At 44.5% G+C, this 72,089-nt stretch overlaps 1 long non-coding RNA gene across 1 annotated transcript; it reads left to right on the forward strand.

Annotated features, from left to right (window-relative positions):
• Nucleotides 1-6,433: 6,433 nt before the first annotated feature.
• LOC124015847 lies at nucleotides 6,434-55,709 on the forward strand. Its single transcript, XR_006835237.1, has 3 exons — nucleotides 6,434-7,285; nucleotides 51,255-51,331; nucleotides 54,899-55,709. It is a non-coding gene; the product is annotated as an uncharacterized LOC124015847 (long non-coding RNA).
• The last annotated feature ends 16,380 nt before the right edge of the window (nucleotides 55,710-72,089 follow it).

Genomic DNA, 72,089 nt, shown 5'->3' on the forward strand with positions numbered 1-72,089 from the left:
CGCATGTGAAAGATGAAGAGGTGAGGGCCTTTCGGGGGAGGTACATGGACAATGTCTCCTCAGCGAGGTACCTCAGGGACTCCCTGGGTTTCTGGAACGGAAAGAGAGGTTTCCAGGCGTTACTCAGGGAGTCCCCGAAGAGTGTGGATGGCTACCTCCATCCTCCGGCGATGTTCTCCCTGGGGGCTGACAGGGGAACACTATACTATGCACATCAGCCCCCGTTCTGCAGGCGTTGTATGGCCTATGGCCATATCCTGGCCTCGTGCAGCGCCAAGAGGTGTCGATTTTGTGGGTCGGAAGAGCACGAGGCCAAGGAATGTGACGAGCCCAAGGCTTGCCACGGGTGTGGCTCAAGAGCACACCTGTGGCGTGATTGCCCGGCTCGTCACAGGTCATACGCGTCTGCAGCTGGGGGGGGAGCGGGGGATGGGGGGAGGAAAGAGAGGACGCATGCGGATTGTACGGATGGCACAGGGGAAAGGACGGAGAAGGACGAAGAAGGGAAGAAGGAAGAGGCGAAAAGAAAGAGGAGAGAAGATGGAAAGAAGGAATGTAAATGTAAATGTGAAAAAGAAGGAGAGATTAAAAAGAAGGTGGAAGAGCAGAGAAGAGGGAGAAGGGGACAGTGGTACAAGAAGGAGTGGAAGAGGGAACGGGGACAGTGACGGAGAAGGAGGGAGGAGTGGAGGTGGGAGGGGAGGGGGTGGGAGGGGGTGAGATGGGGATAAGGAGTGGGGGACAGCCTGCCAGGCTTCCTCGAGGTCAAAATGAGGGATTTGGTGGAGGAGTTAGCGGGGATGGGACGTTGTGTCTCCCCGCTATCTCCTTCACCAAAGAAGAAAGGGATGAAGAGGGGGAGCTTGGCAGGAAGTGAGAGGGAGGGGGTGTGGAGGGGGCTAAGAGAGTGGCGGGGGGAGGGGAGGGTGATTTGTCCTCCCGGTTTGCCTCAGCCCCTTGCATTTTAGTGGATGACTCCAGTGAGGGGTCGGTGGGCCGTTTGCTAGAGGGATCCCAACTCCTGTTTGAGGAGATGGGGTCCCCTACATCCAGCCCTGAGGCAAACAGGGAGGGGGGGATGGTGGGTGGGGAGGGAGGGAGGACCCAACACACTGCCTGGGTCATGGGTTGGGATGGAGGACGGGGGGGCGTCAGGAGAGGATAGGACGTCCCCGCCGGTGGAGATGGAGCATCGGGTGAGTGTCCTGTTTTTTCTTTGGTTTTTTTTATTTTTTATTTGTTGTTAATAATTAAATGAATAGTTCTGTTTCTTTTTTTAGTCTAAATGTTAGAGGGTTAAGGAATAATGTTAAAAGGAGGGTGGTTTTTTGTTATTTAGACGGTGTGGTGTTTGATTTCTGTTTTTTACAGGAGGTTCACCTGAGGGATGGTGGGGATGTGTGTAGATTTAAGAGAGAGTGGGATAAGGGGGAATCTTTTTGGGGCATAGGAGGGGTGCACTCAACAGGAGTAGGGATTTTGTGTGGGCATAGAGAGGTTAAAATAGAGAACACTTTTGTAATAATGCACGGTAGAGTTTTGGGGATAGATGTTAAGTTTAGAGAAGCTAGATATAGGTTAATTGGGGTGTATGGGCCACAGGTGGCGGCAGACAGGAGGGAGATGGTGGACTGTCTGGCGCCCCTGTGTGTTACAAACAGGCACTTGGTGATAGGAGGAGACTTTAATATAGATTTAGGGGTAGGCGGTGATAGCAGTGCAGGTGCCATCTCTGGGCTAATGGCTTGCCATGGTCTGGTTGATGGTGGCCTGCACACTACTCCGGCAATGGTCGGTCCTACATGGCGCAACTCCAGGGGGGTTGCGCGGAGGCTCGACTACATTCTTGCATCCAGGTCTTTGGGTCAGTTGTCTGGGCGGCTGTTGCCTGTTTTCTTCACGGATCACGACGGGGTGTTCCTGCAGGTGGGGTTGCCAGTCTGCCTCTTCGGTAGGGGGTACTGGAAGTTAGATCGGGATATACTGGAGGAGCAGGCTTTCGTTGACGCATTTTTTTGTTTCTTTCGGAGGCTTGACGGCCTCCGGTCCATGTGCGAGGGGGTGTTAGAGTGGTGGGATTTAGTTAAGGGGAGGATAAGGGCTTTTATAATAGGATATTGTAGAAGGAAAAAAAGGGAGGAAAGGAGGGAGGTGGATCGTATCGTGCAGGGTAGAGGGCCGCTCTATAAGATGGAACCTACAATTGATCAGGGATTCTCCATCGCTTGGGTTGAAGATAGAGGGCTGCCTTTAATGGTAGCAGCGCTAGATCAGGGGAAAGCTTTTGATCGCGTGAATAGATCTTTTCTATTCAGGGTGTTAGGTAGATTAGGATTTTGGGAGAAGTTTATAGGATGGATCCGTACTTTATATGTCGGAGCGGGGTGTCGTGTTAGTGTAAATAGTCACTTAGGTGACGTTTTTGACCTCTCGTCTGGGGTCAGGCAGGGATGCCCACTCTCGGCTCTCCTCTTCGTTCTGTACATGGAGCCTCTGGGGGCTGCCATTAGGGCAGACACAGGGGTGGAAGGCTTGTTGATCCCTGGAAGTGGTGGGCTGCGTGTTAAGATGACGCAATACGCCGACGACACTTCCTTGCTGTTGTGCAAGGACTCGTGCCTGACAAGGTCCCTTGCCATCTTTGGGGATTTCACCCGAGCGTCGGGAGCAGTTCTGAACCATGCAAAGTCTTCCGTCAAGATTTTTCGGAAGATGGCGCGGTAGAACGGATGTGCCTGGGGGGGTTATCTCTCTGTGAAGGGACCCTGAGGATTCTCGGGGTTCATTTTGAGACCTCCGGCTCAGCGACGCTAAACTGGAACATGCGTATCGCAGTGGTACAGAGGAAGCTAGCAATGTGGAAGGCTAGGTATTTGTCTTTTATGGGCAAAGTCCTGGTCCTAAAGGTGGATGTGTTGCCGTCTCTCTTGTATTTGGCGTACATCTACCCATTGCCGGCTTGTCTGAGGAGGCCTCTAGTGAGGCTTGTGTTTCAGTTTATGTGGAGTGGCAGGTGCGAGTGGGTCGCCAGGGCACGCATGATCTGTCCCATCGGGGAGGGAGGTAGGGGGGTACCACATTTCCCCCTCAAGCTGGACTTGATTTTTGTTTCTTTCTTGTTAGCGGAGCTTGCTCAGCCAGTGATACACCCGTCCGGTTACCTCCTGTGGGTGTTCTTCTCGTATCAGGCGAGAAGCGTAATGGTGTGGTCTAAAGCGGGTCCTCGGGCGGAACAGCTGCCGTGGCACTTTGGTCATGCGGCCAAGTGGCTGCGTGCGCATCCCGAGGTTGTAGTTGCCCGAGTAGGTTTAGACCACAGGCACCTGTACGAGGAGGTCAGGCAGGCAGTGAGTCCTGCGCCCGTAGCGGGCATCTCGTCAGTGGTCTGGGAGGGAGTGCAGGCGCGGGGCCTGGACAACGGGCTCAAGGACCTGAATTGGTTGAGCCTTCATAAGCGTTTGCCGGTACTTTCCATCTTGTACCGGTATAGTTTGGTGCAATCCCCCACCTGTCCAAGATCCTCCTGTGGCAGGGAGGAGACTGTGCGCCATGCCTTCTGGGACTGTGCCTTTGCCGGACTAGTCTGGGCTAGGGCACGGGTGATGCTAGGTGTGGTTAGGAGTGATTTTGTTTTGACATAGGCTAGAGAGAGGCATATGGAGAGCAAAGGGAATGGATAGGGACAGGTTTCTGCTCTGGCTTCTCATGAGTCTCTTTAAAAAGGGACTGTGGGAAGCCAGGAAGAATTTAGTCAAGACAGGGAGAGATTGGGGGGTGGAAGGGATAGTGAGAAGGGTGGAAGGTGATTTGAGGGGGAGGATGAAGGGGGAAGAGAGGAAGTGGGGGAAGCATGCGGCACGGGAGAGGTGGAAATGGGGTTTAGGGCTGGGAGTGTTAGAGTGAGTTTGGTAAGGGGATAGATTAGGGAAGGGGAGATAGGGAAAGGGTTAGGTATTGGTTAGGTATGACGGGGAGGGACGATGCTCCCCTGAGGTTTGTTTTTGTTTGGTGTTTGGTTTTGTAAATATAAGTAATTAAGAATGAATGAGAGATATTATTTTGTAAAGTGTGAATGGTATTGATTGTAAATAAATTATTTTAACCACCTTTTTGGTTTGCTTCCCGTCTTTAAGTTTGGTGTGGGTTTTTCTTTTGTTTTCCTCTTCTTGGGCAGATTTAGTGGGTCTCATGGTGGGTGTCTTTTATGTCCCAGTTGTTGTTACTAGTCAACTTCCAGTGGACACCCCCATAGTGTCTTTCAGAGCCCCTCCTAAAACATGTTTAGTTGTTTGTAGTTGCCTCTTCTGTTTGAGGGACATTTTTGGTTTTCTTGCTGGAGAATGTAACATTAAACAATGGAGAAAGACCAGATGTTTTGGGTTGGATATTGCAGTGAATTGTTAATATTTTAATTGATGAATGCTCATTAGTCTTCAGTTTAGTTTTCAGTTATTCTGTTTTTTGATCCTCTTATGATTGTTTTAAATATTTGTTTATTTTCATTGTTTTTCCTGTGAAGCCATTGTGTTGCATCCATGTCTGAAATGTGCTGTATAAATAAAGCTTGATTTGATTTGAACATATTGTAAAACAAATTAACCCAGTGGCTGACTAATCAACAGACTCTTGGTCCCTCTTAGTATTAAAATCAGTATCAATCCCACTTTCCCAAGCTGCTGAAGGTGTGGTGGGGTGGTAAGCACCACCCCCGGCTCTATCAGGGGCTTGAGGTGGTCTCCCACAGCTCTGCTTATGTCATGTTCTGTGGCCTTGCTGTTCCATTTCTTGACTGCCCCTTCAACACAGAAACACATTTAGTCATATTATATAAAACACTCAAAGTAATGGATATGGAGCATCTATGGCCTCAGTTACACCTGGCACCTAAATGTGACTTCTGTCATCTGATCACTACAAGCTGCATAAGGTTCAGGGATCCCAGGATTTGCCTCTGAAAATGCATAAGTAATGTAAAGAGATGGGTTTTTTCTAACTAAATGCTTGTGTTCCTAGCTCCAACAGTGCAGTAATATCTAACGTAATGCTTGTGTTTCTAGCTCCAACAGTGCATTAATATCAAACTAAATGGTTGTGTTCATAGCTCCAACGGTGCAGTAATATCTAACAATTTCACAACAAATACCTAATACACACAAATCTAAGTAAAGGAATAAGAATATATAAATATATGGACGAGCGATGTCAGAGCGGCATAGACAGATACAGTAGAATAGGATAGAATAAATATATACATATGAGATGAGTAATGAGTATGTAAACATGCAGGAGATCCACGAAGGAAAGATAGTGATGGTGCTGCAAATGGTGGGGAACAAACAATTTCGTCATTTTAAAAATAATTTTCCCCCCGTTTTTTCCCCCACATTTTCGATATTGTGATGTCTACAGTGCTGTTGGCTGTTCGTCATTAACCTTCGTAGGCTTAAACACTGGTATACACTGATTTTTAAGGCCATATTGGGTCAAATGCCATTTTATCTATGTTATTTTTTAGTCAGATCGGAAAATAAATATATATTACGGTCCCCTTCTCATTTTCTTCTAATAGTACCAAAAATTAGAACAGGTCATGGTAGAAATTGTTTTAGTTACTCAGCTCCGTGGTCCTGGAATCCTCTCCTGAACATTTTAAAATTTGATGATCTAGTTTCGTTGGTGGAGCTTAAACACTTGATCGATGTATAAATCATAGAAGAGTGTAATTGTTTTTAGGACAGCTGTTTTTAGTCAAACTTTCGTGTTAACGTAAAATGTTATTGTTGTACTGTGTGAGTGTTTATAGGTTTGTTTAATGTTGTGTTAGTGTACGTAAGTTGTTTTGTCTGAAACGTTGTTTCCCCTGCTGCTATTGGACCAGGTCTCTCTTGGAAAAGAGATGTTATCTCAATGAGAAAAACCTGTATAAATAAAGGTAAAATAAACAATTTAAATATTGTCTCATCGCTGCAACTCCCCAAAGGGCTCAGGATTCGAAGGTCGAGTCATGCGTCCTCTGAAACATGACCAGCCAAACCCGCTTCTTAACAGCTGCCCGCTTAACCCGGAAGCCAGATGCACCAATATGTCGGAGGAAACACTGTTCACCTGACGACCGAGGTCAGCCTGCAGGCGCCACAAGGAGTCGCCAGAGTAGTAAAGCCCACCCCCCCTAACCTGGGCAACGCTTGGACTATAGTGTGCTGGCCTATGGAACTCCCGATCACAGCAGGTTGTGGTACAGCCCGGAATCAAACCCGGGTCTGTAGTGATTCCTCAAGCCCTTCAATGCAGTAGCTTCGACCATTGCACTACTCGGGTATAACGTTTTTTTTTTTTTTTACCAATTCTGATGTTTGTTAAAAGTGGGATTTTGACATTATTACTGTTATATCAACACACTTGACACTCCCAACTATCAATGTCTTTGGCATGTAGGAGCAGTAGAGACCTCGTCTGTTCATTATATACATCTACATGATGTATTGATACACCATGAAGGAGCAGTATAGACCTAGTCTGTTCATTATATACATCTACATGATGTATTGTTACACCATGTAGGAGCAGCATAGACCTACACTAGCTAGCTACTTATTTAGATTTAGTTTGACTTAATGAAACTTCCTTAAATGTGCTGTAGTAAACATTGTTATATTCGCACTAATCAAACAACACATTCAAGTCTTTTGTATGTCTCAATATAATAGTATTATTTAATTAAATCAATTTAAAAATAATCTTTGTCTGAAAATAAAATATGATCGTCAACTGCGTTTCCCCTCCAGTCAGCAGACGGCGATGTGTGTCTATAATCTAGTGGACGGTTCTTCAGAAACCTCCGTAGCTTGCTAGCCAACATAGCCGAAAGATTCAAGCTATTTATACGCTTTCGATGTATATTAGCTACTGTGTTTTAGACACACTTCTGTCGTATCTACTTGTTAACCTATTTAATATTACGTTATTTTGTATTAGTCAGCTATAGTAGCTGGCTGGTTAAGTTAGCACTAGCCTAGTCGCTAATGATAGCTAGCTAACACCCCCCGACCATGAGCTCTCTAAACTGCTGGACGGAGAAAGAAGCTCAGGGGCTGAACATTGTTGTGAAAAAGTTGGAGGAGGAGGATGTCACAGTAAAACAAGTGGAGGGTGAGGTTGTTCCAGTGGAAGAAGAAGAGAAAGACGAAAGAAGAGGAAGATGCTGATTTTGGAGTGAAGAATGATGGGGAGATTACTGTCACATTGAAAGATGAAGAGGTGGAGATAGGAGATCTGATTCACACCAGTAAGTACCGCCTTAAATTGTTTTTTAACTTTGGATATTCGGAGTTGGCTCGTCAATACCTCTTCAACGGAGGGCCCTGAGATGACGACTGATGTCTAAAATCAGACAACGTAGAGAGCAAGCTACCCCTTGTTTTCTCCGTTCCCAAAAAAGTGGCTTAACATATATATTTGAGAAGGGACTATCTGCTGACCGCAGACTGGGGGGCACGACTTATAATTGATTTTCGTGTAGTGATGTTTTTACTACACATCGAGCCCCCCCAATAGTGCCATGTGAGAGTTGGGTTGACTACACCAAAGATTATGGATATACTGCATGGGTAAAGCTGCTTCGAGGGTGGCTGTTGTCGTTGTGTTCCTGGTTTGAGCCCAGGGAGGAGCGAGGAAAGGGACAGAAGCTATACTGTTACACTGGCAATACTAAAGTGCCTATAAGAACATCCAATAGTCAAAGGTTAATGAAATACAAATGGTATAGAGTGAAATAGTCCTATAATTCCTATAATAACAACAAACTAAAACTTCTTACCTGGGAATATTGAAGACTCATGTTAAAAGGAACCACCAGCTTTCATATGTTCTGAGCAAGGAACTTAAACGTTAGCTTTCTTACATAGCACATATTGCACTTTTACTTTCTTCTCCAACACTTTGTTTTTGCATTATTTAAACCAAATTGAACACGTTTCTTTATTTATGTGAGGCAAAATTGATTTTATTGATGTGTTCATTCAGTATTGTTGTAATTGTCATTATTACAAATAAATAATAAATAAAAATATTGACAGGATTAAATGGTATCGGCTTTTTTGTCCCTCCAATAATTGGCATGGGTGTTGAAAAATCATAATCGGTTGACCTCTAGTCTATGTTATTGCTAGGTAAAGTTATGGGCCAATTTCTTAAACACTTAGTGTACAAACCCTCATTGTCAGGCTTGATGGCAAAGCTAGCCAAAGAACATTTTACTGGTTGAAGTATAAATCAGTTGATTTGCAACAATAAAACACACATTTTATTAAGCAGGACATTCAATTGAGCCTTACAATTCTAATCCAAAAAGTGTGAAATGCACTCTTTGGTGAATTAGTGAATAGACACAGAGCTTAATGTGAGTTTCCTTGATTAGCACTCCTGATCTAGTGTTGATGGTGCTAATATTCAGAATACAAAGTGAAAACGAAAATCTTTACTCACCATTTTTGCTCCAGGCAGATATACTACATCCATAACAATTGGTTTTCTCATTAGCAGGGAGGTGTTTCTGCAACCAAATTGAGTGTACATCGCCCTCGTGCCGCAATTTTAGCAAACACAGAAAGGGGCCTATGTTGAACACCAAACGTCGTCTGGCACACCGCTTAGGGTTTCAGAAACTTTAATAACTTTCTTCTAGTGCACATCGCTAGAACACTCATCGATGTTACTACTAATGTGAAAACAAAATTATAGGACATAAACTCAGGGAAAAAAATAAACATCCTCTCACTATCAACTGCATTTATTTACATGTGTAAATATTTGTATGAACATAAGATTCAACAACTGATACAAACTGAACAAGATCCTCAGACATGTGACTAACAGAAATGGAATAATATGTCCCTGAACAAAGAGGGGGTCAAAATCAAAGTAACAGTCAGTATCTGGTGTGGCCACCAGCTGCATTAAGTACTGCAGTGCATTTCCTCCTCATGGATTGCACTAGATTTGCCAGTTCTTGCTGTGAGATGTTACCCCACTCTTCCACCAAGGCACCTGCAAGTTCCTAGACATTTCTATGGGGAATGGCCCTAGCACTCACCCTCAATCCAAAAGGTCCCAGATGTCCTCAATGGGATTGAGATCCGGGCCCTTCGCTTGCCATGGCAGAACACTGACATTCCTGTCTTGCAGGAAATCATGCACAGAACGAGCAGTATGGCTGGTGGCATTGTCATGTCAGGATGACTGGCAGAGATGCAAGGAAAAAGCCATATCTCAGACTGGCCAGTAAAGAGAAAAGTTTAAGATGGGCAAAATAACAGACACTGGGCAGAGGAACTCTGCCTAGAAGGCCAGCATCCCGGAGTCGCCTCTTCACTGTTGACGCTGAGACTGGTGTTTTGAGGGTACTATTTCATGAAGCTGCCAGTTGAGGACTTGTCTGTTTCTCAAAAAAGGTGAACAGGTCTGAATACTTTCCAAAATATAAGACCAAGCTGGAAGTGGAAACGCCAGCCCAGCCACAATCCTAGAGGTTCACTGTTGATCAACCTCCTCCTTCACATCTGACTCCTGATGATCAACCTCCTCCTTCACATCTGACTCCTGATGATCAACCTCCTTCACATCTGACTCCTGATGATCAACCTCCTCCTTCACATCTGGCTCCAGTGATCAATCCAGAGAGTCTTCTTTTTTTGGGGGGGTCCCGATGGACGACGTCATCCAATAGGCCATCGTCACGACCTCAAGCACTGAGATGCAGTGTCCACTGCGCCACTTGGGAACCCCAAAATCATGTTCTAGTGCTGTCCCCAACTAAAATACATCTTGGTCAACCAAGAGTCATCTGTTCTTTCTACCAATCGCCCCATGTGTTTTTATAAAATCAACTGTATGTACTGAACTGGAATGATGCTTTAAGCTGTTTGATTAAATAAGACACACAATGACTGGAGGGAGCCAGAGATCAAGATAACCTAACCAGAAGAGAGAAATTCTGCCTTTATGCTCCTGAAGTTTCCGGCAATGGGCTACACCAGAGGTCGGCCAACTTTTCCATTTGGAGTGCCAATGTATCTTACCATTTCTACCTATCTGTGTGCCAGTTATGATTTTCATATGCACATTTTCGTGGAACAGTTTCATTTAATTTATGATAGTATCTCAAAAATATTGTCTGTGATTAATCTACATTCTATCAAAATTAAAATTATATAAATCTAAAAGTAACTTTTATTGCCAACTATATAAAAAAAATAGCCAACATATTAAAAACAGTGCAGGTAGAAAATATCCTGATAAAAATAAATATCCTATCAATCACATTGGCTGCACATGGCCTCATTGTCCTCACATTGTCCTCTAACCAGGGATGTACACATTCCCAGATTCCGTGTGGTTTTTGAGCTGTTAGTTTTAACAGGACGTGCAACCTCCTCTCCCTCCTCTAGCACAAGTTATTTTAGCGATGAGTTATGACAAATAAGTGTTGTGTTCCTTTGTTTAGCGACCCCTACATTTAAATGCATCACTCCAAAATGTAGCTGACTGTCTTCTGCAGGTTGTCCTTTAATCTCCCGTTTCCATGTTTCTTTAGTTTCAATAGCACGTACAACCTGATTTCCCCCCCTAATCGATATCAGTGATTTATTGCTACTTGTCAAAACAACAGTGTTTCTGGTGATTGTACAGTTTATAAGGAGCTTGTTTAAACAATACAAGTAATATGATTATTGTGGCAGATGTTTGTGTATATAGCCCATTTTATGTTTATGTTTTCAATTTATCCCAAACTGTTTCTGCATATTGGTTATTGATTCGTACATGTTAAAACTGTGTTTTGACATTGGGGATATCTCACCTAGCAAAATGTAATTGAAAATAAGACTATGCAACCAAATATTTCATATTTACATTTCATGTAACATTTAGTAATCATAATTATTTATGTAACCAACTGACAATTTTTGGGTACAATTATATTGACATTGTTGCCCTGCTTTTAGAATATCAGGATTCATTCTCAGATGTGCCAACCCAAATGTACTAGAGCATGTGGTAAGGACAACTTGGTTGCTGATTGTCTCAAGGGTGGGCAGTCAATATTTGTGTTGTGCATTTAACCAGTGTGTTTTTAACCAGTGTGTTACCATGGATCATGGATCACAGTTGATTTTTTTTCCATGTTCGAGATGAGTTTTATCTCTTCTTCTTATCTGTATTTTTTTTTAAACTGCACTGTTGGTTAGGGGCTCATACGTAAGCATTTCACTGTTAGGTCTACACGTATTCAGCGCATGTGACTAATACAATTTGATTTGAGTTTGGTTTGGGCTCGTTCCAAGGGGACGAGAGTTCCAGAAGCTAGTGAGTTTTAGGAAGACGAGAGCAATGTAAAGAGATGGGGTGAATGAGTGGGGAAAAGTACATTTGACACAAATTACCTTCATAATATCAAAGAACAAATGTTTGTATGAGGGGAATTAACTTTCATACAGCCAGAAGGGGTGAGAAATTACACCAATACCAGTAGACAATTTGCACTAATGTAAATAAACATAGATGATGGAACATTTTACCTTTTGCTGATGTGATGAACCGCTAAGGGGACATAAATATTTACCATCTAAACCATGTATGACCTCTCACCTCTCTGACTGAGCTCCACCCTCACTGGGTCCTCAGAGGAGAGGAAGGCTGAGGAGGGATGGAAGGATGAATGGATCAGTCAGTCAGTGTATAGCTGCTGTCTGACAAAATCACTATTTTAGTAGTTTGTTAAAGTATATTAGGCTTTATAGGAGACACTGCTAGCTAGCCAACAGCTAGCCAACGTCTACTGAATAGAACTTCCGCACTCAACAACCCGGTCGCATTCCGCTTCGCTCCACAGGTAGTATCACATTTTTCATTTCATTTCTTTACAGCACAACGGTTTGATTTGTTTGATCGTAGCTAGCTACATAGCTAGCTACATAGCCGTCTGTGTATCAAAGATAATTGTGTAGTCTAGAGCGATTTTCTAGGTTAGCTAGCCAGCTATTGTCGTTCTTTTAACGCAACGTAACGTAATCAACACTGCTAGCTAGCCAGCTAGCCCCCGAATAGCAGCACTGTAGAAACTATTACACTCAACGGAACGACTTGATTAGTGTAGTGTCAACAACGCAGCCACTGCCAGCTAGCCTACAAAGTCAACAACGCAGCCACTGCCAGCTAGCCTACTTCAGCAGTACTGTATCATTTTAATCATTTTAGTCAATAAGATTCTTGCTACGTAAGCTTAACTTTCTGAACATTCGAGACGTGTAGTCCACTTGTCATTCCAATCTCCTTGCATTAGCGTAGCCTCTTCTGTAGCCTGTCAACTATGTGTCTGTCTATCCCTGTTCTCTCCTCTCTGCACAGACCATACAAACGCTCCACACCGCGTGGCCGCTGCCACCCTAATCTGGTGGTCCCAGCGCGCACGACCCATGTGGAGTTCCAGGTCTCCGGTAGCCTCTGGAACTGCCGATCTGCGGCCAACAAGGCAGAGTTCATCTCAGCCTATGCCTCCCTCCAGTCCCTCGACTTCTTGGCACTGACAGAAACATGGATCACCACAGATAACACTGCTACTCCTACTGCTCTCTCTTCGTCCGCCCACGTGTTCTCGCACACCCCGAGAGCTTCTGGTCAGCGGGGTGGTAGCATCGGGATCCTTATCTCTCCCAAGTGGTCATTCTCTCTTTCTCCCCTTACCCATCTGTCTATCCCCTCCTTTGAATTTCATGCTGTCACAGTTACCAGCCCTTTCAAGCTTAACATCCTTATCATTTATCGCCCTCCAGGTTCCCTCGGAGAGTTCATCAATGAGCTTGATGCCTTGATAAGCTCCTTTCCTGAGGACGGCTCACCTCTCACAGTTCTGGGCGACTTTAACCTCCCCACGTCTACCTTTGACTCATTCCTCTCTGCCTCCTTCTTTCCACTCCTCTCCTCTTTTGACCTCACCCTCTCACCTTCCCCCCCCCTACTCACAAGGCAGGCAATACGCTCGACCTCATCTTTACTAGATGCTGTTCTTCCACTAACCTCATTGCAACTCCCCTCCAAGTCTCCGACCACTACCTTGTATCCTTTTCCCTCTCGCTCTCATCCAACACTTCCCACACTGCCCCTACTCGGATGGTATCGCGCCGTCCCAACCTTCGCTCTCTCTCCCCCGCTACTCTCTCCTCTTCCATCCTATCATCTCTTCCCTCTGCTCAAACCTTCTCCAACCTATCTCCTGATTCTGCCTCCTCAACCCTCCTCTCCTCCCTTTCTGCATCCTTTGACTCTCTATGTCCCCTATCTTCCAGGCCGGCTCGGTCCTCCCCTCCCGCTCCGTGGCTTGACGACTCATTGCGAGCTCACAGAACAGGGCTCCGGGCAGCCGAGCGGAAATGGAGGAAAACTCGCCTCCCTGCGGACCTGGCATCCTTTCACTCCCTCCTCTCTACATTTTCCTCCTCTGTCTCTGCTGCTAAAGCCACTTTCTACCACTCTAAATTCCAAGCATCTGCCTCTAACCCTAGGAAGCTCTTTGCCACCTTCTCCTCCCTCCTGAATCCTCCCCCCCCCTCCCTCTCTGCAGATGACTTCGTCAACCATTTTGAAAAGAAGGTCGACGACATCCGATCCTCGTTTGCTAAGTAAAACGACACCGCTGGTTCTGCTCACACTGCCCTACCCTGTGCTCTGACCTCTTTCTCCCCTCTCTCTCCAGATGAAATCTCGCGTCTTGTGATGGACGGCCGCCCAACAACCTGCCCGCTTGACCCTATCCCCTCCTCTCTTCTCCAGACCATTTCCGGAGACCTTCTCCCTTACCTCACCTCGCTCATCAACTTATCCCTGACCGCTGGCTACGTCCCTTCCGTCTTCAAGAGAGCGAGAGTTGCACCCCTTCTGAAAAAACCTACACTCGATCCCTCCGATGTTAACAACTACAGACCAGTATCCCTTCTTTCTTTTCTCTCCAAAACTCTTGAACGTGCCGTCCTTGGTCAGCTCTCCCGCTATCTCTCTCAGAATGACCTTCTTGATCCAAATCAGTCAGGTTTCAAGACTAGTCATTCAACTGCGACTGCTCTTCTCTGTATCACGGAGGCGCTCCGCACCGCTAAAGCTAACTCTCTCTCCTCTGCTCTCATCCTTCTAGACCTATCGGCTGCCTTCGATACTGTGAACCATCAGATCCTCCTCTCCACCCTCTCCGAGTTGGGCATCTCCGGCGCGGCCCACGCTTGGATTGCGTCCTACCTGACAGGTCGCTCCTACCAGGTGGCGTGGCGAGAATCTGTCTCCTCACCACGCGCTCCCACCACTGGTGTCCCCCAGGGCTCTGTTCTAGGCCCTCTCCTATTCTCGCTATACACCAAGTCACTTGGCTCTGTCATAACCTCACATGGTCTCTCCTATCATTGCTATGCAGACGACACACAATTAATCTTCTCCTTTCCCCCTTCTGATGACCAGGTGGCGAATCGCATCTCTGCATGTCTGGCAGACATATCAGTGTGGATGACGGATCACCACCTCAAGCTGAACTTCGGCAAGACGGAGCTGCTCTTCCTCCCGGGGAAGGACTGCCCATTCCATGTTCTCGCCATCACGGTTGACAACTCCATTGTGTCCTCCTCCCAGAGCGCTAAGAACCTTGGCGTGATCCTGGACAACACCCTGTCGTTCTCAACTAACATCAAGGCGGTGGCCCGTTCCTGTAGGTTCATGCTCTACAACATCCGCAGAGTACGACCCTGCCTCACACAGGAAGCGGCGCAGGTCCTAATCCAGGCACTTGTCATCTCCCGTCTGGATTACTGCAACTCGCTGTTGGCTGGGCTCCCTGCCTGTGCCATTAAACCCCTACAACTCATCCAGAACGCCGCAGCCTGTCTAGTGTTCAACCTTCCCAAGTTCTCTCACGTCACCCCGCTCCTCCGCTCTCTCCACTGGCTTCCAGTTGAAGCTCGCATCCTCTACAATACCATGGTGCTTGCCTACGGAGGTGTGAGGGGAACGGCACCTCAGTACCTCCAGGCTCTGATCAGGCCCTACACCCAAATAAGGGCACTGCGTTCATCCACCTCTGGCCTGCTCGCCTCCCTACCACTGAGGAAGTACAGTTCCCGCTCAGCCCAGTCAAAACTGTTCGCTGCTCTGGCTCCCCAATGGTGGAACAAACTCCCTCACGACGCCAGGACAGCGGAGTCAATCACCACCTTCCGGAGACACCTGAAACCCCACCTCTTTAAGGAATACTTAGGATAGGATAAAGTAATCCTTCTCACCCCCCCCCCCCTTAAAATATTTAGATGCACTATTGTAAAGTGGCTGTTCCACTGGATGTCATAAAGTGAATGCACCAATTTGTAAGTCGCTCTGGATAAGAGCGTCTGCTAAATGACTTAAATGTAAATGTAAATGTTTATGACTGCTGAATACCAACTATCAATCACTTAGATCATGTATTTTCAGGTAGAGATACATCCTTGGGATGTCCCGAGCCCATTGAAGTTGACATTAAAAAGTGTTATGGTTAGGGTTTTAGGGTAGGGATGTCCCAAGGATCCCGGGTAGAATTGACCATTGTGCATTCTTCCGTCTCCTTTACATAGCAGGTGATGGGTTCTGACTTCTGAACTTGAAAATATGAAATATCCTCATGTAAAATTGAATGAAACAATTATGTTGATGCTAATATAATGTACAATATTCCACGATGATATGATAACATGAGTAATATATTTAATATGCCATATACTATTTTTTAACAGTTTCACTTATTAACTTAATCTTTATCATTCAACGTCAGTTCACCCTCTCACCTCATACTGTATTGGAGCAGCAGCAGACTGCCGGGTTCAACATCAGTTCACCGTCTCACCTCATACTGTATTGGAGCGGCAGCAGCTGACTTGTTCGTTGATGCAAATCAGCATGTTTCGAATTTGAGAGTAAATAGAGCCGACTACAACTCTAAAAATGAAGGGTACAACTAGAGTTGTTCTCAGAACCTTAGGGGTCTTGACAATGAAAAACAGCCCCAAAAAGGTTCTCCAAAGAACTTGTTAGAAGATGGGTTCATCGAGGAACCTCCGTTGTTGCTGGACTTCTTCCGGGAACTTCGCAATTACAACTGAAAACGATGGTGACAAGTTTGGATGCGACAACAGTTAAAAAGGTTAAGTTGGGTTGATGTTTGGCTCTGAATATGTCTCGAAATAATTAATATAATAATATAACATACTAATAATGAATAACGAAGACAACGATGGGTTTCAGTGAATATCTTCCGTAACGTTACTATAGTTAATTACCTTAAATATTAGAAAGCAGGGTTTGACCGTCGGCGTTGTATGAGCTACAGTACTGTTATCTAGCTAGATAACGTTATGTCCTAACTAGGCACAACTAGGTTTGGATTATTTCCCTCAACTATATTCGTTCCCATATATTGCATATCGTTTCCATAAAGCCAACATGGCTTTACACTCATTAACGTGAGTTTCCAATCTAGAGCTGTTCTCAGTTTTGTGATAATGAACTAGCAAACGTTAACTAACTAAGGACGGTGACCTGTCCTTACGAGATGTTACAACGAACTGAATCGTCAATGGAGGTCTTCCTCTTTATATAGCCTGCTACAGCATGCAATACTATCAACTCACAATGGGACATAACGTTACATGTACAATACTATCCCATTTTGGAAACGTTACATGTCCGCGTTAATTATCTTAATTATATTTTCTGATCTTCTCCAAAATTAATCAAGTCCATGGAATGTGTAGTGTCTTAACACTTAGTACTTATTTATGTAATAAGAAAGACTCTGAATACAAGCAATTGAACTGGAGCTTCACATTTACTCAAACGAGTTTGTACCAGAATAACATAGAACAACACTGCGCATGACCAAGGGTGCTCCGTCCTTAAAGGGGACATCAGTAATTACAGAACATAACATTCCTTCTCTTATACAATCAAAGTTACTTTAACCAAACCACAACATTTCCCATAACTTGTTGTAGTTATTTTGCATATTTTAATTTGAACTTGACCAGTTCGTTTTTGTTTGTTTGTTTATAAGTCTAGTCTGTCTGGTGGACGGTGCCTTCGTTCTGGGTAGCGCCTCGGATTGTCTGGAGGCTCCTGAACATCCTCAGTGTGTGCTTGTTCCATTATAGCTTCTGCTATAGCAGCACCTTCATCAACACGTTCCCTTCTTTCAGCCTGGGGTCTCTTTACTGCCCCACCGTCCTCTACAGTTCCCTGTGTGTCACTCTCAGGATCTCTGTGCCTGTTCTCTCTCGATTGTTGTGCTGTTTTCCGTGGAATGCATTTGGTTAATGTGACGCCGCCACATTATGTCTGGGCTCACTTGAACCTGGTAAGTTCTGGGACCCGTTTGTGTGTGTACGGTCCCTCTTGTCCATTTCCCTACTCTTCTGTATTCTCGCACCATCACTTCCTGTCCTGTTTGGAGATGGCGCTCCCGGTCACCGGAGAGCATCTTGGCTTGTTTGTTCAGCACTTCATTACGCCTGTTTGGCTTCATGATGTCCAGCTGTGTGCGGAGAGGCCTCTCGAACATCAGTGCGGCTGGGTTTCATTTGTCGTGGCATGTGGGGTGTTTTGGTAGGAGGCCAGGAACTTGGCCAGTTTTGTTTGCAAAGTCCCTTCGTCTCTTTTATCTGCACGGAGTCCTTGCTTTAGGGTTTGCACAAAGCGTTCTGCCAGCCCATTGGTGGCAGGGTGGTACGGAGCTGAGGTTGAGTGTTTGATTCCATTTACTGACATGAATCTTGTAAACTCGTCACTTACAAAAGCTTGCGCGTTGTCACTTACCAGCTGCAGTGGCAAACCGAAGCGTGCAAACGTTGTTCTGAGACACTCTATCGTCTGAGCTGAGGTGGAGGAGTCAGTGCAAAACACCTCTGGCCATTTGGAATGGGCATCAACTATAACCAGAAACATGTGCTTTTCAAAGGGACCAGCGTAGTCCACATGAATTTTCTGCCATGGCTCAGCGTGCCATTCCCATGGGTGGACTGGGACAGGAGCAGGCATGTGAAGGGTTTCCAAACATCCGCTACAGTTCTTTATCATATTCTCTATCTGTTGGTCCAGACCTGGCCACCAGAAGTGGCTCCTTGCGAGCAGCTTCATTTTGACAATTCCAACATGACCTTCATGTAGTTGCTGCAAGACTAGATGTTGGCATTTCTGGGGTCTCATGACTCTCATTCCCCACATCAAACATCCTTGGTACGTTGTAATTTAGTTTCTCCGCTGGAAATACGGAGTCAGCTCCTTTCTGCCAGTAGCTGGCCATCCTGACATGGTGTAGGTGTACAATTTTGACAAGGTCACATCTTTCCTTGTCTCATGTTCAATAACTGTGCTTGTGACCGGTAGTGCCTTGAGCTGAGCGGTATGGAAAACGTGCACTGCATCCACCCTCCTTTGTCTTTCTCTTGTACGCGGCAGTCTGGATAATCCATCTGCATTTGTGTGGAGGGATGACGGTTAAACTCAATGTCATACATATGACTGGCAAGGAACAGGGCATATCGCTGTAACCTGGCTGCTGTCATTGCATGGAATGCCTTTCTTTGGACTGAAAATGGAAAGCAACGGCTGGTGATCTGTAACCAGTGTGAAACGCTTGCCATATAGGTATGCGTGGAATTTCCTGACGCCCCACACTAGTGCCAGTGCTTCTTTGTCGATTTGTGAGTAGTTTTTCTCTGCATCATTCAATGTTCGTGACGCAAATGCAACTGGCCTCTCTGACCCATCTTTCAGTGTGTGTGAAAGGACTGCCCCTAATCCATAAGGGGACGTATCACAAGCCAACTTCACTGGCATTTCAGGGTCGTAATGCATCAGGACCTGTTCAGATGTTATGAGCCGTTTTGCCTCCAGAAATGCATTTTCACACTGCTCTGTCCACCGCCATGTCCTATTCTTCTCCAGGAGCTGGTTAGAGGCTGGAGTACTGCTGAAAGGTTTGGGAGTAATCTTCTGTAGTAATTGATCAGTCCCGTGAAAGATCTCACTTCTGTGATATTTTGTGGTCGTGGTGCCTGTACCACTGCCTCGATTTTGTCCTGTGTTTTGTGCAATCCATTGCAGTCAATCTCATGTCCACAGAAGACAATCTTGTCTTTGAAGAACTCACACCTATGTAAGTTTGCCTGTAGACCATACTCTTTCAGTCTTTTCAGGACCACTTCCAGGTTAGCCAGGTGCTCTTTGTCGGTGCGTCCTGTTATGATCATGTCATCCAAGATACACTGGGTTCCTGGGATTCCTTGCAAAATCTGGTCAATAGTTCATTGCCAAATGGCTGATGCAACGCCAAAAACCAGGCTGTATAGACCTTTGTGTGTGTTTATTGTCAGGTACTGTTTGGAACTCTCTTCAACCGGTAGCTGCAGGTAAGCCTGTTTCAGATCGATTTTACTGAAGTGTTTCCCACCAGCTAGTGCAGCAAAGATGTCATCCAGACGTGGTAGGGGGTATTGGTCCACATGCAACATTGAATTCACAGTTACCTTGAAGTCCACACACATTCTAACAGACTCGTCTTTCTTCACAATAGGAACTATGGGTGTGGCCCATTCGCTTCTGTCCACTTTTGTCAGGATCCCTGTATCCTGCAAGCGATCGATTTCCGCTTACACCTTTGGTCTCAAGGAGTATGGATCAGATCTGGCTTTGCAGAATTTGGGGGTTGCGTCATCTCTTAGTACAAGTTTTGCTGTGAAGCCTTTTACTGTTCCCATCTGATCACTGAAAACTGTGTTGTATTTCTTCTGCAAGTATTCCAGTGTTTGGTCTGTGCCTTTCTCTTTGGACTGGAACGTGTGGAGCATTTTCAAGTCACACCAATTCAGCTTTATTTTTGAAAGCCATTCCCTGCCAAATAATGGGGGGCCAGTTCCAGGCACCACATACAGCTGTAACTGCACTCTGACCTGCAACGCCCCCATTGGGCTCAATCTCTCTCCTGAGTATGTCTTCAGCAACACATTTGTGTTCTTCAGCTTGATAGCCTTAACGTGCTCATTGTAGACGGTAGTGAAAATTATAGACACTGCAGATCCTGTGTCCAGCTCCATTTTGAGGGGTTTGCCTTCGATATCTGGTGTCACCCATATAATGCTACTGCTGGGAGAAGTCACTGTGTTTAACTCCATTGTACCAATTAATCGTTCATCTGAATCACTGCCACTGTTCTCTGCTAGTGCATTCACAGACCCTTTAATTTACTCAGTTTTCCTGTTGTGACTGAATTTTGCTTTGCATGCTCTTTAAATGTGCCCCCTTCTACTGCATTTGTGACAAATTTCGTCTTTGAAACGGCAGTCCTCTGCTCTGTGACCATCTCTGTCACACCTGTTGCATTTTGTCGGCCACACGGGGCGCTGTCGACTGCGTGAAAACTTGTGCAGGGAAATTTGTGACAGGTCAGTACTTCTTTTACTTTGCAACTCAAATGCATCGTTAGTCGCAATTTCCATAGCCACAGCAATTTCAACAGCCTTTGCAAACGTGAGCTCTCGTTTTTGAATGTGTTCATGTTTCAGTCCACAAACAAATCTATCCCTTAATGTGTCATTTAGGTTCTCTCCAAACTGGCAATGTTCAGACAGTTTCTTCAACTCTGCTACATATGTACTAACACCCTAACCTCCATTCTGATCTCTCTTGTGGAAACGAAAACATTCAGCGATGAGGAGTGGTTTAATATCAATATCTCCACAATCTCTGTGAATGTTTTATTTGAGGGCTTCAGAGGGGCAGTCAGATCTCTTAGCAAACTGTATGTTTTTGGGCCAATTCAACTCAACAACGCTGGTACTCTTTTGTTATCAGCAATGTCGTTTGCAATGAAGTACTGTTCCAGTCGTTCAATGTAAGTTGCCCAGTTTTCTTGCGTGTCATCAAACACATCTTTTTTCCCGATGCTTGCCATTCTCTTCCGGCTCCACGGGTCTTTGATCTGCCGCCTCGTTGTCGTCAGCTCTCCCCAAAACGAGATTTCAAAGACTAGCAGAGGTAGAGAGGCAGGGGTGAGGACATCCTCCTGGTATTTTGACAGTCCCCGAAGGACAATACAGAAGAAGGATTTGCTCTTGTTCCTTCCCTTTCTCTAATGTATTTTGTAATAAAATTAGCAAGTGTAGTAAGATCAATGCTTTACTAGGACTGGAGACCACAGCAGCAATTCTGCTCTTGCCCAACCTCTTCAAAGAGGAGCCAAGTGGCCTTTATGTCCGTGACAAGGTATGCCTATGCACCAATCATCTGTTTCTTCATAAACATAAATGTGCATGCTTATATAAAACTACAGCTGAACATTTGTTATGTTCTTTGTTAATTGTATGTGTATTAATCCTTTCTTACTTTTGTTGACACAGATTTCACCGCTCTTCACTCCTTTACTGCACATCGGCGGAAATCCATTTCACCATGAGTGTGAAATCCCACTGGCCTTTGATGGGGAGAACATCCACACCCTTGAGGACATCTCCATGGGACTTGGGGCTCTGCTTGGGCTGTATTTTTTATTTTCCCTTAAATTTCCCAAAAATGTCAGAAAAACACTTATGTTAAGTTACTGTGTTCTGGGGAAAAGAGAAGTTGGGTGAAGTTACCAGGGCAGGTCATAAAGATGGCAAACTTCCAAACATAACTGAGTGGATACGATATACACATTAAAGCTGAAAAATCTTTATTTAGCATCAAGTCTACAATGTTAGTTTACCTATGATTCATTTAATGTTTTTATTGTACATCATTATTATTTTAAATGTCCTGAAATGCACTTTACAAAGTAATTTTATTATTTAATATGGTCTGACATGTCTGCAGAAATGTTGCAATTTGTAATGTGTTATGTTTGGTAAATTGTATTGTAAATATTAATTCACATTTGTGGTGCCACTCTAATAAACAATTAATTATTTAAGTCAATATTATTGTTTTTGTAATGGAGGATGGGAGTTAAAAAATGAACCCCAAAAGGTTGAGGAACCATGATAAGGGGTTCTTCAAATAACTTATAGGGGTTCCTGCAAAAGGTTCTTCAAATAACTTTTTTAGCTTTTTGTCTGAAAGTATTTTCTCAACTGCGATACCAACTCCAGTCAGCAGTTCCCAGTTTTACTTTATCAAATCTATAAAAATTATACACAACATTTCATATTTTCATATATTCACAGAATCCATATAAAACGTAAGAAATTATTTGGTACTCACGAAAACCATTCAATTAGATTTTTCAAGGACTCTCCATAACTAAGAATCAGCTCTCCAAACATACTCCCAGCAGAATTTAAAAAATCACTTCTGTTTCCCAGACAATGACCATGGGATCGTCAACGTTTCTCTATCCTCCCAGAGACCACTGGAAAAATCAAGCCTCCCAGGAACTATAGACCTTCCGCTGTTTTCTAAAATATCATCCTGCTTATTATCCAAATTTCAATAATATGAGTCAGCATATTTCTATATGTTACCATCCAAACCTCAGATTAAGACTAATTTCCACATTCACACAACTCTGTCACACAATGTTATTCCCAAACATACCTAATCAATTAGTTCAACATTTTAACCTGCAGGAATATTTACACATTTCTATGTCATGGTTAGTTCCTAGGATAATGTAACTCATACATGTACATCTTTCAATTCTAAAATGGGGTCCAGGTTTTAAAAAATTACAGGTGCACCTAACGATCTTCTACTATATCATAAATGGTCTTAACTAGAATCTGTGTTTACTAGTTTTCATCCAGTTCACACAGATAGCGGTCTCAGCCCTGTTTACACCCCCTCACACAGAAATAAACACTCGGAGCCTACGAGGATTTTCTAAAAACTCCTCTTTACATGTTTCGCTTGTCTTTTTTTAAACTATGTTTGAGATGTGGTATTCACTCTGCTCGCTGCCTCTCAGATCAAGGGTTGGACCATCTGCTCCGTTCCCAAAGTGTGGTCTCCCTGAGATCCCATGTTTGAGGGATCCCTCGTGCATGATTTAACCAGGTCGTCAGGAGCGGTCACCAAGTGAAGATTAACATCCCCATCGCCAAATGTGGTTAATTTCTTTAATATCAAATGAGGAGACAAACTTATCACACAAGTCAGAGTTAAATTTACATATTTATTCACTTAATAAGGGAGCAGGTCAATACAACGCACAAATATAAAGTGAATCAATTGAGTGTTCTACGATAATGATGGCTGGTCGACAAATTACCCCCAGATGACTCGTTGAGAGCCACGATACAAAAGTACAAAGGTCTTTTACAGCCAAGATACACCCCTTTCAACCTACATGACCAACAACAGATGTATAGAACTGGTCACAAGGTTAAGATTTGTATGAAATATACTTATAATTCTCAGCAGACAGTATCTGCTGTAAAAAGAGTCCTCTTTGTGTAGAGACCAGGGTCTGGCCCTGGGGTCATCTCTCCCTGGTACCATATAGAACAGACACATTAACTCATGCTCTGGAATGCGGTCTCTTTAGGTTTTATCACCCAAAAGACATTGTAAATCTCCTGTCAGTGTTATCTCCCAGAGGCCCATCCTCAGTAGAACACACAGACACAAACATAAGAACCCTCTATTCTGTTGCATAAAACAACCATTTGATCCAATAAAAGTAATATAACATAATGTTGCAGTCTTGCGCTCAGTGACCACTGAAAGTTGACTAGTAACAACAACTGGGACCTAAAAGACACCCACCATGAGACCCACTAAATCTGCCCAAGAAGAGGGTAACAAAAGAAAAACCCACACCAAACTTACAGACAGGAAGTAAACCAAAAAAGTGGAGCAACTAAATGTGTTGTGTTGGCTCTCCACATCTATCAAGACAAAAGGAGCACTGGGCCAGACACTCTTAAATAGAACCTGGACCAGCTCAGGTGAAACACCTTCCCACTAACGAGATGGACAAGCCAGCACAGGTGTAACACATACTGACTAACAAGGTGACACCAATCAGTGCACTGAAGACACATTTCAGTTGAATGCATTCAGTTATACAACTGACTAGGTATCCCCCTTTCCTACGTGCTAAAGTCCAACCTCAAAACAAATGGAAAAGCCAACGCCTGTAACACTTTCCCCTTTAGACAACAAATATATACTATATTTTTGTTGGACAAGTTTGCTAACCAACAGAAAACAACTTCCATTTCACATTATAATCAACTACAATGCTTCACCTTCACTAATATAAACATGGTGTCTACTGGCTGTCAACAATTAAAAACACGTACTTCTAAATAATAATATACAATAGTATTATTTTTTCACATTTTTCTTTATAGAATCAGGAAACTCACTAGCTTCAATAACTCTAGTCCACTTTTTATTTAACTTGGCAAGTCCGTTAAGAACAAATTCTTATCTACAATGACAGCCTAGGAACAGTGGACTAACTGCCCTATTCAGGAGCTGAACAACATATTTTTACCTTGTCAGCTCGGGGATTCGATCCAGCAACCTTTCGGTTACGCTCTAACCACTCGGCTACTGAAAGTACGTTGAAATTACATTGTTTTAAATCATTTTAAAAATGACCCGAAAATACAGATTTTCAACTACAACCGAATGAATATTGGAGGTCATGCATAGTCTACTTTTCAATGACATTTGTGTCAATAATTCACTTCATGGTGAGGCATGGAATAATAAAACATGCATATTTTGTCAGGCTGAATGTTTGAAATATGAGTCGGTGATTTGAGTCATGCTTCTTCAGTCGTGGAATAAAGACAATAGCATTTGAATGTTGTAAAGAAATACTGGAATTTTGTAGGATTGTTAGCAAAATTGTTCATAGACATTTAAATCAAGTTGTTTTCAAGTAGTTGAATCAACCTGAAAAATAAGTATTTTCAACCAAAACTGGACGTATTTTGGACGTCGGCCAAAGTTTTCTGTCTCATGACATTTTGCTCGGTGGGATGGTCCCAATGTCAAAACAGTTTTAACGTGTCCAAATCAATAACCAATATGCAGAAACAGTTTGTGATAAATTGAAAACATATTATTTATGTAACTAGGCAAGTTAAGAACAAATTATTATTGACAGCCTAGGAACAGTGGGTTAACTGCCTTGTTCAGGGGGAGAATGACAGATTTGTACCAAGTCAGCTCGGGGATTTGAACTTGCAACCTTTCGGTTACTAGCGCAATGCTCTAACCACTACGCTACCCTGCCGCCCCATATACACAAACACCTGCCACAATAATCATATTACTTGTATTTTTTAAACAAGCTCCTTATAAACTGCACAAGAATCAGAAACACTTGTTTTGACAAGTAGCAATAAATCACTGATATCAATTAGTGGGGAAAATCAGGATTATGTGCTGTTGAAACTAACATAACTAAACAAAACACATGGAAATGAGAGATATCTTTTACCTCACTGGTTAGAGGACAACCTGCAGAAGACATTCAGCTACATGTTGGAGTGATGCATTTAAATGTAGGGGTCACTAAACAAAGGAACACAACACTTATTTGTCATCACTTATCGATATCAAGTTGAAATCAATTGCACGAAAAAAGGGGGGAGATGAGATTGCATGTCCTGTTAAAACTAACAGCTCAAAAACCACACAGAATCTGGGAATAATGTGCACATCACTGGTTAGAGGACAATTTGTAGAAAACAGCTCGCTACGTTTTGAAGTGTTGCATTTTGATTCAAGTGGGTCACCAACGTGGTAAGTGTAACGCAACTCTTTTTTGTTAAACACTTTTTGTTGAATTTCATAAATAATACTTTCAATTCGGAGCCTGGATATCCATATCATGTTGAAATCAATAGAAAAAAGGGGACAACCATTTATGGTTCTACAATGTGACGTCATTAAAATACTCCTTCTACAATGTTAAAACATTCTACATTGTGACATTAATTTCTCCTTCATGTATGTATTTTCTAATATTTGATCAGAGATCTTTTATCAGATTATCTCTGGGCACAGCTATGAGATTTATCTCCTGTGTGTGTTCTCTGGTGAAAAGTCAGCTGCCCAGCTCGACCAAAACTCTTCCCACATTGATAACAGATATCATATTTCTCTCCTGTGTGTTTTCTGGTGTACAGTCAGCTGCCCACATTGATCACAGATATAAGATATCTCTCCTGTGTGAATTCCCTGGTGTGATATCAGGCTGGATGACCGAGTAAAACTCTTCTCACATTGAGTACAGCTATAGGATTTCTCTCCTGTGTGTATTCTCTGGTGCACTGTCAGAACACTAGATCAAAACGCTTCCCACATTGAGCACAGATATAAGATTTCTTTCCTGTGTGCGTTCTCTGGTGTGATATCAGGCTGGATGACCGAGTAAAACTCATCCCACATTGAGGACAGCTAAAACATTTCTCCCTTGTGTGTATTCTCTGATGAGGAGGTGAATCTCTTCCCATAGTCAGAGCAGGAATGAGATTTATTCCCCGTGGATCTATGCAGGTGTTTGTTGAGGTGTTCTGATCTGGAGAGACTTCTCTGCCTCGTCAGCATCATGATGTTGTTGAGGCTCCCCAGAGGATCCACAATAGTCACGTCTCTCTCCTGTGTGAACAACAAAGTCAGACAGATGGTTAAAGGCCCACAACAGTGGAAATCCACTGTAAAAGGTGATTCCAACAGCATAGCCATGATGTTGTAAAACAATTGACATCTGTAAAGAATGTTAAACATTTTTGAGAATTGTCTTAAAATGAGCAACAATAGTCATATTTTGTCTTGTTTTCACCTTAGTAGTAAAATCGATAAGTTATTCATGTTGTTGAAACTCTAAGCAGTGTGCCCAATGACTTTGTCTCCAATATGGGCCCCTTTCTGTGTTTAATAAAATTGCGGCATGAGGGCATTGCACACACAATTTGTTTGCAGAAACACCTCCCTGCTAATCAGGAAACCGCTAGTTATTGATGTAGTATATCTGCCTGGAACAAAAATGGTGAGAAAAGATTTCAGTTTTTCACAATGTATTCTGAATGTGAATGGGGGAAAACTCAGGGGAGTAAACCTCCATTTCCAGGAAGCTTATGACTGCATTTCACACTACTTTGGATTATAATTCTACGGCTGGTTTGAATGTCCTGCTGAATGTCCTTAATGACAATATCCATTTGGGTGTTATGACAGTTCTGATTTTTTTTTCTCATTTATTTTAAATTAAAAAAAAAAAAAGTTTCACCTTTATTTAACCAGGTAGGAAAGTTGAGAACAAGTTCTCATTTACAACTGCGACCTGGGCAAGATAAAGCAAAGCAGTGTGACAAAAACAACAGAGTTACACGTGGGATAAACAAACGTACAATCAATAACACAATAGAAAAATCTATATCCAGTGTGTGCAAGTGGAGTAAGGAGTTATGGCAATGTATAGGCCATAGTAGCGAAGTAATTACAATTTAGCAAATTAACACTGTGTGATAGATGTGCAGATGATGATGTGCAAGTAGAAATACTGGTGTGCAAAAGAGCAAAAAAAGTCAATAAAAAAATGGTGATGAGGTAGCTAGTTGGATGGGCTATATACAGATGGGCTGTGTACAGCTGCAGCGATTGGGTAAGCTGCTCAGATAGCTGATGCTTAAAGTTAGTGAGGGAGATAAGTCTCCAGATAACTGGAAGGAAAGGCGGCCAAAGAGGTGTTGGTTTTGGGAATGACCATTGAGATATACCTCCTAGAGCGCGTGCTATGGGTGGGCGTTGCTATGGTGACCAGTGAGCTGAGTTAAGACGGAGCTTTACCTAGCAAAGACTTATAGATGACCTGGAGCCAGTGGGTTTGGTGACGGATATGTAGCGAGAGCCAGCCGACGAGAGCATACAGGTTTCAGTGGTGGGTGGTATATGGGGCATTGGTAAGTCAAGGATTAGTAGGATATTCAGTTTTAAAAAGGTATGTTTGGCAGCGTGAGTGAAGGAGGCTTTGTTTCTAAATAGGAAGCTAATTCTAGATTTCATTTTGGATTAGGAGATGTTTAATGTGAGTCTGGAAGGAGAGTTTACAGTCTAACCAGACACCTAGGTATTTGTAGTTGTCCACATATTCTAAGTCAGAACCGTCCAGAGTAGTGATGCTTGTCGGGCGGGCGGGTGCGGGCAACGATCGGTTGAAGCGCATGCATTTAGTTTTACTGGTATTTAAGAGCAGTTGGAGGCCACAGAAGGAATGTTGTATGGCATTGAAGCTTGTTTCGAGGGTTGTTAACACAACCCAAAGAAGGGCCAGATGTATACAGAATGTTGTCATCTGCGTAGAGGTGGATAAAGGAATCACCCGCAGCAAGAGCGACATCGTTGACATATTCAGAGAAGAGAGTCGGCCCGAGAATTGAACCCTGTGGTACCCCATGGAGACTGCCAGAGGTCCGGACAACAGGCCAGGTCGGTGAAGACGGCTGCACAGTGGCGGTTATGATATCGTTTAGTACCTGGAGCGTGGCTGAGGTGCACCCGTGACCAGCTCGGAAACCGGATTGCACAGCGTAGAAGGTACGGTGGGATTCTAAATGGTCAGTGATCATTTAGAATCCCAGACTTTAGAAAGGCAGGACAGGGTGGATATATGTCTGTAACAGTTTGGGTCTAGAGTGTCACCCTCTTTGACAAGGGGGATGACCACGGAAGCTTTCCAATCTTTAGGAATCTTGGACGATATGAAAGAGAGGTTGAACAGACTAGTAATAGGGGTTGCAACAATGGCGGCGGATAATTTTGGAAAGAGAGGGTCCAGATTGTCTAGCCCAGCTGATTTGCACGGGTCCAGGTTTTGCAGCTCATTCAGAACAGCAGCTATCTGGATTTGGGTGAAGTAAAAGCTGGGAGGCTTGGGCAAGTAGCTTCGGGGGGTGGGGAGCTGTGGCCGGTGTTGGGGTAGCCAGGAGGAAAGCATGGCCAGCCGTAGAGAAATGCTTCTTGAAATTCTCGATTATCGTGGATTTATCAGTGGTGACAGTGTTTCCTATCATCAGTGCAGTGGGCAGCTGGGAGGAGGTGTTCTTATTCTCCATGGACTTTACAGTGTCCCGGAACTTTTTTGAGTTTGTGTTGTAGGAAGCAAATTTCTGCTTGAAAAAGCTAGCATTGGCTTTTCTAACTGCCTGTGTATAATTGTTTTCTAGCTTCCCTGAAAAGTTGCATGTCACGGTGCTAATGCAGAACGCCATAGGATGTTTTTGTGTTAGTTAAGGGCAGTCAGGTCTGGAGAGAACCAAGGGCCATATCTTGAATGGGGCATGCTTTTTTAAGATGGTGAGGAAGGCATTTTTAAAAAAAAAAAAACAGGCATCCTCTACTGAAGGGATGAGATCAATATCCTTCCAGGATACCCCGGCCAGGTCAATGAGAAAGGCCTGCTCGCTGAAGTGTTTCACGGAGCGTTTGACAGTGATGGGTGAAGGTCGTTTGACCGCTGACCCATTACGGATGCAGGCAATGAGGCAGTGATCGCCGAGATCTTGGTTGAAAACAGCAGAGGTGTATTTAGAGTGCAAGTTGGTTTGGATGATATCTATGAGGGTTCCCGTGTTAACGGCTTTGGGGTGGTACCTGGTAGGTTCATTGATCATTTGTGTGAGATTGAGGGCATCAAGCTTAGATTGTAGGATGGCTGGGGTGTCAAGCATGTTCCAGTTTATGTCACCTAGCAGCACGAGCTCTGAAGATAGATGGGGGGAAATCAGTTCACATATGGTGTCCAGAGCACAGCTGGGGACAGAGGGTGGTCTAAAGCAGGTGGCAACAGTGAGAGACTTGTTTTTAGAGAGGTAGAATTTTAAAAGTAGAAGTTCAAATTGTTTGGATTCAGACCTGGATAGTAGGACAGAACTCTGCAGGCTATCTTTGCAGTAGATTGCAACACCGCCCCCTTTGGCCGTTCTATCTTGTCTGACAATGTTGTAGTTAGGGATGAAAATTTCAGAATTTTTGGTGGTCTTCCCAAGCCAGGATTCAGACACCGCTAGAACATCCAGGTTGGCAGAGAGTGCTAAAGCAGTGACTTAGGGAGGAGGCTTCTAATGTTAACATGCATGAAACCAATGCTATTACGGTTACAGAATTCATCAAAAGAGTGTGCCTGGGGAATAGGAGTGGAGCTAGGCACTGCAGGGCCTGGATTCACCTCTACATCACCAGAGGGAAAGAGGAGGAGTAGGATAAGGGTACGGCTAAAAGCTATGAGAATTGGTCGTCTAGAACGTCTGGAACAGAGAGTAAAAGGAGGTTTCTGGGGGCGATAAAATAGCTTCAAGGTAGTTTTTTTTAAATTACCTTTATTTAACCAGGCAAGTCAGTTAAGAACACATTCTTATTTTCAATGATGGCCAGGGGCAGAATGACAGATTTGTACCTTGTCAGCTCGGGGGTTTGAACTCGCAACCTTCCGGTCACTAGTCCAACGCTCTAACCACTAGGCTACTCTGCCTCCCCGTATAATATACATACAAAGGTATGGCAGGATGTGAATACAGTGGAGGTAAACCTAGGTATTGAGTGATGATGAGAGAGATATTGTCTCTAGAAACATCATTGAAACCAGGAGATGTCATCACATGTGTGGGTGGTGGAACTGAAAGGTTGGATAAGGTATAGTGAGCAGGGCAAGAGGCTCTACAGTGGAATAAGCCAATAAACACTAACCAGAACAGCAATGGACAATGCATACTGACATTAAGGAGAGGCATGCTTAGTCGAGTGATCAAAAGGGTCTAGTGAGTAGTGAGGTTGGTTGGGGTCACGATTCAGACAGCTAGCCGGGCCATCGATAGCAAGCTAGCATAGGATGGAGGTCTGTTTTTAGCCACCTTGTGTGTTTCCGTCGGTAGGATTAGTGGGGTTCCGTGTGGTAGAGGGCATCAATCCAATTGGCAAAAAAAACAAATATAGTTATAGAGACCAGATTTGAGGTAAATAATACTTTTTATTTTTTATTGGTGAGACAGGTTGCAGGAGAGTGTTTTGAAGTTGAGTTTTTGGAAAAAAATATATATAAAAAGAAGAAATGTGTAAAGATATACACTGCTCTAAAAAATAAAGAAAACACTAAAATAACACATCCTAGATCTGAATGAAATATTCTTATTAAATACTTTTTTCTTTACATAGTTGAATGTGCTGACAACAAAATCACACAAAAATTATCAATGGAAATCAAATTTATCAACCCATGGACGTCTGGATTTGGAGTCACACTCAAAATTAAAGTGGAAAACCACACTACAGGCTAATCCAACTTTGATTTAATGTCCTTAAAACGAGTCAAAATAAGGCTCAGTAGTGTGTGTGACCTCCCTACAATGCCTGGGCATGCTCCTGATGAGGTGGCGGATGGTCTCCTGAGGGATCTCCTCCCAGACCTGGACTAAAGCATCCGCCAACTCCTGGACAGTCTGTGGTGCAACGTGGCGTTGGTGGAGGGCTGTGCGGCCCCCAAAAGAAATGTCACCCCACACCATGACTGACCCACCGCCAAACCGGTCATGCTGGCGGACGTTGCAGGCAGCAGAACGTTCTCCATGGCATCTCCAGACTTTTGTCACATGTGCTCAGTGTGAACCTGCTTTCATCTGTGAAGAGCACAGGGCACCAGTGGCCAATCTTGGTGTGTTCTCTGGAAAATGCCAAACGTCCTGCACGGTGTTGGGCTGTAAGCACAACCCCCACCTGTGGACGTCAGGCCCTCATACCACCCTCATGGAGTCTGTTTCTGACCGTTTGAGCAGACACATTTGCATTTGTGGCCTGCTGGAGGTCATTTTGCAGGGTTCTGGCAGTGCTCCTCCTGCTTGCACAAAGGTGGAGGTAGCGGTCCTGCTGCTGGGTTGTTGCCCTCCTACGGCCTCCTCCACGTCTCCTGATGTACTGGTCTGTCTCCTGGTAGCGCCTCCATGCTCTGGACACTACGCTGACAGACACAGCAAACCTTGCCACAGCTCGCATTGATGTGCCATCCTGGATGAGCTGCACTACCTGAGCCACTTGTGTGGGTTGTAGACTCCATCTCATGCTACCACTAGAGTGAAAGCACCGCCAGCATTCAAAAGTGACCAAAACATCAGCCAGGAAGCATAGGAACTGAGAAGTGGTCTGTGGTCACCACCTGCAGAACCACTCCTTTAATGGGGGTGTCTTGCTAATTGCCTATAATTTCCACCTGTTATCTATTCCATTTGCACAACAGCATGTGAAATGTATTGTCAATCAGTGTTGCTTCCTAAGTGGACAGTTTGATTTCACAGAAGTGTGATTGACTTGGAGTTACATTGTGTTGTTTCAGTGTTCCCTTAATTTTTTTGAGCAGTGTATATATACGGGACACGACAAGACGAGAACAAAGGACGTCTGACTGCTATGCCATCTTGGATGCTGGACCGTTGAGTGAGACTAGGGGCTCCGCAGTAAAATAAAACAATGATAACTACCCTAAACAACAGTATGCAAGGCATATTGACATTAGAGAGATATAAAGCGAGGCATAAAGCAATCACAGGTGATGATTGGGAGAGCTAGCTAAGACAACAACAGGTAAGACAACATGTAAAATGGCAATGAATGGGCAGAAAGGATCAGTTAACTACACACAGGGCCTGAGTTTGAGGCTGTGGCCGACAGATAAACAAATTAAACAAAAATGGAGACCCGTGAAGAATGAACAGTCCAGCAGGCATCAGCTATGTAGCCAAGTGGCCTTCCTGGCTCAGGAAGGCCACCAAAAATTCAGAGATTTCCATACCCAACTATAACTGTAGCTCAGTTGGTAGAGCATGGCGCTTGTAACGCCAGGGTAGTGGGTTCGATCCCCGGGACCACCCATACGTAGAATGTATGCACACATGACTGTAAGTCGCTTTGGATAAAAGCGTCTGCTAAATGGCATATATTATTATTATATTTTTATTATTATTATTATAACATCTTCCGTCAAGATAGAACTGCCAAAGGGGGCGGAGTCGCAGTCTACTGCAGAGATAGCCTGCAAAGTAATGTCATACTTTCCAGGTCCATACCCAAACAGTTTGAACTACTAATTTTGAAAATTACTCTCTCCAGAAACAAGTCTCTCACTGTTGCCGCCTGCTACCGACCCCCCTCAGCTCCCAGCTGTGCCCTGGACACCATTTGTGAATTGATCGCCCCCCATCTAGCTTCAGAGTTCATTCTGTTAGGTGACCTAAACTGGGATATGCTTAACACCCCGGCAGTCCTACAATCTAAGCTAGATGCCCTCAATCTCACTCAAATCATCAAGGAACCCACCAGGTACAACCCTAACTCTGTAAACAAGGGCACCCTCATAGACATCATCCTGACCAACTGGCCCTCCAAATATACCTCTGCTGTCTTCAACCAGGATCTCAGCGATCACTGCCTCATCGCCTGTATCCGCCACGGAGCCGCAGTCAAACGACCACCCTCATCACTGTCAAACGCTCCCTAAAACACTTCTGTGAGCAGGCCTTTCTAATCGACCTGGCCCGGGTATCCTGGAAGGACATTGACCTCATCCCGTCAGTTGAGGATGCATGGTCATTCTTTAAAAGTAACTTCCTCACCATTCTAGATAAGCATGCTCCGTTCAAAAATGCAGAACCAAGAACAGATACAGCCCTTGGTTCACTCCAGACCTGACTGCCCTCGACCAGCACAAAAACATCCTGTGGCGGACTGCAATAGCATCGAATAGCCCCGTGATATGCAACTGTTCAGGGAAGTCAGGAACCAATACACGCAGTCAGTCAGGAAAGCTAAGGCCAGCTTCTTCAGGCAGAAGTTTGCATCCTGTAGCTCCAACTCCAAAAAGTTCTGGGACACTGTGAAGTCCATGGAGAACAAGAGCACCTCCTCCCAGCTGCCCACTGCACTGAGGCTAGGAAACACGGTCTCCACCGATAAATCCATGATTATCGAAAACTTCAATAAGCACTTCTCAACGGCTGGCCATGCCTTCCGCCTGGCTACTCCAACCTCGGCCAACAGCTCCGCCCCCCGTAGCTCCTCACCCAAGCCTCTCCAGGTTCTCCTTTACCCAAATCCAGATAGCAGATGTTCTGAAAGAGCTGCAAAACCTGGACTCGTACAAATCAGCTGGGCTTGACAATATGGACCCGCTATTTCTGAAACTATCTGCCGCCATTGTCGCAACCCCTATTACCAGCCTGTTCAACCTCTCTTTCATATCGTCTGAGATCCCCAAGGATTGGAAAGCTGCCGCAGTCATCCCCCTCTTCAAAGGGGGAGACACCCTGGACCCAAACTGTTACAGACCTATATCCATCCTGCCCTGCCTATCTAAGGTCTTCGAAAACCAAGTCAACAAACAGGTCACTGACCATCTTGAATCCCACCGTACCTTCTCCGCTGTGCAATCTGGTTTCCGAGCCGGTCACGGGTGCACCTCAGCCACACTCAAGGTACTAAACAATATCATTACCGCCATCGATAAAAGACAGTACTGTGCAGCCGTCTTCATCGACCTCGCCAAGGCTTTCGACTCTGTCAATCACCATATTCTTATCGGCAGACTCAACAGCCTCGGTTTTTCGGATGACTGCCTTGCCTGGTTCACCAATTACTTTGCAGACAGAGTTCAGTGTGTCAAATCGGAGGGCATGCTGTCCGGTCCTCTGGCAGTCTCTATGGGGGTGCCACAGGGTTCAATTCTCGGGCCGACTCTTTTCTCTGTGTATATCAATGATGTTGCTCTTGCTGCGGGCGATTCCCTGATCCACCTCTACGCAGACGACACCATTCTATATACTTTCGGCCCGTCATTGGACACTGTGCTATCTAACCTCCAAACGAGCTTCAATGCCATACAGCACTCCTTCCGTGGCCTCCAACTGCTCTTAAACGCGAGTAAAACCAAATGCATGCTTTTCAACCGATCGCTGCCTGCACCCGCATGCCCGACTAGCATCACCACCCTGGATGGTTCCGACCTTGAATATGTGGACATCTATAAGTACCTAAGTGTCTGGCTAGACTGCAAACTCTCCTTCCAGACCCACATCAAACATCTCCAATCGAAAATCAAATCAAGAGTCGGCTTTCTATTCCGCAACAAAGCCTCCTTCACTCACGCTGCCAAGCTTACCCTAGTAAAACTGACTATCCTACCGATCCTCGACTTCGGCGATGTCATCTACAAAATGGCTTCCAACACTCTACTCAGCAAACTGGATGCAGTCTATCACAGTGCCATCCGTTTTGTCACTAAAGCACCTTATACCACCCACCACTGCGACTTGTATGCTCTAGTCGGCTGGCCCTCACTACATATTCGTCGCCAGACCCACTGGCTCCAGGTCATCTACAAGTCCATGCTAGGTAAAGCTCCGCCTAATCTCAGTTCACTGGTCACGATGGCAACACCCATCCGTAGCACGCGCTCCAGCAGGTGTATCTCACTGATCATCCCTAAAGCCAACACATCATTTGGCCGCCTTTCGTTCCAGTACTCTGCTGCCTGTGACTGGAACGAATTGCAAAAATCGCTGAAGTTGGAGACTTTTATCTCCCTCACCAACTTCAAACATCAGCTATCCGAGCAGCTAACCGATCGCTGCAGCTGTACATAGTCTATAGGAAAATAGCCCACCCATTTTAACCTACCTCATTCCCATACTGTTTTTTATACTGTTTTTATTTATTTATTTTTCTGCTCTTTTGCAAACCAATATCTCTACCTGTACATGACCATCTGATCATTTATCACTCCAGTGTTAATCTGCAAAACTGTATTATTCGCCTACCTCATGCCATTTGCACACATTGTATATAGACTGCCCATTTTTTTCTACTGTGTTATTGACTTGTTAATTGTTTATTCCATGTGTAACTCTGTGTTGTCTGTTCACACTGCTATGCTTTATCTTGGCCAGGTCGCAGTTGCAAATGAGAACTTGTTCTCAACTAGCCTACCTGGTTAAATAAAGGTGAAATAAAAAAATTAAAAAAAAAGTGATCATAGGGTCTAGTGAACAGGAATATATGAACCAGGGAAGCCGTTAGGTAGTCATTACTACGCTAGCTGGGAGATGCGCCTGGCTCGAGGCTAACTGGTATTAGCTTCGGGACAAGGGCGTCACCGACGTCCTGCAAAGGCCGGTTGAGGGCACATCGGACGGAATTATGTCGGCAGACCAGTCGTGATGGATCGGCAGGGCTCGGTGTTGACAAAGGGTCAAGGCCAATTGGCAAAAGAGGGATTGTAGCTGGAGTAATTTTGTTTGCTAGCCAGGAGATGCACCTGGTTCGAGGCTAACTGGTGCTAGCTTCGGGACAAGGGCGTTAGCCACTATAGCCACTCCGGTGCAAAGCTTACGGCAGGAATTTGGTGATGTAGTGGCTTCTAGTCGTCTTTGTGAAGAGTCTGGGAGGCATCAGCTGTGTAGCCGAGTGATCATAGGGTCCACTGAGCAGGCCGGGAGAAGGGCCTGGCTCAAGGCTAGTTTAGGGGCTGGTCTACTCGTTAGCAGCGATTATCTGGTGTAATGGTCCAGAGCGTACGGCAGGAATATGGTGATGTAGTGGAAAAAAACAGTCCGATATGCTCATGGTTGACATTGCGCTGTGCAGACTGGCAGGTATTATCCAGGCTAACAGCGGCTGGTGTCTGAGCTAAAAAGGTAAAGGCCGCAAGCAGTGGCTAACAATGACTAAATAGCTAGTAGCTAATTAGCTGGTTAGCTTCTGATGAAGGTTCTAGCTATAAGGTCTAAAAAAAAATTGCAGATCCATATCACATTGGGTGAGGTGGGTTGCCGGAAAGTATATTTAATTTAAAAATGGAAAAAGATTTAAATATATTGCAATATATACAAAAAAAAGACAGAAAAAACATACAATTTACAACAAACACGTCTTACTGCTACGCCATCTTGGATTACAAGATGACTCAGTTAAAAAACAATGATATAGCACTCTGAAATTATTTAGTATTTCTGTGCCCATGAAAACTGTTTTCCCAGCGTAACATAAGGAGCCACTAAATGATAAGTACATTTACATTTACATTTAAGTCATTTAGCAGACGCTCTTATCCAGAGCGACTTACAAATTGGTGCATTCACCTTATGACATCCAGTGGAACAGCCACTTTACAATAGTGCATCTAAATATTTTAAGGGGGGGGAGGGGGGGTGAGAAGGATTACTTTATCCTATCCTAAGTATTCCTTAAAGAGGTGGGGTTTCAGGTGTCTCCGGAAGGTGGTGATTGACTCCGCTGTCCTGGCGTCGTGAGGGAGTTTGTTCCACCATTGGGGAGCCAGAGCAGCGAACAGTTTTGACTGGGCTGAGCGGGAACTGTACTTCCTCAGTGGTAGGGAGACGAGCAGGCCAGAGGTGGATGAACGCAGTGCCCTTATTTGGGTGTAGGGCCTGATCAGAGCCTGGAGGTACTGAGGTGGATTAGGACCTGCGCCGCTTCCTGTGTGAGGCAGGGTCGTACTCTGCGGATGTTGTAGAGCATGAACCTACAGGAACGTGCCACCGTCTTGATGTTAGTTGAGAACGACAGGGTGTTGTCCAGGATCACACCAAGGTTCTTAGCGCTCTGGGAGGAGGACACAATGGAGTTGTCAACCGTGATGGCGAGATCATGGAACGGGCAGTCCTTCCCCGGGAGGAAGAGCAGCTCCGTCTTGCCGTAGTTCAGCTTGAGGTGGTGATCCGTCATCCACACTGATATGTCTGCCAGACATGCAGAGATGCGATTCGCCACCTGGTCATCAGAAGGGGGAAAGGAGAAGATTAATTGTGTGTCGTCGGCATAGCAATGATAGGAGAGACCATGTGAGGTTTTGACAGAGCCAAGTGACTTGGTGTATAGCGAGAATAGGAGAGGGCCTAGAACAGAGCCCTGGGGGACACCCGTGGTGAGAGCGCGTGGTGAGGAGACAGATTCTCGCCATGCCACCTGGTAGGAGCGACCTGTCAGGTAGGACGCAATCCAAGCGTGGGCCGCGCCGGAGATGCCCAACTCGGAGAGGGTGGAGAGGAGGATCTGATGGTTCACAGTATCGAAGGCAGCCGATAGGTCTAGAAGGATGAGAGCAGAGGAGAGTTAGCTTTAGCAGTGCGGAGCGCCTCCGTGATACAGAGAAGAGCAGTCTCAGTTGAATGACTAGTCTTGAAACCTGACTGATTTGGATCAAGAAGGTCATTCAGAGAGAGATAGCGGGAGAGCTGGCCAAGGACGGCACGTTCAAGAGTTTTGGAGAGAAAAGAAAGAAGGGATACTGGTCTGTAGTTGTTGACATCGGAGGGATCGAGTGTAGGTTTTTTTCAGAAGGGGTGCAACTCTCGCTCTCTTGAAGACGGAAGGGACGTAGCCAGCGGTCAGGGATGAGTTGATGAGCGAGGTGAGGTAAGGGAGAAGGTCTCCGGAAATGGTCTGGAGAAGAGAGGAGGGGATAGGGTCAAGCGGGCAGGTTGTTGGGCGGCCGGCCGTCACAAGACGCGAGATTTCATCTGGAGAGAGAGGGGAGAAAGAGGTCAGAGCACAGGGTAGGGCAGTGTGAGCAGAACCAGCGGTGCCGTTTGACTTAGCAAACGAGGATCGGATGTCGTCGACCTTCTTTTCAAAATGGTTGACGAAGTCATCTGCAGAGAGGGAGGAGGGGGAGGGGGAGGAGGATTCAGGAGGGAGGAGAAGGTGGCAAAGAGCTTCCTAGGGTTAGAGGCAGATGCTTGGAATTTAGAGTGGTAGAAAGTGGCTTTAGCAGCAGAGACAGAGGAGGAAAATGTAGAGAGGAGGGAGTGAAAGGATGCCAGGTCCGCAGGGAGGCGAGTTTTCCTCCATTTCCGCTCGGCTGCCCGGAGCCCTGTTCTGTGAGCTCGCAATGAGTCGTCAAGCCACGGAGCGGGAGGGGAGGACCGAGCCGGCCTGGAAGATAGGGGACATAGAGAGTCAAAGGATGCAGAAAGGGAGGAGAGGAGGGTTGAGGAGGCAGAATCAGGAGATAGGTTGGAGAAGGTTTGAGCAGAGGGAAGAGATGATAGGATGGAAGAGGAGAGAGTAGCGGGGGAGAGAGAGCGAAGGTTGGGACGGCGCGATACCATCCGAGTAGGGGCAGTGTGGGAAGTGTTGGATGAGAGCGAGAGGGAAAAGGATACAAGGTAGTGGTCAGAGACTTGGAGGGCGTCTTGTATGTCCCAGTTGTTGTTACTAGTCAACTTCAGTGGACACTGAGAGCAAAACTGCAACATTATGTTATAATACTTTTATTGGATCAAATGGTGGTTTTATGCAACAGAATAATTCTTATAACTATTTTGTATGTGTTCTACTGAGGATGGGCCTCTGGGAGATAACACTGATAGGAGATTTACAATGTCTTTTGGGTGCTAAAACCTAAAGAGACCGCATTCCAGAATATGAGTTAATGTTTCTGTTCTATATGGTACCAGGGAGAGATGACCCCAGGGCCAGACCCTGGTCTCTACACAAAGAGTACTGTTTTTACATCAGATACTGTCTGCTGAGAATTATAACTATCTTTCATACAAATCTTGACCTTGTGACCCGTTCTATACATCTGTTTGTCATGTAGGTTGAAAGGGGTGCATCTTGGCTATTAAAGACATTTGTACTTTTGTATCGGGGCTCTCAACAAATCATCTGGGGGTGATTCGTTGACCATTATCGTAGAGCACTCAATTGATTCACTTTATATGTGTACGTTGTCTTGACCTGCTCCCTTATTATAAGGCAAATAAAGATGTAGTTCAAGTATAACTCTGACTTGTGTGATACGTTTGTCACCTCGTTTAATATGAAAGAAATCAACAACCACATTTGGCGATGGGGCGTGAATCTTGACTTGGTGACTGATGGCTAAATGGTGCACGAGAGATCCCTCTAACTTGGGATCTCAGGGAGACCAAGGTCTATAGTTCCTGGGAGGCTTGATTTTGCCTTGGTCTCTGGGAGGTTAGAGAACCGTTGGGGATCCCATGGTCATTGTCCGGGAAACAAAAGTTTATTTTTGGTTCTGTTGTATGTTTTGAGAGCTGTTTCGTAGCAATGGAGAGTCCTTGAAAAAGCAAATGGAATACCTGGAGTACCTGAGAATTTCTTACGTTTTATATGGATTCTGTTAATATATGAAAATATGATGAATTGTATGTGTGTATAATCGATTACTAGAGATTTGATGAAGTAATACTGGGAATATAATTAGATACAATTTAAACAACCCATATGAAAACAAACGTAGGTTTTGAGTTGGTATCTTTAACCTCTAAAGACTCCCCATCCCGCATGAGGGAGCGTAATCATCGCCTGACACTAATTAGCATAACGCAACGGACATACATATTCCTAGAAAATATTCCTATTCATGAAAATCACAAATGAAATATATTGAGACACAGCTTAGCCTTTTGTTAATCACCCTATCATTTTCAAAATATGCTTTACAGCCAAAGCTAGACAAGCATTTGTGTAAGTGTATTGATAGCCTAGCATAGCATTTTGTCCAGCTAGCAGCAGGTAACTTGGTCACGGAAATCAGAAAAGCAATCAATTAAATCGTTTACCTTTGAGCTTAGGATGTTTTCACTCACGAGACTCCTAGTTAGATAGCAAATGTTCCTTTTTTTCCCAAAATATTGTTTTTGTAGGCGAAATAGCTCTGTTTGTTCTTCACGTTTGGCTGAGAAATCACCCGGAAATTGCAGTCACGAAAACTGCAAAAAATATTCCAAATTAGCTCCATAATATTGACAGAAACATGGCAAAGGTTGTTTATAATCAATCCTCAAGGTGTTTTATATCTATTCGATAATATATCCATTGGGACAATTAGTTTTTCAGTAGAACCGATTGGAGTAATGGCTACCTCTGTATTTTACGCGAGAATCTCTCTGGGAGAATCAGGTGACCACTTGCGCAATGTAGCCGCTTATGGGTATTCTTCAACATAAATGCGTAAAACTACGTCACAATGCTGTAGACACCTTCGGGAATACGGAGAAAGAGTAATCTGGTTGATAGCCCATTCACTGCTCAATAAGGGTGCATAGGAAGGCAGCGCTTTCAAAACATGAGGCACTTCCGGATTGGATTTTTCTCAGGCTTTTGCCTGCAACATCAGTTCTGTTATACTCACAGACAATATTTTTACAGTTTTGGAAACTTTAGTGTTTTCTATCCTAAGCTGTCAATTATATGCATATTCTAGCATCTTGTCCTGACAAAATATCCCGTTTGCTACGGGAACGTTTTTTTTTTCCAAAAATGAAAATACTGCCCCCTAGTCACAACAGGTTTTAATGGATAATTTGATAAAAATGAGGTTGGAGAGAATAAAGTAGACGGCACAGGTCAAAATGTTGATTTATGTCCAGATGACACGTACATGCCCAAATATGGGCATCCGGCCAGAACATCCTGTTCCTGTTGTCACGTGTTAGAGGGTGTGTTATTTTATATCTATATTGCATCTATTCCTTTGAAGTTGTTATGCTGATTGATGCCTAGGGACCTCTTTGAACTGCGGGGATGTGTTTGAACATTTCAAAGAGTATGCCCCCCAACCCCCCTGTTTTATTGACCTTAGGGCTGTTGTCTATGAAACAGGAATGTCCGGGGTATTGGATGTGACAGACGCATTATAAATAAAGTCCAGAACAAGACATGCGACCCCAGAACAGTAAACAAGATTTTTTAAATAAACATGGATTTTGTGATCAGTGGCAAAGCTCTGATGACTGTAACAACGGAAGCAGGACCGCGGCTGAAACAGAGAAAGGGCCAAGTATAAAGCCACAATATACGATGTGCCAAAAAAGCGGTTTCTAATTGTGTATAGAACCCAGATACCGCCCACAACTGCGCTGAAAGATCAAGTGCTGATGTCTAATGGACAGCAATGGGGGTATCAGTTTGATTACCTGGCCTGTAGAGTGAACCTCTATACGGTAGCCGAAGGAGAAGAATATACCGACCAGACATTAGGAGTGGACTATGGGCTTGAAGACTGGATGGTTTTTCGCAAGGTTTTGTGTCCCGAACTGAGATTATCACCAAGGGGTATAGCTTGTTCACAGGCTACGAGACCCGATGGGAAGGTACCCCTGACTCCTCAGGAAGAGTATTTCACAGGGTGAAAATACAAAGAAAGAATGGACTTCCGTGTGGCTGTGTGGAGTTCTACATCAGCAACGAGGAAACCCTCAACCAAAACATTCGTGATGGAGGCCTGACTGGGGATTTTAGGTTGTGCATGCTTATTCCTTTTAAAAGTTGGGATTTAATGGAATTGAAAATGTTAGAGTTGCTGGACACTCTGTTTGTACATAGCCAGCAGCGACAGAGCATTGTTCGGATAATGAAGTGCATAATATGTTCGAATCCCAAGGATTATGATTTAAAGGAGCCCCAAGAAGGAACATCGTCAGAAGGGTCATCCCCCGAAGAAAACTAACCATGCCCTGATACCCAGAGGACTGGTTCAACAATAAAAGGAGGATCCTTAAAACCTACAGTTCTTCACTTACGCATATACCATGGATATTCCTACAACATACCAGGACTCTGAAACGTCATGGGGGCCAGACCCTAAGGACTCTATGCCTCTCAGCCCAACATTCTACTCCCCCCTGGCAAGACCCGCAACACCCCCTACATGTACACAGCCTGAGGATGTGTTTGATGGGGTGGTCAGTACTATTTTTGTGGACACCATCAAGGCCTCTGTAGCCACGCTTTGAGACGTGGTGATTGGAGAGTATATACGAGAAAAATGCATTGGTTGTGAGATCAATCACCCCAGCCAGCTCAGGCATCCTTGCCTACACGACCCCCCAAGATACTACTTCTTCAACCATTTTGAGGCCACTTCTATCAATACCATCTCCCGCCTGATTTATTAGACAATTTTCCAATTCCCCCAAAACATTGTGTTGCATTTCAGACTCTACGGACATGGGCGTTAACGGTTGGGATGTCGATGATGGTGTGGGGGGTGCCGAAGATGTCTGGCTCTCGTTCATCCGATTTAATTAGGGATATGAGGGCTTCGGGAATCTGTGATAACAGGTTTTCATCGGGTGTCCCTGACTTGTTCATACGATTAATCATTTCTAGGAGTTTGGCTGGAATCTGTGATAATATGCTTTCATCTATCGGTATTATGTATGTTACCCCTGCCTCGTTCATATGTTTAATAATTTCTAGGAGTTCTGGCGGTATCTGTGATGAGAGGCTTTCAACTGTCTCAACTTGTTCCTGTGGTTCTGCGATATTGATAATTAAGGATGTGCGTTCTTGGGTATTTCTGGAATGATCCGTGTTACATATGATTTTAGCGCCTGTATTTGCACCTGGGATCGTCTCGGTACTGTCTCTCAAGTAAAACCCCCAGTCGTTTGTGTAGCAAAACCTTCCTTGATTTCAAAGCCCTGGAAAAGACTGTGAAAAGCCTTGCTTGTTCTATTTCAGATCCGGATGTTGCCACCATAGAATTGTCGGGGTCTAGAAGGTTGGCTGCATCACAGAATAGCCTATCGTCTACCTCTGAAATGTCATTTAAAACAGGGATGTCCTCCGCTTTGTTTGTTTCATTGGGAATGTTCGGTGAGCCGGAATCCCCCAGCTCTAGATGTATGTGGCCCTCTGTGCCGTTTTTCGCCGGGGAGGAGTCTGATAGACAATAATACATACAAAATAGGTTATTAAATATAAAAATATGTTAGATACATAAAATGTCAAATACATTTCAGGTATAATACTATATATTAACAATACATAGTTAAAATACCTCAGCTTTTTTGGAGTGGGCTGTTCTGACGAATCACAGAAACAGGGGGGGGGGGGTCTCGTGGGAGTCTGAAAAAACATTATTTGTCCTTGTTTTAACACATTCAAGCCTAAAAAATGTATTAAAAAAATGTGTATAACTAATAATATTATTATATATAATAACTTCATACGGTGTCCATGGAGCGCCTGATCGTGAAGCCGCAAGTTCTCGGCACAGTAGTACTTCTCCAGAGGGGTTGATTCAGAGCAATGTACAAGTGCCCTCGTTATGCGTTGCTTGTTGGGGCCTGGAATATGTAGCGAGTGGGTGGAGGTTCCCGGGGGAGTTGGCGAGACATTTAAATTCTCTGTTCTCGGTGTGCTGGAAAAAACGTTTGTGCAGAACGGGAGAATTGCATCTGTGTCATCGGATGTGTCATCTGCTCCAACGAAGTCGTTCAGGGTCCATAAGGAGGCCGTTATCCTTCTTGGCTGTATGTCGGCTGTAAATACAAAAATAGCTTTTAATATAGGGTGCACACTATTTGTTTTTTAATTTCTAAATATTCTTGGGTATGTGATTATTTGGATTTACGTTGAAAATAGGTTGATGGGGATTGGCTGCATGGGTTTTGCGTCTGAGAATCACCGTCTAACGAGTTGTGTTCCAGATCATTTAAACCTCTTAAAAGCTGCGTAAATGATGGGGACCCTACAAACGTTAGATAATATTAACATGTATTTATACAAAATATATACACTTTAACTTATATGTGCATTTGGCCTGAAATACATACCTAAAAAAAACACTGTCCCCCCGTTTAAAACACATATAACTCCTGTTTAATATTACAATAATATCCATACTATTCAGACAACGAGTCCAAATCTTAAAATATATTTTTTTCACGAACTCACCTTCAGAAAGATCCATTAGGCGGGATTCACAGACTATCTTTTTTTATCTGTCCTGGCCGATAAATATTTGGGGCTGTTGGCCTGTGGGTTTGCGCTAAAGCTGTGCTAACAGAGTGGGAAAGTAAATGCTTAACTAGACTCGCTCCACGATCGTGTCCCTAACTAGAGATAGTAAGGAATGAGTTTACATGCCGTGGTGGCATTTTTCCGGGCAATATCCTGTATGTCATAAAATGGGGTTGGAATACCCCCAGAATGTTTTAGAGAACAAAAGGCAGTGAATTCAAACAACAGGAGGGGATGTCGAGACATTTCGTCTGCATGCATTGCTTTTTTTTTTTCCTGCATCCTCAGGGTTAGCACCTTGGTGGGGTGTCCGATGTAAATTTATAGACCGGGGTGGGGGCACCCGCCGCTGATTAGAAATAACATTGTTTAACCCCGGGATCGGTCTAGACATATTGGATTCTTTCTGGGGTGTTTGAACCACATCCTCTGGGGTGAGATAAAATTTGGATTTGAAAGACCTGTGTGTTAATGAATGGAAAGTGCCCATTTTAAGAGTCGCCGTCACACTTTTTGATGGGGGGTAGGCAGATATCTGGACATACTGTATGCATGATAGTGCAAACCTTGGTTTCAAACGATCCCCTACAGAGAGAAAGGGCCTTGAGTGCAGATGCCTGGGCATTGTTGAACACACACCCACCCCCCTCATGTTTTTGAAACACACACTCCTGCTGGCCCGTCACATGCACACTCACGCACGCACCCTGATTTTCCATGTATTTTTCTTCGCGACAGACCGGGGTGATGATGTAAAATACATTTTCCTATCGTTAAAGGGTGAGATAGTGTTTTAAATTCCTTTTATTTAATTCCAAAATATTTAGTACAAACTTTTTTAAGACATGTTAGAATTAATTACCCAATTTTACTAATATTTAAACATGCACCACGAGTGTTTTATGTAAAAACATTGGAGGCCTACAGTTGTACATCATTACAAACTTTAATAACCAGTAATGTTTATAACATACCATTGTAGGAAAGACTATAAAATAATACTTTTTTTTTTTAAAGACATTGCATTTCTCTGCGACAGACCAGGTAGTGAGAGAAAACGAGAGACCCCCTTTCGTTAAGGGTGAGATGATTTAATTCAAAATATTTAGTACATACATTTTAACACACGTTATAATTCAACCTTTTTACTATTTCTTACAGATAAAGGGGCTGGTTAGCCCTGACCATTATCAGTTTCCAATTCACCATCGCAAAGACGCTTGCACGCTCCATCAAAGCCCTGTAAGTTTTCACTCCAGGGAATTATCCTCCTTCTGGCTTGTTTTGTCTCAACGATAACTTCCGCCATCGCCGTAATTGTTCACGATTTTGGAAAAGACTGTCCAGCTAATTCTGAATATATGATAATCACGCCATTTAAAACTGAACACGGGCATAAAAAAGTTTACATCCTTGCATGCTTTGGAAAATGCATATGAACTGACAGATTTCGTCGTATTTGCACTATCAAATTGTTCACATGCTAAAATTGTCACTTTGGAGTCAGGGGTATACGCCATTGAAGCGATTCTTAGGGCCATCAGATCACTGCGTCCGCAGACCAGTTCTTCCAGGGCATATCCCGGCAGAGTTGTACCGCTCAGGGCCTGTTCAATTTGACAGTGCGCGCGAGTCTTATCTTAAGCCATTCTCTCATCCATAGCACTGGAGAAAAACTCACGGGTTCTGACCGATAAAGGGGTTTGGGGCCGCTGTCTGTGAATATCTTAACCGTAGATTCCTCAGGTTGGAATATGTAAGACATATGTCCCTCACTCATACCAAAAACTCCTTTAAAACATTCTGGGGTCTCACAGAAAACATCCTCCAGGCTTTTGTCATTGGTTTCATGACATGAGCCACATAGCACCCCGAGAATTGGCCGAGTAGACATATTTTTACGTTTAATAGTCTGGGTTTTATTTTAAAAATCTTGTTTACTGTTCTGGGGTCGCATGTCTCTATTTATAATGCGTCTGCCACAGCCAATACCCCGGACATTCCTGTTTCATAGACAACAGCCCTAAGGTCAATAAAACAGGGGAGTGGGGGGGGCCATACTCTTTAAAATGTTCAAACACATCCCCGCAGTTCAAAGAGGTCCCTATACATCAATCAGCATGACAACTTCAAAGGAATAGATGCAAAATAGATATAAAAGAACACACCCTCTAACACGTGACAACAGGAAGAGGATGTCCTGGCCGGATGCCCATATTTGGGCATGTACGCATCATCTGGACATAGGGTCATAAATCAACATTTTGACCCGAGCCGTCTACTTTATTCTCTCTGAGGTTTAAGCATTATTAAACAGTCTACAAAGTCTGGGCAGTTGTCTCAGAAACTGATGGGAGTGTGTCCACTTTAAAGTAAGTTACCCTAAGGATGAAACTATAAAACGCTTACTGGATTTTCTCCGTCTGGGTACTACATTTGAAATAAAACTGCCCTTAACACCTGAAAATTCGGAGGGGGGGGGGTCTTCCCAGTATGAGAGCAGTTGCTATTGTAACAGTATAGCTTCCGTCCCTCTCCGAACCAGGGACCCTCTGCACACACCAACAACAGCCACCCTCGAAGCATCGTTACCCATCGCGCCACAAATGCCGTGGCCCTTGCAGAGCAACTACTTCAAGGTCTCAGAGCGAGTGACGTCACCGATTGTAAAGCTATTTGCGCGCACCCCGCTGACTAGCTAGCCATTTCACATCGGTTACACTATATTTATTGTATAAACCTTTTTCCATAAAGTTAGAGTGAACCAAGGTGGCTGACTAGCTGTTGATGTTGAAGAAGCGTCCTGTCCACTAGATTATACGTCACAGTGGCAGAATCACCTGAAAGACGCACATCTCCATCTGCTGACTGGAGTTGGTATCGCAGTTGAGAAAATACTTTCAGACAAAAAGCTAAAAAAACGACTGCCCCTAAAAACCAACGACTCCCTTTGAAAACGGGCGATGTGGCATCAGAAACATTTACTATCGTGTAAAAATGTACTACAAAGTGTAGCTAAATAGAATAACTTTGGTCATACCCAGTCAGCATGTGACGTCCAATGACGTTGAATTATGGGTGATATCAGGTCTGTCTGTTGTTGCCGCTACTTCACCCCAAAATAGTCATCCCAAATTGGGTTGTGTATAACTGTATAAATGTCTCTCGGACAAGGTGACTTTTATCAATATACACTCTAAAAAGTAAAGGTTCCTGGAGTATCCTTTAGGGGTTCTTCAAATTGAAACTGTGGGGGAACCCCTAAAAGTAATTTGAATAACTTTTTGTGGGAACCCCTATAAGTTCTTTGAATAACCCCTTATCATGGTTCCTCAAATAACCTTTTGTGTTTCATTTTTTTAACTCGCTGTCCACCCTCCCTCCATTATAAAAAATATTTTAATAATAATAATTTCAATATTGACCATATTGATTTAAATAATTAATTGTTTATTTAGTGGCACCACCAATGTGAATTAATATTTTGTAAGGGATTTGCCCCTCTTCTTCTGAAGAGGAGAGGCGAGAAGGATCGGAGGACCAATATGCGGCGTGGTTAAAGTTCATGGTACTTTAATCAGAGAAACTATACGTGAACAGAATACAAAACAAGAAACGTGAAAACCCGAAAACAGCCCCGTGTGGCACAAACACAGACTTAGGAGACAACCACCCACAAAATACCCAAAGAATATGGTTGCCTAAATATGGTTCTCAATCAGAGACAACGATAAACACCTGCCTCTGATTGAGAACCACTCTCGCAACCATAGACTCACCTAGACAACTACACTGAACACAACCCCATAAATCTAATAAACCCTGAGACAAGAGAAACACAATAAATCACCCATGTCACACCCTGGCCTAACCAAAATAATAAAGAAAACACAGATAACTAAGGCCAGGGCGTGATATATTTACAAAACAATGTACCAAACAAAACACATTACCAAATCGCAACACTTCTGCAGACATGTCAGACCATAAAAAATAATACATTTACTTTGTATAGTGCTTTTCATGACATTTAAAAAATATATATAGAAATATATACATATATATAAATAATGATGTACAATGAAACAACATACATTAAAAATGAATCATAGGTAAACTAGCAATATTGTAGACTTGATGCTAAATACAGATTTTTCAGCTTTAGTGTGTATATCGTATCCACTTAGTTACGTTAGGAAGTTTGCCATCTTTACGACCGGCCCTGGTAACTTCACCCCAACTTTTCTTATCCCCAGAACACAGTAAATTAACAACAGAAGTGTTTTTCTGACATTTTGGGGAAATTTAAGGAAAATAAATCAATTCAGCCCTAGCAGAGCCCCAAGTCCTACGGGGACGTCCTCGAGGGCATGGATCACCGTCCTTATGTAACAGTATATCTTTAGACCGTCCCCTCGCCCATACCTGGGCGTGAACCAGGGACCCTCTGCACACATCAAAAACTGACACCCAGGAAGCATCGTTACCCATCGCTCCACAAAAGCCGCGGCCCTTGCAGAGCAAGGGGAACTACTACTTCAAGGTCTCAGAGCAGGTGACGTCACCATTGAAACGTTATTTAGCGCGCACCACCGCTAACTAAGCTAGCCGTTTCACATTCGTTACACTTAGTTAGTTAGTTAGTCCGTTTACGTTAGCTAGTTCATTTTCACAAATGTGAGAACTGCTCTACATTGGAAACTTACATTAATGTGTCTAAAACCAAGTTGGCTTTATGGAAACGATATACAATATATAGGAAAGAATATAGTTGAGGGAAATAATCCAAACCTAGTTGTTTCTAGTTAGGACATAACGTTATCTAGCTAGATAACGGTACTGTACTGTAGCTCATACAACCCCTACGGTCAAACCCGGCTTTCTAATATTTACGGTAATTAACTATAGTAACATTATGAAAGATATTCACAGAAAACCATCTTTGTCTTCGTTATTCATTATTAGTATGTTATATAGATTATTTCTAGACATATTCAGAGCCAAACATCAACCCAACTTAACCTTTTTAACTGTTGTCGCATCCAAACTTGTCACCATAGTTTTCAGTTGTAAATTGCGAAGTTCCCGGAAGAAGTCCAGCAACAACGGAGGTTCCTCGATGAACCCACCTTCTAACAAGTTCTTTGAAGAACCTTTTGGGGCTGTTTGTCATTGACCAAGAACCCTACGGTTCTTAGGGATATGAGAACAACTCCATCTGAACCCTTCATTTTTATAGTTGTAGTCGGCTCTATTTACTCTCATATTCAAACATGATGATTAGCATCAACGAACAAGTCAGCTGCTGCTGCTCCAATACAGCATGAGGTGAGACGTGAACTGATGTTGAACTGGGCAGTCAGCTGCTGCTGCTCCAATACAGTTTGAGGTGAGAGTTAAAATTAATTAGTGAAACTGTTAAAAGAATAGTATATGGCATATAAAATATATTAGGCTATTGTTATCATACTGAAACATAATTGAATATTGTACATCGTATTAGCATCAACATACATTATTGTTTCATTCAAGTTCACATAATAAGGATGTTTCATATTTTCAAGTTCAGAAGTCAGAACCCATCACCTGCTATGTAAAAGAGACAGAAAAATGCTCAATGGTCAATGCTCTCCGTGTTCCTTGGGACATCAGGTATCCTAAAACATTACCATTTTAAATGTCAACTTCAACGGGCTAGTGACGTCCCAAGGATCTATCTCTACCTGAAAATACATGATCTAAGTGATTAATAGTTGGTATTCAGCAGTCATGAAGCCTTAATTACTTTAATTTACGACTAAAATAGTCATTTTGTCAGACAGAATAGACAGCAGCTCTACACTTTATTGACTGACTGATCCATTCATCCTTCCAACCTTCCTCAGCCTTCCTCTCCTCCGAAGACCCAGTGAGGGTGGAGCTCAGTCAGAGAGCTGTTAAGGGACTGGTTAGGAAGAACATTTCTACAGCCAGAGAGCTGAGAGGTCACAGATGGTTTAGATGGTAAATATTTATATCCCCTTTAGCGGTTCATCACGTAAGCAAAAAGTAATATGTTCCATCATCTATGCTTATTTACATTAGTGCAAATTGTTCACTGATATTGGTGTAATTTCTCACCCCTTTTGGCTGTATGAAAGTTAATTTCCCCTCAGGCACACACATTTGTTCTTTGATATTATGAATGTAATTTGTGTAGAATTTACTTTTCCCCACATCTCTTTACATTGCCTATGCATATTTGGTGGCCTGACTGCGTCAAAGGCCCATCCTGTTAGATCTGAACCTAATGGAGCTTACAGTGATCGGATGTAAGAAATCACATTTAGGTGCCAGGTGTAACTGAGGTCATAGACGCTCCATATCCATTACTTTGAGAGCTTTATATAATATGACTAAATATATTTATTTCTGTGTTGCAGGGGCAGTCAAGAAATGGAACAGCAAGACCACAGAACATAACATAAGCAGAGCTGTGGGAGACCACCTCAAGCCCCTGGTATTTTTTTATTTATTTTTTATTTCACCTTTATTTAACCAGGTAGGCTAGTTGAGAACAGGTTCTCATTTGCAACTGCGACCTGGCCAAGATAAAGCATAGCAGTGTGAACAGACAACACAGAGTTACACATGGAGTAAACAATTAACAAGTCAATAACACAGAGAAAAAAAGGGGAGTCTATATACAATGTGTGCAAAAGGCATGAGGAGGTAGGCGAATAATTACAATATTGCAGATTAACACTGGAATGATAAATGATCAGATGATCATGTACAGGTAGAGATATTGCTGTGCAAAAGAGCAGAAAAGTAAATAAATAAAAACTGTGGGGATGAGGTAGGTGAAAATGGGTGTGCTATTTACCAATAGATTATGTACAGCTGCAGCGATCGGTTAGCTGCTCAGCTAGCTGATGTTTAAAGTTGGTGAAGGAGATAAAAGTCTCCAACTTCAGCGATTTTTGCAATTCGTTCCAGTCACAGGCAGCAGAGTACTGGAACGAAAGGCGGCTGAATGAGGTGTTGGCTTTAGGGATGATCAATGAGATACACCTGCTGGAGCGCGTGCTACGGATGGGTGTTGCCATCGTGACCAGTGAGCTGAGATAAGGCGGAGCTTTGCCTAGCATGGCCTTGTAGATGACCTGAAGCCAGTGGGTCTGGCGACGAATATGTAGCGAGGGCCAGCCGACTAGAGCATACAAGTCGCAGTGGTGGGTAGTATAAGGTGATTTAGTGACAAAACGGATGGCACTGTGATAAACTGCATCCAGTTTGCTGAGTAGAGTGTTGGAAGCAATTTTGTAGATGACGTCGCCGAAGTCGAGGATCGGTAGGATAGTCAGTTTTACTAGGGTAAGCTTGTTGCGGAATAGAAAGCCGATTCTTGATTTGATTTTCGATTGGAGATGTTTGATATGGGTCTGGAAGGAGAGTTTGCAGTCTAGCCAGACACCTAGGTACTTATAGGTGTCCACATATTCAAGGTCGGAGCCATCCAGTGTGGTGATGCTAGTCGGGCATGCGGGTGCAGGCAGCGATTGGTTGAAAAGCATGCATTTGGTTTACTAGCGTTTAAGAGCAGTTGGAGGCCACGGAAGGAGTGTTGTATGGCATTGAAGCTCGATTAGAGGTTAGATAGCACAGTGTCCAATTACGGGCCGAAAGTGTATACAATGGTGTCGTCTGCGTAGAGGTGGATCAGGTAATCGCCCGCAGCAAGAGCAACATCATTGATATATACAGAGAAAAGAGTCGGCCCGAGAATTGAACCCTGTGGCACCCCCATAGAGACTGCCAGAGGACCGGACAACATGCCCTCCGATTTGACACACTGAACTCTGTCTGCAAAGTAATTGGTGAACCAGGCAATGCAGTCATCCGAAAACCCGAGGCTACTGAGTCTGTCTATAAGAATATGGTGATTGACAGAGTCGAAAGCCTTGGCAAGGTCGATGAAGAGGGCTGCACAGTACTGTCTTTTATCGATGGCGGTTATGATGTCGTTTAGTACCTTGAGTGTGGCTGAGGTGCACCCGTGACCGGCTCGGAAACCGGATTGCATAGCGGAGAAGGTACGGTGGGATTCGAGATGGTCAGTCACCTGTTTGTTGACTTGGCTTTCGAAGACCTTAGATAGGCAGGGCAGGATGGATATAGGTCTGTAACAGTTTGGGTCCAGGGTGTCACCCCCTTTGAAGAGGGGGATGACTGCGGCAGCTTTCCAGTCCTTGGGGATCTCAGACGATATGAAAGAGAGGTTGAACAGGCTGGTAATAGGGGTTGCGACAATGGCGGCGGATAGTTTCAGAAATAGAGGGTCCAGATTGTCAAGCCCAGCTGATTTATATGGGTCCAGGTTTTGCAGCTCTTTCAGAACATCTGCTATCTGGATTTGGGTAAAGGAGAACCTGGAGAGGCTTGGGCGAGGAGCTGCGGGGGGGCCGGGGCTGTTGGCCGAGGTAGGAGTAGCCAGGCGGAAGGCATGGCCAGCCGTTGAGAAATGCTTGTTGAAGTTTTCGATAATCATGGATTTGTCGGAGGTGACCGTGTTCCTTAGCCTCAGTGCAGTGGGCAGCTGGGAGGAGGTGCTCTTGTTCTCCATGGACTTCACAGTGTCCCAGAACTTTTTGGAGTTGGAGCTACAGGATGCAAACTTCTGCCTGAAGAAGCTGGCCTTAGCTTTCCTGACTGACTGCATGTATTGGTTCCTGACTTCCCTGAACAGTTGCATATCGCGGGGACTGTTCGATGCTATTGCAGTCCGCCACAGGATGTTTTTGTGCTGGTCGAGGGCAGTCGGGGGTGGTGTTTACCCGGTAGAGCCGGGGGTGGTGTTTACCACTCCACCACACCTTCAGCAGGCTGGAAAAGTGGGATTGATCTGTTTGATCCATTTGTCTGTTTCGGATTTCAGTAGTTGAATCATTTGACGTATTGTTGGGTTGGTTGAAAAGTGATACTAAACTGTTTTTCATAATAAGATATGTGTTGCTTTTGCACATATTTGTTCATTGGTTTGAAGAGAGTCTGTTAAATGGTTGGTCATTGGGATAATTTGTTTTGCAATATCAAATCAAGCTTCATTTATCTGGCATATTTCAGACATGGATGCAACACAATGGCTTCACAATGAAAATAAACAGAAATATTTAGTACACAACAAACATAAGAGGATAAACAACACAACAACTGAAAGACTAATGAGCATTCTAATTCTAAGGAAATGCCATTGATTCAAATATTAAGAATAGGATGCAATATCCAACCTAAAATATCCACTTATTTAACTCCATTGTTTGTTGCTATGGAAACCAGAAATGTAGCCTCCTTCACTCACGCTGCCAAACATACCTTCGTAAAACTGACTATCCTACCGATCCTTGACTTTGGTGATGTCATTGACAAAATAGCCTCTAACACTCTACTCAGCAAATTGGATGTAGTCTATCACAATGCCATCCATGTTGTCACCAAAGCCCCATATACCACCCACCACTGCAACCTGTATTCTCTCGTTGGCTGGCCCTCGCTACATATTCGGCGCAAAACCCACTAGTTCCAGTTAATCTATAAGTCTTTGCTAGGCCCCCCTTAACTAAGCTCACTGGTCACCATAGCAACACCCAGCCATAGCACACGCTCCAGGAGGTATATCTCACTGGTCATCCCCAAAGCCAACACCTACGTTGGCCGCATTTCCTTCCAGTTCTCTGCTGCCAATGACTGGAACGAATTGTAAAAATCGCTGAAGTTGGAGACCTATATCTCCCTCACTAACTTTAAGCATCAGCTATCTGAGCAGCTTACCGATCGCTGCAGCTGTACACAGCCCATCTGTAAATAGCCCATCCAACTGCCTACCTCATCCCCATGTTTTTGACTTTTTTTGCTCTTTTGCACACCAGTATTTCTACTTGCACATCATCATCTGCACATCTACCACTCCAGTGTTAATGTGTTCAATTGTAATTACTTCAGTTTTCCTTCCAGTTCTCTGCTGCTAATGGTTAAATAAATAAAAGTGAAATAAAAAAAATGAAACAACTAAACAGATGTTTTTTAGGAGGAGCTCTGAAAGACACTATGGGGGTGTCCACGGAAGGTTGACTAGTAACAACAACTGGGACCTAAAAGACACCCACCATGAGACCCACTAGAATCTGCCCAAGAAGAGGCAAACAAAAGAAAAACCCACACCAAACTTAAAGAAAGGAAGCAAACCAAAAAGTGGAGCTACTAAAGGTGTTGACTCTCCACATCTATCAAGACAACTGGAGCACTGGGCCAGACCCTCTTAAATAGAACCTGGACCTGCTCACCACCAGTTAACTGAATGGTGAGGCATGGAATAATAAAACATGTATCTTTTGTCAGGCTGATTGTTTGAAATATGAGGTGATTTGAAACGTGCTTCTTCAGTTGTGGAATAAAGACAATTAGCACTTGAATGTTGTCAAGAAATGCTGGAGTGATGTAGGATTGTCAATGTCAAAACAAAACACAGGTTTAACGTTTCCAAATCAATAACCAATATGTAGAAACAGTTTGGGATATATTGAAAACCTAAACATTTTGAAGTGTTGCATTTTGATTCAAGTGGGTCACCAACATGTTAAATGTAACAGAACTCTTTTTTTGTTAGTCACTTTTTGATAAATCTCATAAATAGTACTCTTTAAATTCAGAGCCTGGATTTTTTTCTCCCAGAGGCTAATATCCATCTCAAGCTGAAATCAATAGAACAGGGGACAAACGTTTAGGGTTCTACATTGTGACATCATTAAAATACTCCTAATACAATGTTAAAACATTCTACATTGTGACATTAATTCATTGATATTTCATTGGGGCGGCAGGGTAGCCAAGTGGATAGAGTGTTGGACTAGTAACCGAAAGGTTGCATGTTCGAATCCCCGAGCTGACAAGGTACACATCTGTCGTTCTGCCCCTGAATAGGCAGTTAACCCACTGTTCCTAGGCTGTCATTGAAAATAAGAATTTGTTCTTAACTGACTTGCCTAGTAAAATAAAGGTCAAATAAAATAAAATTTGATATCATGAAACAACTCCATGTATTTTATGTTTAATCAGAGTATCTCTTCCCCTGTGTTTGTCTGCTTGTGTATATTCAGGCTGTTTGGCCAAGTAAAACTCTTACCACATTGATCACTGCTATAAGATTTCTCTCCTGTGTGTGTTCTCCAGTGTATAGTTAGATAGCTTGAAGTAGAGAAACTCTTCCCACATTGATCACAGCGCAGATTATCTCCTGTGTGTGTTCTCTGGTATATAGTTAGAGAGCTAGATATATATATATATATATATATAAGACCCACTAGAACACACCTCCATTTCCATTAACTACATCACACCTGCCCAGGCCCACTAGAACACACCCCCATCACCATTAACTACATCAAACCTGCCCAGACCCACTAGACCACACACCCATCTCCATTAACTACATCACACCTGCCCAGACCCACTAGAACACACACCCATCGCCAGTGCCCGCATCAGCACCATTTTATTTCTCTCCGTTGCACACTCATTTTCAACTTTTAGATAATAAAACATTTTACCTTTGTGATGAATTAACAACAGAGGATTGGTTGATTTCCAGGTTTTAATTAAGTATAATATTTAAGATGACTGATTAGAAAAGTATCATCCAACCATTGGGTATCTCACTGCATCCTCATATGCCATGTATTGAAATATACAGACAGACGGATTAAAAGTCATTTTACATTGTATAACTGTACTTCTGACAGCCAACTTTCTAACTCCTCCCATAACTTTATGATGTCATAACATTCCCAGAAGGATTATTGAGTCATTGCTAGTTTTACACTTAAGACATGACTCTGCCGTTGTGCTGTAGAATTTGTGAATTATGTCCCTTGTATAATAAGGGACTATTATTTGTCCCAACATCACAGGCCACAGACTTTGATGCAGTTAAAGACTTCCAAAAGTTTTTCCTCTGTTTGAATTCAACTGAGTTTTTTTTATACACCTGCCAATGTAAATCCATTGAACGAGACAAGTTACCAGACAGGACATATTGATAATGTTCTTCCTATTGATAACCTGAATGACTATTAACTTGTGGGCGGTGGTGGTGATAATAATAATAATAATAATATATGCCATTTAGCAGACGCTTTTATCCATGTTGACGGCCTATTGGATGAAGTCGTCCATCGGGATTCCCCAAAAAAGAAGACGCTCTGGATTGATGACTGGAGTCAGATGTGAAGGAGGAGGTTGATCATCGGGAGTCAGATGTGAAGGAGGAGGTTGATCATCAGGAGTCAGATATGAAGGAGGAGGTTGATCATCAGGAGTCAGATGTGAAGGAGGAGGTTGATCATCAGGAGTCAGATATGAAGGAGGAGGTTGATCATCAGGAGTCAGATGTGAAGGAGGAGTTTGATCATCAGGAGTCAGAGGTGGAGGAGGTTGATCATCAGGAGTCAGATGTGAAGGAGGAGATTGATCATCAGGAGTCAGATGTGAAGGAGGAGGTTGATCATCAGGTGTCAGATGTTAAGGAGGAGGTTGATCATTAGTGAACCTCTAGGATTGTGACTGGGCTGGCGTTTCCACTTCCAAGTGGGTCATATATTTTGATACATTGAATGTTGATATTGTGAACCTATTTATATATTTGTACCTCCTGTTTCATGAAGTGATGTCACTGAGTACTGCCCCTATATATACAGTGCATTCGGAAAGTATTCAGACCCCTTCACTTTTTACACATTTTGTTACGTTACAGCCTTATTCTAAAATGTATGAAATTATTTTTTCCCCTCACCATCTACACACAATACCCCATAATGACATCACAATACCCCATGATGTATTGTTACTCCATGTAGGAGCAGTATAGACCTAGTCTGTTCATTATATACATCTACATGATGTATTGTTACACCATGTAGGAGCAGTATAGACCGACAGTAGCTAGCTGCTAATTTAGATTTAGTATGACTTAATGAAACTGCCTTAAATGTTCTGTAGTAAACATTTTTTATTCGCACTAATCAATCAACACATTCAGGTCTTTATATGTCTCAATATAATAGTATTATTTAATTAAATCCATTTAAAATAATCTTTGTCTGAAAATAAAATATGATCCTCAACTGCGTTTCCCCTCCAATCAGCAGACGGCGATGTGCGTCTTTCAGGCGACGCTGCCAGCGTGACGTATAATCTAGTGGACGGTTCTTCAGAAACAGCTGGTCAACCACAAATTGCCCTAAACAAATCCCCCACAAAAAAAGCAAGCTTGGCAAGTTCCATTGGAATTCAAGTGGATTTCATAATTTCTCTTTCACCCTTAGATCAACATATACTTCTGTGATGGAGTTCTTTTAAAACATTTTATTTGTATTTTTTGCCTTTTAATGGAATGGAGATTGTCGTATTTACAGCATGCGTTCTTTGTTCCCAGTAATATTGAACACCATTGTCGGATTTTCTGTATATTGCAACAACAACCAAAGTGCTTCCTCATTCATTGGTCTGGTAAAGACAGTTATGCCGTGCTCCATATTGGATCCAACATCCCTGAATCTTTGCAACGTTTCCCACAGTCTGAGCAGCAGTGAGATTTCTCTCCAGTGTGAATTCTCAGGTGTACTTTTAGTGAATTTGATCTTGAGAAACGTTTCCCGCAGTTGGAGCAGCAGTAAGGTTTCTCTCCAGTGTGTACTCGCTGGTGTATTTTAAGTTCTGATGAAAATTTGCAATCTTTCCCACCGTCAGAGCAGCAGTGAGGTTTCTTTCCTGTGGGTCTCTGCTGGTGTTTCTTGAGGTGTTCTGATGTGGAGAGACTGCTTTGCCTCGTCAGCATCATAATGTTGTTGTGGCTCTCCAGAGGATCTACGATAGTCCCGTCTCTCTCCTGTGTGAACAACAAAGTCAGATGGTTAATGGCCCACGACAGCAGAAATCCATTGTTTGTTTTAGGTTAAAAGCCCAGAGCCATGAAGTTATACAACAACTGATGTCTGTTCAATTATTTACAATTGTCCTTTCACATTAGTAGTCACGTCAATGATTGTTAGCTAGAAATAAGTTATTAAAGTTGTTGAAATACTAAGCAGTGTGCCAGACAACTTTTGGTCTCCAACACAGCCCCTCTCTGTGTTTAATAAAATTGTGGCAGGAGGGCGATGCACACGAAATTTGGTTGTAGGAACTCCTCCATTTAATGCGGAAGTTTTAATTTTTCACGATGTATTCTGAACATTACAGCACACTATCGGTCTGTAGGACACATAACTTCACCTAACAACAACACAGACCTACTGTAGGACCCATAACTTCACCTAACAACAACATAGACCTAGGACAAATATAATTTTATATTTCAGGTGAAACATGGAAACTAAAAAGTTTTTCATGACATTTCATAACCTGATCACCAGATAATTTTGTGAATAATCCCACGAGGCTACTCTGTAATGTGTTGTCATTCTAAATGTCCTGAATAAAGGAAAATAGCTCTGTGTGTTGTACAATAGCCTATCCATCAAGGAACAGTTCTCTACACATTATGAGCTAAGTATCTCTGTTTCCAAACAGACTAACGAGACGATACTGTAAATCAAGCAGACGATAACACATCATAAACATAAATTTGTTAGGGATGTTTGATTAAACATGGAGCACGGCATAACTGTCTTTACCAGAATAATGAATGAAGAAGCACTTTGGTTGTTGTTGCATGTCGTAAAGGTAGTCATGTGACTGTCATTCAGAAAATGTTTTCCTGGATCAGCTGATGAGAGTTGAACATGTAATTTAACAGCTACAGAATTAAGAATTATGTGTAATTATTGAAGTACTGCATTAACGACAGTATTGATTTGGGTGTTGTCAATAAAGTTAAGGTGACTCTCGGTTAGAACCATTGGATGTTGCAAACTCTGAAATGATTTAGGATTTCTGTGCCCATGAAAACTGTTATCCCAGCGTAATATAAGGAAACTAAATGTTACGTAGTTAGAGTGCATTTCAGAGATCTGAATACAAAAAACTGTACTAACAAGACAATAACCTAAACCACAAGGCCAAATCTACACTGGAGGAGCTTACCAAGATTACATGAATGTTCCTGAGTGGCCTAGTTACAGTTTGGACTTAAATCATCTTGAAAGTCTATGGAAAGAATTTAAAATGGCTTTCTGGCAATGATCAACAACAAACGTGACAGAACAGGAAGGATTTTTAAAAGAATAATGATTATTCACATGAAGGTCAGTCGCCTATTGGATGACATCACGACTTCCCATCAAGCCAACTCCTTGAAGGCCTTACAATGACATCACTCACTCCTTCAAGTTTACAGTTGTCTAAAAAAAAACTATTTTGCTCAAAACAGTAATTGTTTTCCCTTTTGTGTGACAATGTAACAATACATCATGTAGATGTATATCAAATCAAATAAAATTTTATTTGTCACATACACATGGCTAGCAGATGTTAATGCGAGTGTAGCGAAATGCTAGTTCCGACAATGCAGTAATAACCAACAAGTAATCTAACTAACAATTCCAAAACTACTGTCTTATACACACAAGTGTAAGGGGATAAAGAATATGTACATAAAGATATATGAATGAGTGATGGTACAGAGCGGCATAGGCAAGATGCAGTAGATGGTATCGAGTACAGTATATACATTTGAGATGAGTATGTAAACAAAGTGGCATAGTTAAAGTGGCTAGTGATACATGTATTACATAAAGATGCAGTAGATGATATAGAGTACAGTATATACGTATACATATGAGATTAATAATAATAATATATAATATATGCCATTTAGCGGACGCTTTTATCCAAAGCGACTTACAGTCATGTGTGCATACATTCTACGTATGGGTGGTCCCGGGAATCGAACCCACTACCCTGGCGTTACAAGCGCCATGCTCTACCAACTGAGCTACGTAAACATTATATTAGGTAGCATTGTTTAAAGTGGCTAGTGATATATTTTCCATCATTTTCCATCAATTCCCATTATTAAAGTGGCTGGAGTTGAGTCAGTGTGTTGGCAGCAGCCACTCAATGTTAGTGGTGGCTGTTTAACAGTCTGATGGCCTTGAGATAGAAGCTGTTTTTCAGTCTCTCGGTCCCAGCTTTGATGCACCTGTACTGACCTCGCCTTCTGGATGATAGCGGGGTGAACAGGCAATGGCTCGGGTGGTTGTTGTCCTTGATGATCTTTATGGCCTTCCTGTAACATCGGGTGGTGTAGGTGTCCTGGAGGGCAGGTAGTTTGCCCCCGGTGATGCGTTGTGCAGACCTCACTACCCTCTGGAGAGCCTTACGGTTGTGGGCGGAGCAGTTGCCGTACCAGGCGGTGATACAGCCCGCCAGGATGCTCTCGATTGCGCATCTGTAGAAGTTTGTGAGTTCTTTTGGTGACAAGTCGAATTTCTTCAGCCTCCTGAGGTTGAAGAGGTGCTGCTGCGCCTTCTTCACGATGCTGTCTGTGTTGGTGGACCAATTCAGTTTGTCTGTGATGTGTATGCCGAGAAACTTAAAACTTGCTACCCTCTCCACTACTGTTCCATCGATGTGGATAGGGGGGTGTTCCCTCTGCTGTTTCCTGAAGTCCACAATCATCTCCTTACTTTTGTTGACGTTGAGTGTGAGGTTATCTTCCTGACACCACACTCCGAGGGCCCTCACCTCCTCCCTGTAGGCCGTCTCGTCGTTGTTGGTAATCAAGCCTACCACTGTTGTGTCGTCCGCAAACTTGATGATTGAGTTGGAGGCGTGCATGGCCACGCAGTCGTGGGTGAACAGGGAGTACAGCAGAGGGCTCAGAACACACCCTTGTGGGGCCCCAGTGTTGAGGATCAGCGGGGTGGAGATGTTGTTGCCTACCCTCACCACCTGGGGGTTGGCCCGTCAGGAAGTCCAGTACCCAGTTGCACAGGGTGGGGTCGAGACCCAGGGTCTCGAGCTTGATGACGAGCTTGGAGGGTACTATGGTGTTAAATGCCGAGCTGTAGTCGATGAACAGCATTCTCACATAGGTATTCCTCTTGTCCAGATGGGTTAGGGCAGTGTGCAGTGTGGTTGAGATTGCATCGTCTGTGGACCTATTTGGGCGGTAAGCAAATTGGAGTGGGTCTAGGGTGTCAGGTAGGGTGGAGGTGATATGGTCCTTGACTAGTCTCTCAAAGCACTTCATGATGACGGAAGTGAGTGCTACGGGGCGGTAGTCGTTTAGCTCAGTTACCTTAGCTTTCTTGGGAACAGGAACAATGGTGGCCCTCTTGAAGCATGTGGGAACAGCAGACTGGGATAGGGATTGATTGAATATGTCCGTAAACACACCAGCCAGCTTGTCTGCGCATGCTCTGAGGGCGTGGCTGGGGATGCCGTCTGGCCTGCAGCCTTGCGAGGGTTAACACGTTTAAATGTTTTACTCACCTCGGTTGCAGTGAAGGAGAGGCCGCAGGTTTTGGTTGCAAGCCGTGTCAGTGGCACTGTATTGTCCTCACAGCGGGCAAAAAAGTTATTTAGTCTGCCTGGGAGCAAGACATCCTGGTCCGTGACTGGGCTGATTTTCATTTTGTAATCCGTGATTGACTGTCGACCCTGCCACATACCTCTTGTGTCTGAGCCGTTGAATTGAGATTCTACTTTGTGTTATGCAGGTGAGTGAAGACCCAAAAGCGACTTAACAGAAACAGAGTTTATTCAAGTCCAAACAGAAAACGACAAATCCTGAATCCTTAACAGGAAATGTCCAAACGGGGAATAACTGAGGGGAATAACAGGAGAAGCGGCCACAGACTGCAGGTCGCTTCGGGTAGGCGCAGGCCGTAGCTGACAGATACACCTGCTCACTCGCAGCATCTGATGAAGGCAAAAACACGACAGGACGGAACAAGAACACAGCACAGCAAACAAGGATCCGACAAGGACAGAAGCAGAAACAGAGAGAGAAATAGGAACTTAATCAGAGGGCAAAATAGGGGACAGGTGTGAAAGAGTAAACGAGGTAGTTAGGAGAATGAGGAACAGCTGGGAGCAGGAACGGAACGATAGAGAGAGAGGGATAGAGAGAGGGAAAGAACCTAATAAGACCAGCAGGGGGAAACGAATAGAAGAGAAAGCACAGGGACAAGACATGACAATCTATGACAAAACATGACAGTACCCCCTCACTCACCGAGCGCCTCCTGGCGCACTCTAGGAGGAACCCTGGCGGCAACGGAGGAAATCATCGATCAGCGAACGGTCCAGCACGTCCCGAGATGGAACCCAACTCCTCTCCTCAGGACCGTACCCCTCCCAATCCACTAAGTACTGGTGACCACGTCCCCGAGAACGCATGTCCATAATCTTCCGGACCCTGTAGATAGGTGCGCCCTCGACAAGGACGGGGGGAAGACGAACGGGGGCGCGAAGAAAAGGCTTGACACAGGAGACATAGAAGACTGGGTGGACGCGACGAAGATGTCGCGGAAGAAGAAGTGGCACTGCGACAGGATTAACGACCTGAGAAATATGGAACGGACCAATGAACCGCGGAGTCAATTTGCGAGAAGCTGTCGTAAGGGGAAGGTTACGAGTGGAAAGCCATACTCTCTGACCGCGACAATACCTAGGACTCTTAATCCTACGTTTATTGGCGGCTCTCACAGTCTGCGCCCTATAACGGCAAAGTGCAGACCTGACCTTCCTCCAGGTGCGCTCACAACGTTGGACAAAAGCCTGAGCGGAGGGAACGCTGGACTCGGCGAGCTGGGACGAGAATAGAGGGGGCTGGTACCCAAGGCTACACTGAAAAGGAGATAGCCCGGTTGCAGACAAAGGAAGCGAGTTGTGAGCGTATTCTGCCCAGGGGAGCTGTTCTGCCCAAGACGCAGGGTTTCGAAAAGAAAGACTGTGTAAGATGCGACCAATCGTCTGATTGGCCCGTTCTGCTTGACCGTTAGACTGGGGATGAAAACCAGAAGAGAGACTGACGGAAGCACCAATCAAATGACAAAACTCCCTCCAAAACTGAGACGTGAATTGTGGACCTCTGTCCGAAACGGCGTCTAACGGGAGGCCATGAATTCTGAACACATTCTCAATGATGATTTGTGCCGTCTCCTTAGCGGAAGGAAGCTTAGCGAGGGGAATGAAATGTGCCGCCTTAGAGAACCTATCGACAACCGTAAGAATCACAGTCTTACCCGCAGACGAAGGCAGACCGGTAATGAAGTCTAAGGCGATGTGAGACCATGGTCGAGAAGGAATGGGAAGCGGTCTGAGACGACCGGCAGGAGGAGAGTTACCTGACTTAGTCTGCGCGCAGTCCGAACAAGCAGCCACGAAACGGCGCGTGTCACGCTCCTGAGTAGGCCACCAAAACCGCTGGCGAATAGAAGCAAGTGTACCTCGAACGCCGGGATGGCCAGCTAACTTGGCAGAGTGAGCCCACTGAAGAACAGCCAGACGAGTAGAAACAGGAACGAAAAGAAGGTTACTAGGACAAGCGCGCGGCGACGCAGTGTGAGTGAGTGCTTGCTTAACCTGTCTCTCAATTCCCCAGACAGTCAACCCGACAACACACCCATAAGGAAGAATCCCCTCGGGATCGGTAGAAGCCACAGAAGAACTAAAGAGACGGGATAAGGCATCAGGCTTGGTGTTCTTATTACCCGGGCGATAAGAAATCACAAACTCAAAACGAGCGAAAAACAACGCCCAACGAGCTTGACGTGCATTAAGTCGTTTGGCAGAACGGATGTACTCAAGGTTCTTATGGTCAGTCCAAACGACAAAAGGAACGGTCGCCCCCTCCAACCACTGTTGCCATTCGCCTAGGGCTAAGCGGATGGCGAGCAGTTCGCGGTTACCCACATCATAGTTGCGTTCCGATGGCGACAGGCGATGAGAAAAATAAGCGCAAGGATGGACCTTATCGTCAGACTGGAAGCGCTGGGATAGAATGGCTCCCACGCCCACCTCTGAAGCGTCAACCTCGACAATGAATTGTTTAGTGACGTCAGGAGTAACGAGGATAGGAGCGGACGTAAAACGCTTCTTGAGGAGATCAAAAGCTCCCTGGGCGGAACCGGACCACTTAAAGCACGTCTTGACAGAAGTAAGAGCTGTGAGAGGGGCAGCAACTTGACCGAAATTACGAATGAAACGCCGATAGAAATTAGCGAAACCTAGAAAGCGCTGCAACTCGACACGTGACCTTGGAACGGGCCAATCACTGACAGCCTGGACCTTAGCGGGATCCATCTGAATGCCTTCAGCGGAAATAACAGAACCGAGAAATGTGACAGAGGAGACATGAAAGGCGCACTTCTCAGCCTTCACGTAGAGACAATTCTCTAAAGGCGTTGGAGTACACGTCGAACGTGCTGAACATGAATCTCGAGTGACGGTGAAAAAAAAAATCAGGATATCGTCAAGGTAGACAAAAACAAAGATGTTCAGCATGTCTCTCAGTACATCATTAACTAATGCCTGAAAAACAGCTGGAGCATTAGCGAGACCAAACGGCAGAACCCGGTACTCAAAATGCCCTAACGGAGTGTTAAACGCCGTTTTCCACTCGTCCCCCTCTCTGATGCGCACGAGATGGTAAGCATTACGAAGGTCCAACTTAGTAAAGAACCTGGCTCCCTGCAGAATCTCGAAGGCTGACGACATAAGGGGAAGCGGATAACGATTCTTAACCGTTATGTCATTCAGCCCTCGATAATCCACGCAGGGGCGCAGAGTACCGTCCTTCTTCTTAACAAAGAAAAACCCCGCTCCGGCAGGAGAGGAAGAAGGCACTACGGTGCCGGCGTCAAGAGAAACAGACAAATAATCCTCGAGAGCCTTACGTTCGGGAGCCGACAGAGAGTATAGTCTACCCCGAGGGGGAGTGGTCCCCGGAAGGAGATCAATACTACAATCATACGACCGGTGAGGAGGAAGGGAGTTGGCTCTGGACCGACTGAAGACCGTGCGCAGATCATGATATTCCTCCGGCACTCCTGTCAAATCACCAGGTTCCTCCTGAGAAGAGGGGACAGAAGAAACAGGAGGGATAGCAGACATTAAACACTTCACATGACAAGAAACGTTCCAGGATAGGATAGAATTACTAGACCAATTAATAGAAGGATTATGACATACTAGCCAGGGATGACCCAAAACAACAGGTGTAAAAGGTGAACGAAAAATCAAAAAGGAAATGGTCTCACTGTGGTTACCAGATACTGTGAGGGTTAAAGGTAGTGTCTCATATCCGATACTGGGGAGAAGACTACCATCTAAGGCGAACATGGGCGTGGGCTCCCCTAACTGTCTGAGAGGAATGTCATGTTTCCGAGCCCATGCTTCGTCCATAAAACAACCCTCAGCCCCAGAGTCTATTAAGGCACTGCATGAAGCAGCCGAACCGGTCCAGCGTAGATGGACCGACATGGTAGTACAGGATCTTGATGGAGAGACCTGAGTAGTAGCGCTCACCAGTAGCCCTCCGCTTACTGATGAGCTCTGGCTTTTACTAAATGGCATATATTATTATTATATTATTACTGGACATGAATTGACAAAATGTCCAGCAGAACCGCAATAGAGGCAAAGGCGGTTGGTGATCCTCCGTTCCCTCTCCTTAGTCGAGATGCGAATACCTCCCAGCTGCATGGGCTCAGTCTCTGAGCCGGAGGGAGGAGATGGTTGCGATGCGGAGAGGGGGAACACCGTTAACGCGAGCTCTCTTCCACGAGCTCGGTGACGAAAATCTACCCATCGTTCTATGCGGATGGCGAGTGCAATCAAAGAGTCCACACTGGAAGGAACCTCCCGGGAGAGAATCTCATCCTTAACCTCAGCGTGGAGTCCCTCCAGAAAACGAGCGAGCAGCGCCGGCTCGTTCCAGTCACTAGAGGCAGCAAGAGTGCGAAACTCTATAGAGTAATCCGTTATGGATCGATCACCTTGACATAGGGAAGCCAAGGCCCTAGAAGCCTCCCTACCAAAAACTGAACGATCAAAAACCCGTATCATCTCCTCTTTAAAGTTCAGATAATTGTTAGAACACTCAGCCCTTGCCTCCCAGATAGCTGTGCCCCACTCTCGAGCCCGACCAGTAAGGAGTGAAATGACGTAAGCAATCCGAGCTCTCTTGAGTATGTGTTGGGTTGGAGAGAGAACACAATATCACACTGGGTGAGAAAGGAACGGCACTCAGTGGGCTGCCCAGAATAACATGGTGGGTTATGAACCCTAGGTTCCGGAGACTCGGAAGACCAGGAAGTAGCTGGTGGCACGAGACGAAGACTCTGAAACTGTCCTGAGAGGTCGGAAACCTGAGCGGCCAGGGTCTCAACGGCATGACGAGCAGCAGACAATTCCTGCTCGTGTCTGCCGAGCATAGCTCCCTGGATCTCGACGGCAGTGTTACGAGAATCCGTAGTCGCTGGGTCCATTCTTGGTCGGATCCTTCTGTTATGCTGGTGAATGAGGACCCAAAAGCGACTTAACGAAAACAGAGTCTTTATTCCAGTATATGACAAAAGTAATAATCCTGGAAAAATCAAGAAGAAAACAAAACAGGAAAAAACTTAAATCCACTCGTAGTAACGAGGACAGACTGGAGACTCGACCATTGACTGCAGGTTGCTTCGGGAAGGCACCGACCGTAGCAGACTAAGACACCTGCTCACACGCAGCATCTGAAGGAGACAAAACACGACAGGGCGAGACAAGGACATAGAACAGCGAACATCATACAAGGATCTGACAAGGACAGAAGCGGAAAACAAGGGGAGAAATAGGGGCTCAATCAGAGGGCAAAATAGGGGACAGGTGTGAAAAGAGTAAATGAGTGAGTTAGGAGAATGAGGAACAGCTGGGAGCAGGAACGATAGAAAGAAGAGAGAGAGGGAGGGGGAGAGAGAGGGATAGAAAAAGGGAACGAACCTAATAAGACCAGCAGGGGGAAACGAACAGAAGGGAAAGCACAAGGACAAGACAATACATGACAAAACATGACAGATCTGAACCTAATGCAGCTTGGAGTGATCGGATGGCATAAGTCACATTGAGGTGCCAGGTGTAACTGAAGCTGTAGATGCTCCATATCCATTATTTTGAGTGTTTTATATATGACTAAATGTGTTTCTTTCTGTGTTGCAGGGGCAGTCAAGAAATGGAACAGCAAGGCCACAGAACATGACATAAGCAGAGCTGTTGGAGACTACCTCAAGCCCCTGGTAGAGCCGGGGGTGGCGTTTACCACTCCAGAAAAATGATACTGTTTTTCATACTAAGAGGGACCAAGAGTCTGTTGATTGGTCAGTCATTGGGCTCATTTGTTGAACTCAAAACAAGCTTTATTTATACAGCACATTACAGACATGGATGCAACACAATGGCTTCACAGAAGAAAACAAAAAACGAAAACAGAAATATTTAGTACACAACAAACAGAAGACTAACAACTGAAAGACTAATGAACATTCTAAGATAATTCCATTGATTAAAATATTAATTGGATGCAATATCCAACCCAAAATATGAGCTTGTTTTTTTAGGAGGGGCTCTGAAAGACACTATAGGGGTGTCCACTGGAAGTTGACTAGTAACAACAACTGGGACAAAAAAGACACCCACCACGAGACCCACTAAATCTGCCCAAGAAGATGCAATCAAAAGAAAAACCCATAACAAAGTAAAAGACAGGAAGCAAAACCAAAAAGGTTATAAAAAAAAATATTATCTTCAATACCATTAATTCTTTACAACTCATAATTTACATACATACTCAAATAATGATATTTTAATTAAACTAATTAAAACTAAACATAAACCCCAAACAAAACCTCAGGGGAGCATCTTCCCTCCCCGTCACCCTACAAAATACCTTTCCCTATCTCCCCGTCCCTAATCTATCCTCTTACAAATCTAAATGACACCCAGTCCTAAACGCCCCTTCCACCTCTCCCGAGCAGCATGCTGCCCCCACTTCCTCTCCTCCCTCTTCATCCTCCCCCTCAAATCTCCTTCCACCCTCCTCACTATCCCTTCCACCCCCCAATCTCTCCCTGTCTTCACCATGTTCTGCCTTGCTTCCCACAGCCCCCGTTTAAAGAGACTCATGAGAAGCCAGAGCAGAAACCTGTCCCTATCCGTCCCTCTCGCTCTCCCTACACCCCTCTCTAACCTGGCCCACGTCAATACAAAATCCCCCTTTACCAAACCTAACAACACCCGTGCCCTAGCCCATACTACTCCGGCAAAGGCACAGTCCCAAAAGACATGGCGCACAGTCTCCTCCCTGCCACAAGAGGATCTTAGACAGGTGGGGGATTGCACCAAATTATACCGGTACAAGATGGAACGTACTGGCAAACACTTATGAAGGCTCAACCAATTCAGGTCCTTGAGCCTGTTATCCAGACCACGCGCCTGCACTCCCTCCCAGACCACTTCCGAGATTCCCACTACAGGCGCCGGACTCCCTGCCTTTCTGACCTCCTCGTACAGGTGCCTGTGATCTAAACCTACTCGGGCAACTTCAACCTCAGGGTGCGCATGCAGCCACTTGGCCGCATGACCGAAGTGCCACGGCAGCTGTTCCGCCCGAGGACCCGTGTTAGACCACACCATTATGCTTCTCGCTTGATACGAGAAAAACACCTGCAGGAGGTAACCGGACGGGTGTATCACTGGCTGAGCAAGCTCCGTTAACAAGAAAGAAACAAAAATTGTGTCCAGCTTGAGGGGGAAATGTGGTACCCCCCTACCTCCCTCCCCGATGGGACAGATCATGCGTGCCCTGGCGACCCACTCGCACCTGCCACTCCACATAAACTGAAACACAAGCCTCACTAAAGGCCTCCTCAGACAAGCCGGCAATGGGTAGATGTACGCCAAATACAAAAGAGACGGCAACACATCCACCTTTAGGACCAGGACTTTGCCCATAAAAGACAAATACCTAGCTTTCCACGTTGCTAGCTTCCTCTGTACCACTGCGATACGCATGTTCCAGTTTAGCGTCGCTGAGCCGGAGGTCTCAAAATGGACCCCGAGAATCCTCAGGGCCCCCTCACAGAGAGATAACCCCCCAGGCACATCCGTTCTACCGCGCCATCTTCCGAAAAACTTGACGGAAGACTTTGCATGGTTCAGAACTGCTCCCGACGCTCGGGTGAAATCCCCAAAGATGGCAAGGGACCTTGTCAGGCACGAGTCCTTGCATAACAGCAAGGAAGTGTCGTCGGCGTACTGCGTCATCTTAACACGCAGCCCACTGCTCCCAGGGATCAACAAGCCCTCCACCCCTGTGTCTGCCCTAATGGCAGCCCCCAGAGGCTCCATGTACAGAACGAAGAGGAGAGCCGAGAGTGGGCATCCCTGCCTAGCCCCAGACGAGAGGTCAAATACGTCACCTAAGTGACTATTTACACTAACTCGACACCCCGCTCCGACATATAAAGTACGGATGCATCCTATAAACTTCTCCCCAAATCCTAATCTACCTAACACCCTGAATAGAAAAGATCTATTCAAGCGATCAAAGGCTTTCGCCTAATCTAGCGCTGCTACCATTAAAGGCAGCCCTCTATCTTCAACCCAGACGATGGAGTCCCTGATCAACTGTAGGTTCCATCTTATTGAGCGGCCCTCTACACCGCACGTCTGATCCTCATGGACGACGTAGGGAAGGGCTGTGCGCAACCGGTCTGCTAAAACCTTTGCAAGAATCTTGTAATCTACGCACAGCATGGTCAATGGCCGCCAGTTGCCAAGGTCAGTTGCTTCCCCCTTCTTATAAAGAAGTGACAGCACACCAACAGCCATTGATCCCCCCGGGACCCCCGTCTCAAGGATGGCCTTCAAGACTTTGAGAACCACTGGTCCAAGTATACCCCAAAACTTGAGGTAAAACTCAGCCGGCAGCCCATCCATCCCAGGCACCTTCCCTTTTCCCATCCTCCTAAGAGCACTCTCAACCTAGTGAGATCTGGCCCTCCATCACGTCTCTAATGTCCTCTGGCAACCGCCGGGACAAGTGTTCTAAAAACACGTTTCCCTGCTCTACATCTATTTCCCTTTCCTTAAATAAACCTTGGAAATGATCAGTTGTCACCCTGACCATTTCCTCTGGTTTACTTACTATACTACCATTTTCTTCCCTAACTCCATGCATTACCTTCCTACTCTGCCTGGCCCTAACCGACTTAAAGAACATAGCGGAACAAGTCTCATTATGTTCTAGAAAGCCACTATGCGCACGCTCCAGGAAAGCTCGAGCCTTCTGCTCCTGCAGCTCCCTGAGCTGCGCCTTTAGGGCTGCGAATCTCTCCCAGTCAATCGACCCACCGAGGTTGCCTGCCTCGTACTCGAGTTCAATTAACCTTTGGATACGATCCACCTCCCTCCTTTCCTCCCTTTTTTTCCTTCTACAATATCCTATTATAAAAGCCCTAATCCTCACCTTAACTAAATCCCACCACTCTAACACCCCCTCGCACATGGACCGGAGGCCGTCAAGCCTCCGAAAGAAACAAAAAAATGCGTCTACGAAAGCCTGCTCCTCCAGTATATCCCGATCTAACTTCCAGTACCCCCTACCGAAGAGGCAGACTGGCTATCCTACCTACAGGAACACCCCGTCGTGATCCGTGAAGAAAACAGGCACCAGCCGCCCAGACAACTGACCCAAAGACCTGGATACAAAAATGTAGTCGAACCCCCCTGGAGTTGTGCCATGTAGGACCGACCATTGCCGGAGTAGTGTGCAGGCCACCATCAACCAAACCATAGCAAGCCATTAGCCCAGTGATGGCGCCTGCACTGCTATCACCACCTACCCCTAAATCTATATTAAAATCCCCTCCTATCACCAAGTGCCTGTTTGTATAACACACAGGGGCGCCAGACAGTCCACCATCTCCCTCCTGTCTGCCGCCACCTGTGGCCCATACACCCCAATTAACCTATATCTAGCTTCTCTATACTTTACATCTATCCCCAATACTCTACCCTGCATTATAACAAAAGTGCTCTCTACCTTAACCTCTCTATTCCCACACAGAATCCCTACTCCTGTTGAGTGCACCCCTCCTATGCCCCAAAAAGATTCCCCCTTATCCCACTCCCTCCTAAATCTACACACATCCCCACCATCCCTCAGGTGAACCTCCTGTAAAAAACAGAAATCAAACCCCACACCCTCTAAATAACAAAAAACCACCCTCCTTTTA

Source organism: Oncorhynchus gorbuscha, linkage group LG26, assembly GCF_021184085.1.
Source record: "Oncorhynchus gorbuscha isolate QuinsamMale2020 ecotype Even-year linkage group LG26, OgorEven_v1.0, whole genome shotgun sequence".
Taxonomy (NCBI): domain Eukaryota; kingdom Metazoa; phylum Chordata; class Actinopteri; order Salmoniformes; family Salmonidae; genus Oncorhynchus; species Oncorhynchus gorbuscha.